General features: G+C 44.1%; 1 protein-coding gene across 1 annotated transcript; it reads right to left on the bottom strand.

Annotated features, from left to right (window-relative positions):
* Window positions 1-18,267: 18,267 nt before the first annotated feature.
* Window positions 18,268-69,943, bottom strand: LOC306968337 (flotillin-2). Its single transcript, XM_079563680.1, has 11 exons — window positions 69,761-69,943; window positions 68,949-69,030; window positions 63,607-63,697; window positions 55,149-55,272; window positions 42,438-42,556; window positions 32,441-32,554; window positions 32,249-32,368; window positions 23,358-23,572; window positions 23,095-23,278; window positions 22,548-22,697; window positions 18,268-18,797 (listed from the first exon to the last, which is right to left on the bottom strand). The coding sequence occupies exons 1-11, from the start codon at window positions 69,807-69,809 to the stop codon at window positions 18,759-18,761; spliced, it is 1,287 nt and encodes a 428-aa protein (XP_079419806.1). The 5' UTR covers window positions 69,810-69,943; the 3' UTR covers window positions 18,268-18,758.
* Window positions 69,944-71,344: the final 1,401 nt, after the last annotated feature.

Here is a 71,344-nt window from a genome sequence, read left to right as displayed (position 1 = left end):
TGTGGGGTCTGTGGAGTCTGTGGGGTCTGAGGGCTCTGTGGAGCTCTGTGGGGTCTGTGGAGTCTGTGGGGTCTGTGGGGTCTGTGGAGTCCGTGGAGTCTGTAGGGTCTGTGGGGTCCGTGGAGCTATGTGGGGTCTATGGAGTCTGTGGGGACTGTGGGGTCTCTCGGGCTCTCTGGGGTCTGTGGAGTCTGTGGCGCTCTGTGGGGTCCGTGGGGTCTGTGGGGTCTATGTAGCTCTGTGGGGTATGTGGAGTCAGTGGAGTCTGTGGGGTCTGTGGAGCTCTGTGGGGTCTGTGGACTCCGTGGAGTCTGTGGGCTCTGTGGGCTCTTTGGTGTCTGTGGTATTGTGGGGTCAGTGTAGCTCTGTGGGCTCTGTGGAGTCTGTGGGGTCTTTGGAGCTCTTTGGGGTCTGTGGAGTTTTGTGGGGTCTGTGGAGTCTGTGGAGTCTGTGGGGTCTCTGGAGCTCTGTGGAGCTCTGCGTGGTCTGTGGAGTCTGTGGAGTGTGTGGGGTCTGAGGGCTCTGTGGAGCTCTGTGGGGTCTGTTGAGTCTGTGGAACTCTGTGAGGTCTGTGGAGTCAGTGGGGACTGTGGGGTCTCTGGAGATCTGTGGGGTCTCTGGAGTCTCTGGCGCTCTGTGGGGTCCTTGGATTCTGTGGGGTCTGTGGAGCTCTGTGGGGTCTTTCGAGTCTGTGGAGTCTGCGGGGTCTGTGGGGTCTCTGGAGCTCTGTGGGGTCTGTGGACTCCGTGGAGTCTGTGGGGTCTCTGGAGCTCTGTGGGGTCTGTGGAGTCTATGGGGTCTGTGGAGCTCTGTGGGGTCTGTTGAGTCTGTGGGGTCTGTGAAGCTCTGTGGGGTCTGTGGAGCTTTTGGTGTCTGTGAAGTCTGTTAGGTCTCTGGAGCTCTGTGGGGTCTGTGGAGTCTGTGGGCTCTGTGGAGCTCTGTGGGGTCTGTGGAGTCAGTGGCGTCTGTGGAACTCTGTGGGGTCTGTGGAGTTATTGGGGTCTGTGGGGTCTGTGGAGTCTTTGGAGCTCTGTGGGGTCTCTGGAGTCTGTGGGGTCTGTGGAGTCTGTGGAGCTCTGTGGGGTCTGTGGAGCTCTGTAGGGTCAGTGGGGTTTGTGGTGCTCTGTGGGGTCTGTAGGGTCTGTGGAGCTCTGTAGGGTTTGTGGAGTCTGTTGAGTCTGTGGAGTCTTTGGGGTCCGTGGGGTCTGTGGAGCTCTTTGGAGTCTCTGGAGTCTGGAGTCTGTGGGGTCAGAGGGCTCTGTGGAGCTCTCTGGGGTTTGTGGGGTCTGTGGAGTCTGTGTGGTCTGTGGTGCTCTGTGGGGTCTGTGGGGTCTGAGGACCTCCGTTGGGTCTGTGGAGTCTCTGGAGCTCTGTGGGTTCCGTGGGGTCCGTGGGGTCTATGTAGTTCTCTGGGGTCTGTGGAGTCTGTGGAGTTGGTGGGGTCTGTGGAGCTCTGTGGGGTCTGTCGAGTCTTTGGGTTTTTTGGAGCTCTGATGTGTCTTTGGTGTCTGTGGAGTCTGCGGGGTCTGAAGACCTCTGTGGGGTTTGTGGAGTCTGTGGGGTCTGTGAAGCTCTGTGGGCTATGTGGAGCTCTGTGGGGTCTGTGGAGTTTGTGGGGTCTGTGGAACTCTGTGGGGTCTGTGGAGTCTGTGTTGTCTGTGGAGTCTGTGGAGTCTGTGGGGTGTTTGGAGCTCTTTGGGGTCTGTTGAGTCTCCGGGGTCTGTGGAGTTTTGTGGGGTCTGTGGAACTCTGTGGGGTCCGTGGAGTCTGTGTTGTCTGTGGAGTCTGTGGAGTCTGTGGGGTCTTTGGAGCTCTTTGGGGTCTGTTGAGTCTGTGGGGTCTGGAGTTTTGTGGGGTCTGTGGAGTCTGTGGAGTCTGTGGGGTCTCTGGAGCTCTGTGGAGCTCTGCGTGGTCTGTGGAGTGTGTGGGGTCTGAGGGCTCTGTGGAGCTCTGTGGGGTCTGTTGAGTCTGTGGAACTCTGTGAGGTCTGTGGAGTCTGTGGGGACTGTGGGGTCTCTGGAGCTCTGTGGGGTCTCTGGAGTCTGTGGCGCTCTGTGGGGTCCTTGGATTCTGTGGGGTCTGTGGAGTTCTGTGGGGTCTGTGGACTCCGTGGAGTCTGTGGGCTCTGTGGGCTCTTTGGTGTCTGTGGTGTTGTGGGGTCAGTGTAGCTCTGTGGGCTCTGTGGAGTCTGTGGGGTCTTTGGAGCTCTTTGGGGTCTGTGGAGTTTTGTGGGGTCTGTGGAGTCTGTGGAGTCTGTGGGGTCTCTGGAGCTCTGTGGAGCTCTGCGTGGTCTGTGGAGTCTGTGGAGTGTGTGGGGTCTGAGGGCTCTGTGGAGCTCTGTGGGGTCTGTTGAGTCTGTGGAACTCTGTGAGGTCTGTGGAGTCAGTGGGGACTGTGGGGTCTCTGGAGATCTGTGGGGTCCTTGGATTCTGTGGGGTCTGTGGAGCTCTGTGGGGTCTTTCGAGTCTTTGGAGTCTGCGGGGTCTGTGGGGTCTCTGGAGCTCTGTGGGGTCTGTGGACTCCGTGGAGTCTGTGGGGTCTCTGGAGCTCTGTGGGGTCTGTGGAGTCTATGGGGTCTGTGGAGCTCTGTGGGGTCTGTTGAGTCTGTGGGGTCTGTGAAGCTCTGTGGGGTCTGTGGAGCTTTTGGTGTCTGTGAAGTCTGTTAGGTCTCTGGAGCTCTGTGGGGTCTGTGGAGTCTGTGGGCTCTGTGGAGCTCTGTGGGGTCTGTGGAGTCAGTGGCGTCTGTGGAACTCTGTGGGGTCTGTGGAGTTTGTGGGGTCTGTGGGGTCTGTGGAGTCTTTGGAGCTCTGTGGGGTCTCTGGAGTCTGTGGGGTCTGTGGAGTCTGTGGAGCTCTGTGGGGTCTGTGGAGCTCTGTAGGGTCAGTGGGGTTTGTGGTGCTCTGTGGGGTCTGTAGGGTCTGTGGAGCTCTGTAGGGTTTGTGGAGTCTGTTGAGTCTGTGGAGTCTTTGGGGTCCGTGGGGTCTGTGGAGCTCTTTGGGGTCTCTCGAGTCTGTGGAGTCTGTGGGGTCAGAGGGCTCTGTGGAGCTCTCTGGGGTTTGTGGGGTCTGTGGAGTCTGTGTGGTCTGTGGTGCTCTGTGGGGTCTGTGGGGTCTGAGGAGCTCCGTTGGGTCTGTGGAGTCTCTGGAGCTCTGTGGGGTCCGTGGGGTCGGTGGGGTCTATGTAGTTCTCTGGGGTCTGTGGAGTCTGTGGAGTTGGTGGGGTCTGTGGAGCTCTGTGGGGTCTGTCGAGTCTTTGGGGTTTTTGGAGCTCTGTGGTGTCTTTGGTGTCTGTGGAGTCTGCGGGGTCTGTAGACCTCTGTGGGGTTTGTGGAGTCTGTGGGGTCTGTGAAGCTCTGTGGGCTATGTGGAGCTCTGTGGGGTCTGTGGAGTTTGTGGGGTCTGTGGAACTCTGTGGGGTCTGTGGAGTCTGTGTTGTCTGTGGAGTCTGTGGAGTCTGTGGGGTCTTTGGAGCTCTTTGGGGTCTGTTGAGTCTGTGGGGTCTGTGGAGTTTTGTGGGGTCTGTGGAGTCTGTGGAGTCTGTGGGGTCTCTGGAGCTCTGTGGAGCTCTGCGTGGTCTGTGGAGTGTGTGGGGTCTGAGGGCTCTGTGGAGCTCTGTGGGGTCTGTTGAGTCTGTGGAACTCTGTGAGGTCTGTGGAGTCTGTGGGGACTGTGGGGTCTCTGGAGCTCTGTGGGGACTGTGGGGTCTCTGGAGCTCTGTGGGGTCTCTGGAGTCTGTGGCGCTCTGTGGGGTCCTTGGATTCTGTGGGGTCTGTGGAGTTCTGTGGGGTCTTTCGAGTCTGTGGAGTCTGCGGGGTCTGTGGGGTCTCTGGAGCTCTGTGGGGTCTGTGGACTCCTTTGAGTCTGTGGGGTCTCTGGAGCTCTGTGGGGTCTGTGGAGTCTATGGGGTCTGTGGAGCTCTGTGGGGTCTGTTGAGTCTGTGGGGTCTGTGAAGCTCTGTGGGGTCTGTGGAGCTTTTGGTGTCTGTGAAGTCTGTTAGGTCTCTGGAGCTCTGTGGGGTCTGTGGAGTCTGTGGGCTCTGTGGGCTCTGTGGAGCTCTGTGGGGTCTGTGGAGTCAGTGGCGTCTGTGGAACTCTGTGGGGTCTGTGGAGTTTGTGGGGTCTGTGGGGTCTGTGGAGTCTTTGGAGCTCTGTGGGGTCTCTGGAGTCTGTGGAGCTCTGCGTGGTCTGTGGAGTGTGTGGGGTCTGAGGGCTCTGTGGAGCTCTGTGGGGTCTGTTGAGTCTGTGGAACTCTGTGAGGTCTGTGGAGTCTGTGGGGACTGTGGGGTCTCTGGAGCTCTGTGGGGTCTCTGGAGTCTGTGGCGCTCTGTGGGGTCCTTGGATTCTGTGGGGTCTGTGGAGTTCTGTGGGGTCTTTCGAGTCTGTGGAGTCTGCGGGGTCTGTGGCGTCTCTGGAGCTCTGTGGGGTCTGTGGACTCCTTTGAGTCTGTGGGGTCTCTGGAGCTCTGTGGGGTCTGTGGAGTCTATGGGGTCTGTGGAGCTCTGTGGGGTCTGTTGAGTCTGTGGGGTCTGTGAAGCTCTGTGGGGTCTGTGGAGCTTTTGGTGTCTGTGAAGTCTGTTAGGTCTCTGGAGCTCTGTGGGGTCTGTGGAGTCTGTGGGCTCTGTGGGCTCTGTGGAGCTCTGTGGGGTCTGTGGAGTCAGTGGCGTCTGTGGAACTCTGTGGGGTCTGTGGAGTTTGTGGGGTCTGTGGGGTCTGTGGAGTCTTTGGAGCTCTGTGGGGTCTCTGGAGTCTGTGGGGTCTGTGGAGTCTGTGGAGCTCTGTGGGGTCAGTGGGGTTTGTGGTGCTCTGTGGGGTCTGTAGGGTCTGTGGAGCTCTGTAGGGTTTGTGGAGTCTGTTGAGTCTGTGGAGCTCTTTGGGGTCTCTGGAGTCTGTGGAGTCTGTGGGGTCAGAGGGCTCTGTGGAGCTCTCTGGGGTTTGTGGGGTCTGTGGAGTCTGTGTGGTCTGAGGAGCTCTGTGGGGTCTGTGGGGTCTGAGGAGCTCCGTTGGGTCTGTGGAGACTCTGGAGCTCTGTGGGGTCCGTGGGGTCTGTGGGGTCTATGTAGTTCTCTGGGGTCTGTGGAGTCTGTGGAGTCGGTGGGGTCTGTGGAGCTCTGTGGGGTCTGTCGAGTCTTTGGGTTTTTTGGAGCTCTGTGGTGTCTTTGGTGTCTGTGGAGTCTGCGGGGTCTGTTGATTCTGTGGGGTTTGTGGAGTCTATGGGGTCTCTGGGGTCTGTAGACCTCTGTGGGGTTTGTGGAGTCTGTGGGGTCTGTGAAGGTCTGTGGGCTATGTGGAGCTCTGTGGGGTCTGTGGAGTTTGTGGGGTCTGTGGAACTCTGTGGGGTCTGTGGAGTCTGTGGGGTCAGTGGAGTCTGTGGGGTCCGTGGAGTCTGTGTGGTCTGTGGAGTGTGTGGAGTCTGTGGAACTCTGTGGGGTCTGTGGAGTCTGTGGGGTCTGTGGAGTCTTTGGAGTCAGTGGGGTCTATGGAGTCTGTGGAGCTTTGTGGGGTCTGTGGAGTCTGTGGAGTCTGTGGGGTCTGAGGGCTCTGTGGAGCTCAGTGGGGTCTGTGGAGTCTGTGGGGTCTGTGGAGCTCTGTGGGGTCTGTGGGGTCTGTGGAGTCTGTGGAGTCTGTGGAACTCTGTGGGGTCTGTGGAGTCTGTGGGGTGTGTGGAACTCAGTGGGGTCCGTGGAGTCTGTGGGGTCTGTGAAGTCTGTGGAGTCCGTAGGGTCTGTGGGGTCTGTGGAGCTATGTGGGGTCTATGGAGTCTGTTGGGACTGTGGGGTCTCTGGGGCTCTCTGGGGTCTGTGGAGTCTATGGCGCTCTGTGGGGTCCGTGAGGTCTGTGGGGTCTATTTAGCTCTGTGGGGTCTGTGGAGTCAGTGGAGTCTGTGGGGTCTGTGGAGCTCTGTGGGGTCTGTGGACTCCGTGGAGTCAGTGGAGCTCATGGGCTCTGTGGAGTCTGTGGGCTCTGTAGGGTTTGTGGAGTCTGTGGAGTCTGTGGGGTCTGTGGGGTCTGTGGAGTCTCTGGAGTCAATGGGGTCTGTGGAGTTCTGTGGGGTCTGTGGAATTGGTGGGGTCTGTGGAGTGTGTTGAGTCTGTTGGGTATGTGGAGGTCTGTGGGGTCTGTGGAGTCTTTGCTGTCTGTGGGGTCTTTGGAGCTCTGTAGGGTCTGTGGAGACTGTGGCGCTATGTGTGGTCCATGGGGTCTGTGGGGTCTGTGGACTCCGTGGAGTCAGTGGAGCTCATGGGCTCTGTGGAGTCTGTGGGCTCTGTGGGCTCTGTAGGGTTTGTGGAGTCTGTGGAGTCTGTGGGGTCTGTGGGGTCTGTGGAGTCTCTGGAGTCAATGGGGTCTTTGGAGTTCTGTGGGGTCTGTGGAATTGGTGGGGTCTGTGGAGTGTGTGGAGTCTGTTGGGTTTGTGGAGTCTGTGGAGTCTGTGGGGTCTGTGGGGTCTGTGGAGTCTCTGGAGTCAATGGGGTCTGTGGAGTTCTGTGGGGTCTGTGGAATTGGTGGGGTCTGTGGAGTGTGTGGAGTCTGTTGGGTATGTGGAGGTCTGTGGGGTCTGTGGAGTCTTTGCTGTCTGTGGGGTCTTTGGAGCTCTGTAGGGTCTGTGGAGACTGTGGCGCTATGTGTGGTCCATGGGGTCTGCGGGGTCTTTGGATCTCTGTGGGGTCTGTGGAGACTGTGGGATCTGTGGAGCTCTCTGGGGTTTATTGGTTCTGTGGAGTCCGTGGAGTCTGTGGGTTCTGTTGTGTCTGTGGAGCTCTCTGGGGTTAATGGGGTCTGTTGAGTCTGTGGAGTGTGTGAGGTCTGTGGAGTCTGTGGGGACTGTGGGGTCTCTGGAGCTCTGTGGGGTCTCTGGAGTCTGTGGCGCTCTGTGGGGTCCTTGGATTCTGTGGGGTCTGTGGAGCTCTGTGGGGTCTTTCGAGTCTGTGGAGTCTGCGGGGTCTGTGGGGTCTGTGGAGCTCTGTGGGGTCTGTGGACTCCGTGGAGTCTGTGGACTCCGTGGAGTCTGTGGGGTCTCTGGAGCTCTGTGGGGTCTGTGGAGTCTATGGGGTCTGTGGAGCTCTGTGGGGTCTGTTGAGTCTGTGGGGTCTGTGAAGCTCTGTGGGGTCTGTGGAGCTTTTGGTGTCTGTGGAGTCTGTTAGGTCTGTGGAGCTCTGTGGGGTTTGTGGAGTCTGTGGGCTCTGTGGGCTCTGTGGAGCTCTGTGTGGTCTGTGGAGTCAGTGGCGTCTGTGGAACTCTGTGGGGTCTGTGGAGTTTGTGGGGTATGTGGGGTCTGTGGAGCTCTGTGGGGTCTGTGGACTCCGTGGATTCTGTGGGGTCTGTGGAGTCCGTGGAGCTCTGTGGGGTCTGTGGGCTCTGTGGGGTCTGTGGAGTCTGTGGGGTCTGTGGAGTCTGTGGAGCTCTGTGGGGTCTGTGCAGCTCTGTGGGGTCAGTGGGGTTTGTGGTGCTCTGTGGGGTCTGTAGGGTCTGTGGAGCTCTGTAGGGTTTGTGGAGTCTGTTGAGTCTGTGGGGTCAGAGGGCTCTGTGGAGCTCTGTGGGGTTTGTGGGGTCTGTGGAGTCTGTGTGGTCTGAGGAGCTCTGTGGGGTCAGTGGGGTCTGAGGAGCTCCGTGGGGTCTGTGGAGTCTGTGGAGCTCTGTGGGGTCCATGGGGTCTGTGGGGTCTATGTAGTTCTCTGGGGTCTGTGGAGTCTGTGGAGTCGGTGGGGTCTGTGGAGCTCTGTGGGGTCCGTCGAGTCTTTGGGGTTTTTGGAGCTCTGTGGTGTCTTTGGTGTCTGTTGAGTCTGTGGGGTTTGTGGAGTCTATGGGGTCTCTGGGGTCTGTGGACCTCTGTGGGGTTTGTGGAGTCTGTGGGGTCTGTGAAGCTCTGTGGGCTCTGTGGAGCTCTGTGGGGTCTGTGGAGTCTGTGGAGTCTGTTGAACTCTGTGGGGTCTGTGGAGTCTGTGGGGTCTGTGGAGTCTTTGGAGTCAGTGGGGTCTATGGAGTCTGTGGAGCTTTGTGGGGTCTGTGGAGTCTGTGGAGTCTTTGGAGTCTGTGGGGTCTGAGGGCTCTGTGGAGCTCAGTGGGGTCTGTGGAGTCTGTGGGGTCTGTGGAGTCAGTGGAGTCTGTGGAAATCTGTGGGGTCTGTGGAGTCTGTGGGGTCTGTGGAACTCTGTGGGGTCCGTGGAGTCTGTGGGGTCTGTGGAGTCTGTGGAGTCAGTGGGTTCTATGGAGTCTGTGGAGCTTTGTGGGGTCTGTGGGGTGTGTGGAGTCAGTGGGGTCTGTGGGGTCTGTGGAGTCTGTGGGGTCTGTGGAGCTCTGTGGAGTCTGTGGAGTCTGTAGGGTCTGTGGGGTTTGTGGAGCTATGTGGGGTCTATGGAGTCTGTGGAGTCTGTGGGGACTGTAGGGTCCGTGGGGTCTGTGGGGTCTATGTAGCTCTGTGGGGTCTGTGGAGTCAGTGGAGTCTGTGGGGTCTGTGGAGCTCTGTGGGGTCTGTGGGGTCTCTGGAGTCTGTGGCGCTCTGTGGGGTCCTTGGATTCTTTGGGGTCTGTGGAGTTCTGTGGGGTCTTTCGAGTCTGTGGAGTCTGCGGGGTCTGTGGGGTCTCTGGAGCTCTGTGGGGTCTGTGGACTCCTTTGAGTCTGTGGGGTCTCTGGAGCTCTGTGGGGTCTGTGGAGTCTATGGGGTCTGTGGAGCACTGTGGGGTCTGTTGAGTCTGTGGGGTCTGTGAAGCTCTGTGGGGTCTGTGGAGCTTTTGGTGTCTGTGAAGTCTGTAAGGTCTCTGGAGCTCTGTGGGGTCTGTGGAGTCTGTGGGCTCTGTGGGCTCTGTGGAGCTCTGTGGGGTCTGTGGAGTCAGTGGCGTCTGTGGAACTCTGTGGGGTCTGTGGAGTTTGTGGGGTCTGTGGGGTCTGTGGAGTCTTTGGAGCTCTGTGGGGTCTCTGGAGTCTGTGGAGCTCTGCGTGGTCTGTGGAGTGTGTGGGGTCTGAGGGCTCTGTGGAGCTCTGTGGGGTCTGTTGAGTCTGTGGAACTCTGTGAGGTCTGTGGAGTCTGTGGGGACTGTGGGGTCTCTGGAGCTCTGTGGGGTCTCTGGAGTCTGTGGCGCTCTGTGGGGTCCTTGGATTCTGTGGGGTCTGTGGAGTTCTGAGGGGTCTTTCGAGTCTGTGGAGTCTGCGGGGTCTGTGGGGTCTCTGGAGCTCTGTGGGGTCTGTGGACTCCTTTGAGTCTGTGGGGTCTCTGGAGCTCTGTGGGGTCTGTGGAGTCTATGGGGTCTGTGGGGTCTGTTGAGTCTGTGGGGTCTGTGAAGCTCTGTGGGGTCTGTGGAGCTTTTGGTGTCTGTGAAGTCTGTTAGGTCTCTGGAGCTCTGTGGGGTCTGTGGAGTCTGTGGGCTCTGTGGAGCTCTGTGGGTTCTGTGGAGTCAGTGGCGTCTGTGGAACTCTGTGGGGTCTGTGGAGTTTGTGGGGTCTGTGGGGTCTGTGGAGTCTTTGGAGCTCTGTGGGGTCTCTGGAGTCTGTGGGGTCTGTGGAGTCTGTGGAGCTCTGTGGGGTCAGTGGGGTTTGTGGTGCTCTGTGGGGTCTGTAGGGTCTGTGGAGCTCTGTAGGGTTTGTGGAGTCTGTTGAGTCTGTGGAGCTCTTTGGGGTCTCTGGAGTCTGTGGAGTCTGTGGGGTCAGAGGGCTCTGTGGAGCTCTCTGGGGTTTGTGGGGTCTGTGGGGTCTGAGGAGCTCCGTTGGGTCTGTGGAGTCTCTGGAGCTCTGTGGGGTCCGTGGGGTCTGTCGGGTCTATGTAGTTCTCTGGGGTCTGTGGAGTCTGTGGAGTCGGTGGGGTCTGTGGAGCTCTGTGGGGTCTGTCGAGTCTTTGGGTTTTTTGGAGCTCTGTGGTGTCTTTGGTGTCTGTGGAGTCTGCGGGGTCTGTTGATTCTGTGGGGTTTGTGGAGTCTATGGGGTCTCTGGGGTCTGTAGACCTCTGTGGGGTTTGTGGAGTCTGTGGGGTCTGTGAAGGTCTGTGGGCTATGTGGAGCTCTGTGGGGTCTGTGGAGTTTGTGGGGTCTGTGGAACTCTGTGGGGTCTGTGTAGTCTGTGGGGTCTGTGGAACTCTGTGGGGTCCGTGGAGTCTGTGTGGTCTGTGGAGTGTGTGGAGTCTGTGGAACTCTGTGGGGTCTGTGGAGTCTGTGGAGTCTGTGGGGTCTGTGGAGTCTTTGGAGTCTTTGGAGTCAGTGGGGTCTATGGAGTCTGTGGAGCTTTGTGGGGTCTGTGGAGTCTGTGGAGTCTGTGGGGTCTGAGGGCTCTGTGGAGCTCAGTGGGGTCTGTGGAGTCTGTGGGGTCTGTGGAGCTCTGTGGGGTCTGTGGGGTCTGTGGAGTCTGTGGAGTCTGTGGAACTCCGTGGGGTCTGTGGAGTCTGTGGGGTCTGTGGAACTCAGTGGGGTCCGTGGAGTCTGTGGGGTCTGTGGAGTCTGTGGAGTCCGTAGGGTCTGTGGGGTTTGTGGAGCTATGTGGGGTCTATGGAGTCTGTGGAGTCTGTGGGGACTGTAGGGTCCGTGGGGTCTGTGGGGTCTATGTAGCTCTGTGGGGTCTGTGGAGTCAGTGGAGTCTGTGGGGTCTGTGGAGCTCTGTGGGGTCTGTGGGGTCTCTGGAGTCTGTGGCGCTCTGTGGGGTCCTTGGATTCTTTGGGGTCTGTGGAGTTCTGTGGGGTCTTTCGAGTCTGTGGAGTCTGCGGGGTCTGTGGGGTCTCTGGAGCTCTGTGGGGTCTGTGGACTCCTTTGAGTCTGTGGGGTCTCTGGAGCTCTGTGGGGTCTGTGGACTCCTTTGAGTCTGTGGGGTCTCTGGAGCTCTGTGGGGTCTGTGGAGTCTATGGGGTCTGTGGAGCACTGTGGGGTCTGTTGAGTCTGTGGGGTCTGTGAAGCTCTGTGGGGTCTGTGGAGCTTTTGGTGTCTGTGAAGTCTGTAAGGTCTCTGGAGCTCTGTGGGGTCTGTGGAGTCTGTGGGCTCTGTGGGCTCTGTGGAGCTCTGTGGGGTCTGTGGAGTCAGTGGCGTCTGTGGAACTCTGTGGGGTCTGTGGAGTTTGTGGGGTCTGTGGGGTCTGTGGAGTCTTTGGAGCTCTGTGGGGTCTCTGGAGTCTGTGGAGCTCTGCGTGGTCTGTGGAGTGTGTGGGGTCTGAGGGCTCTGTGGAGCTCTGTGGGGTCTGTTGAGTCTGTGGAACTCTGTGAGGTCTGTGGAGTCTGTGGGGACTGTGGGGTCTCTGGAGCTCTGTGGGGTCTCTGGAGTCTGTGGCGCTCTGTGGGGTCCTTGGATTCTGTGGGGTCTGTGGAGTTCTGAGGGGTCTTTCGAGTCTGTGGAGTCTGCGGGGTCTGTGGGGTCTCTGGAGCTCTGTGGGGTCTGTGGACTCCTTTGAGTCTGTGGGGTCTCTGGAGCTCTGTGGGGTCTGTGGAGTCTATGGGGTCTGTGGGGTCTGTTGAGTCTGTGGGGTCTGTGAAGCTCTGTGGGGTCTGTGGAGCTTTTGGTGTCTGTGAAGTCTGTTAGGTCTCTGGAGCTCTGTGGGGTCTGTGGAGTCTGTGGGCTCTGTGGAGCTCTGTGGGTTCTGTGGAGTCAGTGGCGTCTGTGGAACTCTGTGGGGTCTGTGGAGTTTGTGGGGTCTGTGGGGTCTGTGGAGTCTTTGGAGCTCTGTGGGGTCTCTGGAGTCTGTGGGGTCTGTGGAGTCTGTGGAGCTCTGTGGGGTCAGTGGGGTTTGTGGTGCTCTGTGGGGTCTGTAGGGTCTGTGGAGCTCTGTAGGGTTTGTGGAGTCTGTTGAGTCTGTGGAGCTCTTTGGGGTCTCTGGAGTCTGTGGAGTCTGTGGGGTCAGAGGGCTCTGTGGAGCTCTCTGGGGTTTGTGGGGTCTGTGGGGTCTGAGGAGCTCCGTTGGGTCTGTGGAGTCTCTGGAGCTCTGTGGGGTCCGTGGGGTCTGTCGGGTCTATGTAGTTCTCTGGGGTCTGTGGAGTCTGTGGAGTCGGTGGGGTCTGTGGAGCTCTGTGGGGTCTGTCGAGTCTTTGGGTTTTTTGGAGCTCTGTGGTGTCTTTGGTGTCTGTGGAGTCTGCGGGGTCTGTTGATTCTGTGGGGTTTGTGGAGTCTATGGGGTCTCTGGGGTCTGTAGACCTCTGTGGGGTTTGTGGAGTCTGTGGGGTCTGTGAAGGTCTGTGGGCTATGTGGAGCTCTGTGGGGTCTGTGGAGTTTGTGGGGTCTGTGGAACTCTGTGGGGTCTGTGTAGTCTGTGGGGTCTGTGGAACTCTGTGGGGTCCGTGGAGTCTGTGTGGTCTGTGGAGTGTGTGGAGTCTGTGGAACTCTGTGGGGTCTGTGGAGTCTGTGGAGTCTGTGGGGTCTGTGGAGTCTTTGGAGTCTTTGGAGTCAGTGGGGTCTATGGAGTCTGTGGAGCTTTGTGGGGTCTGTGGAGTCTGTGGAGTCTGTGGGGTCTGAGGGCTCTGTGGAGCTCAGTGGGGTCTGTGGAGTCTGTGGGGTCTGTGGAGCTCTGTGGGGTCTGTGGGGTCTGTGGAGTCTGTGGAGTCTGTGGAGTCTGTGGAACTCCGTGGGGTCTGTGGAGTCTGTGGGGTCTGTGGAACTCAGTGGGGTCCGTGGAGTCTGTGGGGTCTGTGGAGTCTGTGGAGTCCGTAGGGTCTGTGGCGTCTGTGGAGCTATGTGGGGTCTATGGAGTCTGTGGGGACTGTGGGGTCTCTGGGGCTCTCTGGGGTCTGTGGAGTCTATGGCGCTCTGTGGGGTACGTGAGGTCTGTGGGGTCTATTTAGCTCTGTGGGGTCTGTGGAGTCAGTGGAGTCTGTGGGGTCTGTGGGGCTCTGTGGGGTCTGTGGACTCCGTGGAGTCAGTGGAGCTCATGGGCTCTGTGGAGTCTGTGGGCTCTGTGGGCTCTGTAGGGTTTGTGGAGTCTGTGGAGTCTGTGGGGTCTGTGGGGTCTGTGGAGTCTCTGGAGTCAATGGGGTCTGTGGAGTTCTGTGGGGTCTGTGGAATTGGTGGGGTCTGTGGAGTGTGTGGAGTCTATGGACCATGTAAATGAATGGGGCCACAATGGCAATACATTTTAGTGACTTTACGATTGAAAGTTGGCAATGAAAGGGTTCTAATATTTTAAAAGTTTGATTATTTTTATATGTATGACAAGAGGAGAGGTCAACCTCCGAAATGAAACAAAAAAGTTTGAAAAATATTGTTCCTTCATTGAGTTATAGCTCTCTAAAGTTTCAAGCACATTTTTGTGTCGAAGCTCCACAAGACCTATAGCCCCCGCCCGCGGGGGCTAGCCCCCTGGTGGTACAATGTAACGCTCGTATCTTGCTACCGCTTCCACCCACACACGCTTATCATACGTCAAAATGTCGAGCAGAGACGCCTCTACAAAAGTATCCACTTCAAACTCAAATCAATCTAACACCGCTCAAACCCCAGGCAATAAAGCACACACATGGCTAGAACGCACCTTTTGACCAAGTACTAATATCTGAGGGCTGACATCCCACAATACGAACAGCAGCACACAAAGCTATACAGCAAACGAAAGCTAACAACTCACTGAATCGATAGGTGTAAAGCTTGTTAGCACAGCACTAAACGTTTTCAGCAGAGCCCACATCAAACTGCAGAAAATCCACCAGCAAAAGAAAATAAAACATGCAATTGCTGACTTACTTTGGCTGTTTTTCGTCCGCGGTAAAACTTTTACTCCCAAGCCTGTACTCCGGGTGCTCTCCGTGAAAACACCGTTTCATGGACGCCATGTTGGGTCTGCTAGCCCCCGTCAAAATGGCACAGCGAGCCAACGCGCTAAAACTGTGACTCACACTAGCTCTCGCTGTGTCTATGTTTGCTCACCTGTAATTCGCCAAAGCTGCTGTCCGTCACAGCATGGGTGATCTCATTGGATGCAGACGAACGTCTGCTTTCAGGGGACATATCGACGTCCGTGATTGGTTGAAATTTCGCAGTGTTAGCAGGCTGCGTAAAGAGGCCAGTTCAGTCCACTCTTTACGCGCAGAGCGCATGACGCACGGGGAAGCGGCAGAAGAGTATTTTCGAACAGATTTTTTTACATTTTATCACCACACCATGGCTTCTAGAGGGAAAAAGAGGGTGTACACGGCTGAGGAGACACGGGCTATTGTTCTTGGTGAGATGGAGTTTGAACATACTTTTGATGATTCGTCTTCTGACGAGTCCGACCTGTTGGAGCCAGCCAGCGGTTCAAATTACGAGTATCCACCAGATGAGAGGTAATTGTTTTCTTCTTTTAGTATAAATTTTACTGACAGAACAAAATGCACAGACAAGTGTATTGCTATTTTGTGGGAGTACTAGTTTGTCATGCATGATTTGTAAAGTGCTATTTGTGTTATTATTTATATTTATATTTTATTATTTATTATTATTATTTATTATATATCTGAACATATATTTTTGTATTATTTATTCCTCAGCAGTGATGATGATGGCAAACAAGAGTCTGGTGTGCCAAGCAGACCTTTATCACCACAGCCAGGTCCATCTGGAGTGCAGATGGACCTGGCTGCTTCGACAAGGTGAGGGTCTAATTTGTTTTGTAGTACTTAGCATAAACTCACACATTGCAAATGAGTCATTGTCTATAACGTGTGCATTTTGCAGTGCTGGAAAAGAAAGTCTGCCATCTCTACAGTCAACACCTCAGGAAGGAGCAGTGCACAAAAGGGCGAGACGTGTATTGTCCAAAAGGCAGAGGTGATTATTGACATTGTTGTTGTTACAGTATACAATAGACTGTTTGCAAATTAGTGACTGTCTGTCTTCCTGCTGCAGTATGGCTCCAGACACATTCACACCTTCAACTGGGCAAGGTGTGAGTTCCTCTCACAGCAGTGGTGGTGGGGAGGAGGAGGAGGAGGAGGAGGAGGAGGAAGAAGAGGAAGAAGAGGAAGAAGAGGAAGAAGAGGAAGATGAAGATGAGGATGAGGAGTACCAGCCGCCCTCTGCCCCAGTGTCAAGAAAGTCCAAAAGGCTGTCGTCCGCAGAGCAGAGGTAAGCGTTGGAAAAGCTGCCTGCAACTGATTGCATACAGATGCAAATTAGTGACTGTCTGCCTTTTGTTTTTCAGTGCTCCTTCAAATACACAAAGTGTGTCTGCCCCCCCCTCCAAGGAAGCCACTGTCAGGCCCCGAAAGGCACTCTCCAAGAGCAAGACGGGGAGGAAGAGAACAGGTCCTGCTGCCACAGTATCTGCTCCTAGTGATCGGTGGAAAAATCGTGATGAGGAGGACACTGCACCCAATCCACGCCGTTTTGTTCCAGCGAGAGACACAGGGCCTGTTTTGGACAAAGACGCTTCATGGACAGTCCTGCAGCTATTCCAGCTGTTTTTTGCCAGTGCCACGGTGAAAACAATTATTGGAAACACAAACATTCATGCTGAAAGGCAAAAGGAGGCAGGAAAAAAATACAAATGGACTCCATTGACTTTGAGGGAGTTTTACATTGTCCTGTCTATACTGCTGTTCACTGGACTTGTCAGCGCAACCGCAAGACACGATTATTGGAGGACAGATTTCCCATATGGTTTCCCATTCCCAAGGAACAAAATGTCCCGGGACCGGTTTTTAGCCATCATGTGGTCACTGCACCTCAGCAACCCCCTGGAAGACGAGGACAATGAGCGCAAGAAGGGCACACCGCAGTACGACAGGCTTTTCAAAATCAAGCCACTTTACACGGACATTGTAACAGCTTGTCAGTCATTTTATCATCCGCACAAGTGCATTTCAATAGATGAGCGTATGGTTGCATCCAAAGCGCGAAGTGGAATGAAACAGTACCACAAGGACAAACCGACCAAATGGGGTTATAAATTGTACGTTCTGGCAGACTCCACAAACGGATATACTTGGAACTTTTTTGTATACACCGGCAAGAGCAACACTGTTTCCGAACATGGACTAAGTTACACCTCAGTCATGGATCTGATGTTACTCCCCGTACTTGGCTCAGGCTACACCGTTTTTGTGGACAATTTTTACACTAGTCCAGCCCTGTTCAAAGACTTGTCAAAGAAGAAAACGGGTGCCTGTGGCACAATAAGAAAAACTCGTTCTGGTTTCCCCAAAACTACATTGAATGACCTCCCAAAGAAAGCAGCGAGGGGTGAAATAAGATGGATTCGAGAGGGCCCACTGCTATTTGTGAAGTGGATGGACAAACGGGAGGTCACGATGTGCACCTCTGTTCATGGTGCATACAGTGGGAAATCGGTCAAGCGAAAGGTCAAGGAGCAAGGCCAATGGAAGACCGCACAAGTGCCCTGTCCCGATGCTGTGGTGGATTACAACAAGTCGATGGGCGGTGTTGATTTATCTGACGCCCTTATTGGCTACTACTCTGTCCTCCACAAGACAATGAAGTGGTATAAAACATTCTTTTACCACTTCCTGGACATCGCAGTGGTAAATGCCCATATAATACACACGGACCTGGTTGAACTCAAGGCTGATGGGACAAAACCACTCACACAAAAGAAGTTCCGGGAGAAACTGCTTGTGGAAATGGTCCAATTTGCAGATGCTGAGGAGACCCCTGAGGAGACCCCTGAGGAAAGGCCAAATACCTGCATGCCAGTGTATTATGGGGAGGATGCCACGGCCCAGAGAAAGTACTGCAAGAGATGCTTTGATGCAGGGGACAAACGAGTAAAGACCCCTGTGTACTGCAGGAAGTGTCAGGTACCTCTGTGTCTGACAGCCAAAAAAAACTGTTATGTCGCCTGGCATGATGCTCGGTGAACTTTTTGTTTTATTTTACTTTTTATTACATTTGTGTGTGTTTTTGCTATATATAGTTTTTATAAATAAAGTGTGCTGAAATATATAAATTTTGTCTTTACTTTTTTGGAAAAAAAATAGCATTTTTATGACCAAATATGTAAAAGCATCCTAAATTTTCATTTTCATTGAGATATTCCATATTTCAAATTTTGTGCCAAACTGTGCCAAACTGTGCCAAAATGGCACAGTTGGTCTCCGCCTGGATTTTTTTACATTCTAAGCCTGTAAAACTGTAAAATTCTTTGTTGAATAGGCACCAACTTTGCTCCAAATGTTCATGACAGGATTTACTTACAATTTAGGTTGCAACTTTGCTTGTTTACTGTAAAAATAAGATGTTTTGCTCCTTTTTTTCTGTTTTTATTAGGCGGAAATCAAATTTGTTGAGAATGGACCACAATTTTCCTTGCCCACAATTATTTTCTTCCAAAACTTCACATCCACAACATCCACAAGCCCCAACAGCCCAGCTGTGAACAAAATTTGCATTTTAAACCTTGTACAAGGCTTTTAATTATGAAAAGTATGGGAATACTATTTTCGGAAAAGTGAGATAAATAGAGGGTATGAGGTTAACGTGAGTTTTTTACTAAAATCGCCGCTACATAAACAAATTTTAACTTAGAAACAAATCCTTCAGGTCACATGTCACAGACCTCAGGCCACATCAGCCAGAACAGAAATTTACAATTTTACTCTGGAAAATTTTAAGATATTTCCTTTTTTGTGTTTTTTGAACATGCACTAGTGTAACTTTGGGTCAGACCGTTGTCATTTTTCATACATATGTTTATATGTATGAAAAGAGGACAGTCACACCTTCAAAATAAAAATAAAAAGTTTTAAAAAATATTGTTCCGTCATTGAGTTATAGCTCTTTAAAGTTGCAAGCACATTTTTGTGTCGAAGCTCCCTTAACGCAAAGGTTTTTATTTTATTTTTTATTTTTTTTTAAGTTTTTTAAAGGTGTTATTAAGGGTTAAATGACACACACAGCTATGCTAAAATGAAATAAATATTTTTTTAGTGAAGAAACATGGCTTCTAAGGGCTCATAAAGAAAACCAACAATACTGGGAAGTGGGAAGGAGTTATTATTTGTTCATTTTATGGCAGTGTCAAGCATTAAAATATGGAATCTCATGAAATGGCCACTTCATGTTTAAAACGGTGAGGCGGTGTTTCCTCATAGGCTATTTCCGCATAAGAAACATGCTCTAAAAGCTAAAACAAGGTACTTCAGTTCAAACAGGCTCCAATCCACAATTCCACAATAATTTATTCTTGCAAGACAGAGAACATTGTAGGGAGCATAGGTCACACAGACTTTTCCCTGATAAAATGGAATGGTTGATGCAGAGAGCTCATTAGCCACATCAAAATAAGTTATACAAAAGAAAATGGCACCAATCCAGTCAGTAACAGTAACAGTAACAGTCAGTGTAGAATGCATATCAAGTGTCCTTAAAAGTACTCATCTGGTTAGCTGCAGTCAAAGAACTTTGAGCATCAGTGTCAAATAGTGTGAAATAGTGCAAGGGAAGAAAGCTTTACAGACACATGTTTGTCTTTAAAGGAACACTCGAAATAAAAGTAAATATTCTATAAACACGTTCCACTTCTGTCAAAGAAAGTGAGCACAATTGTGGCACTGTAAAAATAACTTAAATCTGTACAGTATTACAGTAACCAGTCCAAACAGCATGGGACATTATATACACAGAATGAGCTTCATGTTCTGGAAGTGCAACAACAGAGATATTTGAAGCACAAATCAAACAGATATGACTTTAAATAATAAAGTTCAACTATTACACAAACAAGAAGATAAAAATGCAGTAAAATCCAATGGAAAACACCCATTCATAATAAATAGAAGAGCAGCAGTGCATGCAGGGGGTGTTCTGGTCCTGGAGGAGTAAGGCACCAGAGGTTTCAAGTAAAGTCAGTCCCACATGTGTTTTGGAGCAGAGCCTCAAGCCTGAGAGGAGCTCATTTTCTGCAGCAGCGGCATCTGGGAAAAGCACAAAACATTGTGATCCAAGTGTGTTCAGAGGCGTGCACTAGCATTCATTCTAGACAATGATGACTAAAAAGCAGTCAGTCTAATAAGTAGAGGCCAGTTGTACATTCCATAACGTTACTCAGTACAAGTACTTGAGTAATATTATTCTCTTTACACAGTAAATATTAAAGTAACCATTTTTAAGTGGCAAAAACTTCATGTGACATAATTGAAGTTCATGGAACCCAAAAATTTTTCTTCTCTATCTGTACTTTTATACATTTTTATGGCATTTCATTTGCAAATATTACAATTTGAACTTTTTTTTTGTCTTCTTATACATTTAGGTCACTACTGTGAAACATGAAATCAACTTTTAGGCTCAAACTATTTTTTTGGGATAGTACTTTTTACTTCTACTTGAGTAAAATTATTTTAAAGTAACTTTACCCTTACTTAAGAAAATAGAAGAAAATCCTGATCAAAAGATTCACATTTTGCATGGTTGGATCTTAACAAGGTTCCAAGTAGAACTTCAATATGCAACAATAAGAAAAGAGTAAAGCTTAGGGATGGCCGATATATCGGCGCCGCCGATATTATTGGCCGATATTTGTCCTTTTTTCACATATCGGTATCGGTCCGATATGGGAAAATATCGGCCGATATTTTTTTTTCCTTTGAATTATTTACTACACCGTAATGTCATAGCGCACCTGAATGCAGCAGCAGTGTAGACGGGCTGCACTGACCTGACTGGGGCAACAATTTATTCAAATTATCTCAAATAAACAGTGGCTCTTAAAAATAAAGAACCCCCAGCATAAATTCACACGTCTCCAAAAGAAAGTATGTTTTTACTAAGTTTAAACAAAGTGGAGCGGACACTTGGACACCACAGAGATACAGAGCCACAAGTTACTGCTGCAACAAACTGGACTAAAACTGCCTCATGGACATTATTCTGAGTCAGGATTAACAGGAATCATTTTCTGATGGATTATTTGTCGCTACATCTGAGGTGAGTGTTGCGAAAGTTTCTCCGTCTTGACGCCAGATTTATAACTTTGTTTGTTAGCGCTAGCATAGCTGCTAACAGGCTAAAGGCTACGACACGTAAACATGACCTTTCTGTCATCATATAGGTCTAACTACAGTGATGATAATGTCTGTATTCACGTTTACTCTGCCCACCTTTGTCATGTTAATGACCCGTGAAAACGAGGCATTATGTCATATCGCATTTTCGCGCATATTTAATTAGACGCTTTTGCGATCGTTAGCGCATTTACCATTGAAAACGGTGCAGTTCAAAGCTCATGCTAATCTTGTAAATCTACTGTCTGCTTTTTGCCAGCTCTAAACCAACTCTAAATCTTCAGTCTGGCCTCATAAGTTCATATAAGGTGCTGTTAAAGTGACATTATGATATTTCCTACTCCAAAGCTTCATAAAGAGCTGTGTGTCCTTTATCAGATTTGTTTAAAGTTAAAACATGTAGCTTAAACAACATGGTAGGCTACATATTTTAATAAAAAATACAATAAATAGTAGCCTAGCATATTCCCAGTGTCAGTGTTTACCATTAATAGAGGACATGGGTGAAAGTATAATAATAAGTAGGTCTGAGTAAATATTTAGCCAAAAACAAAATTACATTTCACTCCAACATTGCATTTGGTCTTTTTAATATTTTTCTAATAAAAAGGATTGTTTCATCCTGGTGTGAGACGTGTCCCAGGCATAAGCATAAGACATTCCAATAATGGAACAATTTACAAACTTTACCACATTTGAGTAAGCCTTTCTATTGATTTTTAACGTTGAAATAAATATCGGCAAATATCGGATATCGGCCACACCAGTGAGGCAAATATCGGATATCAGTATCGGCAGAAAATTTTCATATCGGACCATCCCTAGTAAAGCTTTTATTGAACATGGCTGTTTTTGCAGCTCATCAAAAGTTTAGGACCACATGCCTTTAAAGGCCAAATCTGTGTAAATGTGTGGATTCTGTGTCATTTTCTGTCAAGTATTCACGGTGTCATAACGCATTGATGGTAAAGGCAAAAACACGTTCCTTGTTTTGAACGTGGCCGGGTTGTTGACCTGCATGAGCACGCCCTTGCTGCTGAGGTGGGACCCAGTAAAAGTCATTTGGAATTTCTTAACCACTTATCTGCCACTTTAGGGTTAGGGTTAACAATTATTTACATCCAAATCTCAAAGCCAATTGACTTATAGCTTAGAGCTTATAGCCTATATGCCAGTGTGATCCTATTTTGAAAGCCAAGACCTTATGGTTTCTAAAAATATGTGTGAGATCTGTGTAAGTGACACAACTTGCGCTACATTTTCCGTTCTTAACCCTAACCCTATCCTGATTAGGGTTAACTAACCCTAACCATCATAAAGTCAATAAGGATACCACAGCTTCATTCAGAAATGACACATGCAGTAGCCTTAGGCTACACTTAAAAAGTCCACGAAACAGTGAAAGGTGAAAGTGTTTCTGACTCTCCAGGTCCTCGCTCTCTGCAGCAGTCATCGTATAGAGCCCGTGTGCATCAGAGCCGCTAAAGCAGATTCACCCGTGTCTTATGTAAAATGAAATCAATTCACCAGCAGGTGCACGGACCTTCAACACACAGCCAATTTCACAATTCTATACCCCCCTACTTTTGATACAATAATACAGTAGACGTAGAGATAGGAATAAAAGAAACAGAGACAAGGGACAAGACAACCAGAACGGGGGAAAATCCCCCCCAGCACCCCGTCACTTGAAAGAACTTTGAAATGAAGATAACAGGTTCAGGGCCTAACTGCTCACAAATGAGGATCAGGTAAACATTTAGAGATTTTCTGTTGGAGATTTCTTTCCAAAACAATGTCTCTCCCGTAGAGTTGCCCTCCTTCAGAAATTATTATGACATTTAATTCTACAACATGAACAGAACCAATTCATTATCGATTAATAAATAATATCTTACACACAACATTCAGCAAAACTATAACAAACACAGGCGACCCTGGCATTACTTAAAAAACCTGTATTTTTCTACATCAGTTAACTTGAAACTTGAAACTTGAAAAAATCTCCTGCACACTGTCAAACGTAAGAATTGCAAAAGAATCATACAATTACAACCTCTCGGCAACTGGGCCTTCCTCAGGCAAACCGCTTTTGAGCTTTTGATCTTACAGCGGAGTGGCTGATGACAGCAAGGGGTGGAATACATTCAAATGACATTTATCAACTGCAGTCGAGGCAGTTATAATGATTCATTCTTAAGTATGAATGCAATATAATGACCCAAGCTGGATGCAAGGAGCACACAAAAAAATCCTGAGTTTGTGAATGTACCTTTACAGACAATTACAATAATACCTATTTTTATGCTGACCTTAATCTCTCTTATGCTACTTGCATCCAGTTTGGGTCAACACAGCAAATGTATATTTTATTGTATTCATAATTATGAATTCATTAACATGAAAAATAATATTCCATCACCTTGCGTCATTGGCCACTCCTGTTATGGATGGCTCCAACGAAACGTTCTATTGCTGGCAATTGTCAATCGTCTTCTGAGATATCTCTCTTGCATTGCCACGATTTGTGTCCACTCCATGTCTGGCATCTCATACTCATTTCACCACGGAGCTTTGTAATCTGATTAGTTAGTGCAAAGCAAATTGAAGTGTGATGCAAACGGAATTGCTGAATGGCATTTGGTATTAGGTAATGCTCACCTTCGACAGGTCCATTCCGGTCAGGGCGTTGACTGACACAGGCAGCTCAGCCAGCAGACGGTTCACCTCTCCGGTGACACGGCTAGCCTCTCCACTCAGAATCACAATCTCATTGGTCCTCGCCAGGGGGGCAGCTACCTTGCTTGCAATCTGCAAACACGCAAGCATTTACAATGTAAGCAAGTAAGTAGTCTTTATTTATATAGCACCTTTCACAGACCACAAAGTGCTTCACAACACAGTTAAAAAGCAGGGTGTACCGTAATAATCTTGACATGAAAAAAGCTGTGGCATTTGATGCGCCAGGCCTTTCACTACAACAGAATAAATTCATCTGTCACCTTCTGCTAATCTTAAGACTTATCTCCTCAAATGTGTAAAAATATCAGAAACCATCCTAAGACTTGTGGTCCTTGTCGTGTGAGTTTGGATTATGGAGGAGCAGCAAAGACTCCAGCATGGACAGGTTATTAAGGTGTCAGGATGGAATAAATAATCATGGATGTTAGGTTGTGTGTGTTTCTTATCTCTTGTGAGTAAGCATTACCTTGGGCAGGGACTCCAGCACCAGGGCAGTCTTGGCTGCTTCTCCATACTGCAGATAGGCCTCAGCCTTCAGCCGCATCTTCTCTGCCTCCGCCTTTCCAATCGCTTCAATGGAGCTCGCCTCCGCCTCTCCCACCTTCTTAATCTTTTCTGCCTCTGCTTGGGCAATCAGCACGGTTTTTATTCTAACACAAAGAAATTGTGAAAGTTAAGCATGATGTGTGACATGCTGTTGTGTGCCTTGGTGGTTGTGTGCGTCCTCACTTATGGCCCTCAGCCAGTTGCTGCATTTTGTAGGCCTCAGCCTCAGCAGGCCTCTTCACTGTGGCAATGAGTTCCTTGTCTGTGCGTTTAATCTCCGCCTCCTCAATGGTGATCTGCTTCTTCCTTTGAACCACCTGGATTTGGATCTCCTCCAATCGGATCTTCTGTTGCTCTTTGGCGGCCTGTAACTCGTATGCAAGCTGCGCCTCAGCTTTCTGAAAACAAACAGGTGGACAGTGACAACTATGTGCGTGTGTAGGTGTGGTGTAGGACTGAGACATCTATTGGATAAATCACAAGTAACCGATTATTGAAACAGTTGTCAACTAATTTGGTCATTTAGCCAATTTAGTTTGCTCTGTGTGCTTTGCCTTTAGGCATGATCATTCATAGATTTGATGACCATTCTGTCTGTGAGACGTGGACTTCAGCAGAAAATGTTCTTTTGAGCCAAATGTTTGTTTTTCTCTCATGTCTTTTATATGGTAGATCTGCATTTCCCACCCTTTCACCACCCTAGTGTACAAAAATGTACACGATTTTCAAGCTGCTACAAAAACTTTAATCTTTTTTCCATTATAACTACCAAACATGTTGTTTATTTGGGGTTTTAACCCTTTGTTTGCCAGTTTCAAAACAAAGACTAAGTTTGTGTTACAGAACAACAGAAAAACCTCATTATCTTTATAATAATGAATAGTATAGCGCTGGGACTTGAATGGAATTAAAATTTGTGGAATTTAGAGCCTTGCATGTGTCAAAGATGAGCAAAAATTTGGTTTGACTACATTTGTAGTTTTACTGGTATGAGTGATTTAACTTTCCACTCTTTCACCACCCTAGAGTACAAAAATGTACACGCCTAAAAACAGCCATAAAATCTAAATTTTTCAATATTTTTTTCCACTTCTTTTTGCATAAATCACATAAAATACTTTTCCAAAACTACCAAACATGTAATCATTTTCTGAATTTTAACCCTTGCAATGCCAGTTTCAAACTGAGAAAATGGTTACACAAAAAAACAACAGTGGGATTGTATTTTGGAACAATAATATGTGGAGAGCTGAGGCTTTGTCTATATTCAGAACCTTGTATGTGTCACAGTTAAGAATTGATATGGATTTGATTGCATTTATAGCTTTTCTGTAGTGGACGATTGTTTATTTGAAAATGGCAGCAGGTGGAGCAGCCCCATTGACTTCCATTAAACACGTTCATCTTTCCTCTTCCAGAGAAGTTCAAAACTTCACATTTTACAATGTCATTTCCAGCATTTCCTTTGAAAGAAAAGGAGTGAACTGAATTTTAAGATTACACCTCATTTCCATTGTTGGCACACAAGGGTGTAGCACCAAATTCTGGCCCTTGGATAAAAACTATTTCGATGGGCCCCTCTCCGCCCCTTGTCCACATATTAGTTCAGTCAATATACATATATACTCATGTCAACATATTCTGTGATTTAGTTTGACAGTGTAGTTCATTTCTTTTATTTTAACTTTATTATACAAACTGTATACTTACATCCTGTATATTTTGTGTGTGGTTTGTTTGTTTTAACCTTAAGATCATTATTATTATATTATTAAGATTATTAGTTTTACATAGACCTTAAATATTACATCAAACAGGCATTAATAGGTAATGAAAAAGGCATGAAATGGGCATTAATAATGCTTTAAAACACTAGTTTACGTTAGACAATTCATTATATGTTGTCATATCTCTCTTGCCTGTGTGTTCCATGTGATCACTTCATGAAAACAAAAAAAAACAACGCTTCAGTCGGTTTGGTCTCACCATATTTGAAGCCTACGTTTAGGTGTAGGCTACAATGCTGTTAAACTCTTGTTCTGAAAAGCTTGAATAGTCTGGCACGGTCCATCCCATACATTTTCACCAGAACCAAGTCAAAGGGGTCTCAAACTTTTGGGCCGGTAAGAGCCAGGTTCTAAAGGGTCTTTACCTGACTTGTGTATGAGTGAGATACTGGCTTCATAAAATGATGGGGACAGAGAGCCTTTCGCCAGTGCCTTATTGAACACTTGTAACTTGTAATAAGAGAGGAGAGAACTGATCCTTAACAAGCTTATAGAACTCGGGCCGAGCGCCTTTGAATATTGCATTTTATTTATTGCTTGTTTTACTTCTTCCAAAGTTGCTTTTTCTAATATTTGTTTTTGTTCCGTATTAATTTGGGGAATATTAAGGTCTCTGAAAAAGTTATACATTATTGTGGTGCCTCTTGTGCCTCATTTGTCTACAACTTAGTATAAAATTTCTTAAAAGTCTCAGTCATTTCTTTTGGATCAATTGTTTGTCCAGAATTATTCTGAATTTCAGTGTAGTTCTTGAGGCTTCTCGCTCTTTAAGTTGGGATGCCAAGAGCCTTCCTACCTTTTTTCCATGTTCATGTCTTAGTCCTGTTAACAATTTAGTTGTCTCAGTAGTATATAATAAAATTAAGTTCAGTTTGAAGAGACAACTTTTTACTATAGAGGTCAGGGGTGGGAGAAACGGTGTATTGCTCGTCTATGTTAGAGATTTCATTCATTATCTTAAATTCTTTTTCCTTGTGTTTTTTTTTTATTATTGAAGCTACTTAAAGGGACTATACAGAGTTTAAAAATGTTACAATTATGTATTTTCGTTCTCCTACATGTTCCTACAATGTCCCAATGTGTAGAATGAGCCCAGACCTGTTCACCACAACTGCCACTAAAATCCACACTGTCACTCAAAAAGGTGTCACTTCGGGTCCGAATTGCCGTCATGCACGAGCTTAACATAGAAGGTGCAGTTACATGTATGACCTGAGGTGGCAGTAGTGAGTATAAAATGGCTAACTTGCATCTAGCCCCTTTAAAGCAATTAATTGTCCACGTAAGTAAGCTTTTTGTGTTTCCCAAAAGACACACCTAGTTACATCTGGTGTATCATTGGTAGCTAAGAAAAAGTCACTGTGTTTAATTTCTTCTTGTCGTTTTCGATCAGAGAGCAGATGGTTATTAAGTTTCCAAGTCTTTGCAAATTTATGAATAAACTCTGTGCATCATTCAAAGCTAAGGTGAGTGCCGCAAAGATCCTGTACAGTCTTTATTTTAGCAGCCAGGTAGCCCTGTGCCACAAACCCACTTGATTACAAAGTGTAAATGGGTTTCTGACACGTGCCTCCTCCCATAGAAGTCCAAAATACTTAAATACTAGGATAAAGTTATTTTATTTGCCATAGATTTACTTCATTGACACGCTCAAATGACAGCACCTCCACCCTCTGTAACACCTGGTGCTTCTAATTAGCCCCCTTAAATAGTAACTAAACACCAAATCCACTTTTTTTTGCTGATAAACGGTCTAAATGGTTGTTGAATAGAGTTAGCTACATGTCCCAGTCAATATTTTGACATTTGGGGCAAACTTGTTCAAAATCTCACTTTAGTGTCTAAAACCGCATGGTTAGCGCCTCTACTGGTTTCACGCAGCAACTGCATTTGATATTTTGCGGTTGGAGGAGAGTGTGTCCACGGCGTCCACAAAACGTCATCAGTTCTGCCCTGGTTCTGCCTCTGTGCCTCTGTGGCCCCGCCCACACACGCCTCCGCCTCCGTCACGTTGCAACGAGGACACGCGTCGCGCACACACTGCCTGAGCTCATGAGTCAAACCAGTAGATGGCGCCCCTGCGATGCTCACACTTCGGCTGAGGTGGTGTAGAGGAATAAATCCCTTAGAAAAGCTACTGCGATGCTCTCTCTCTGATACCAGTCACTGACAGCGAGCGAGTCGTCTACCAGCGGCCATCTTTTTTTTTTTTTCGTAGGATAGTTGCTACTAGTGATGCGCGGGTTGCGGGTTCCACCGTCGTCTTTACAGCAGGCCTATCTCGGCTCTCTTCCTCTCTCCCTCTTGCCCAGCGCTCTTCGGAGAGAGAGAGAGAAAGCGCGATGACACGCCGGTACTGTTCATACTGATCATTTTTGTAACGCGTAATATTTAATGGTTGCGGGGGCGGGGCGGGTTGTAAAAATAGAACAACGTTGCGGGGCGGGCTGGGGCGGGTTAGAACCTGCTCCAAATGCGGGACCGCGGGTTGAAAAAAACCCTGACCCGCGCAGCAATCACAAGTCATGAGAGTGTACCAACTCTCCTACGAAAAAGTAAACCTTGCGCACAGTGGTGACAGCGGTAACAGCCGTCTGTCAGTCCTGTCAGATCTCGGGGCTTGGTCTGAGACTGTCAACAGAGCAGACCCCGCCTACACACTCACCCCCCCTCGTCTCCCCCAAAGCCTCCGAGACCACCCCTTTCTCAGCAAGTTTTGACTTTAGTTTGTGGGTGGGGAAAGGCTCTGCCACGCCCGTTTAGTTGCACTTTAAGTAGTGGGAGGTACCTACACATAAAAGCCTACCATGCCACACAGTGGTCGGAGGTGTGTATGGCTTCTACATACCGGCTCCTTAATTGTTTACAGCAGAAGCTAAAACAATTATCAATTTTAGCAAAAAGAAGCCATGTTACAAAATATCCATTTTCTGGTTCACCGTTTTTGTTTTTTACTTTTTTTTAGGGCGTCACATTTATATGCAGGTCATTGCAATACATTCACAAACCATTACCACTTTTGTCATCTTTCAGTGTTCACTTAACAGCTTAAACTTTCCATCGCTTCCATTTGAAAGCTCTTGGCGGTTTCAGAAAGAAGAGAGCTTGAGGCTTGTCCATGTTGTTCATAGGCCAAGAAGAATTGTCCAATATGAAAAAGTGAGCTGTAACATCGCTCACAGCGGTGTCCAAATAACCTTTGGTTATGATCTCAAATTTCAGATGCTTTCGGCTTCCTCCATCCTCAGTAACCTTTTCCATGGCAGCTACTGTCAGATCATCCTCAGGGAGGCCTGTCTTACCCTGTCCTGTACTCCTCAGAGGGGCTCCAAACCCCTGAACCAATGGGGAGTCAACAGTGTTTGGCCCTATACCTTCACTGTTGGCAGCCTCTGAGGGTTCCATTATTTTTGGAGGAATGCTCAGCATTTGTCAATAAGAGATTAGTCTGTTCTTCCTGTCTTGGAGATGATGGCACATGAGTGATGTATTCACATGTGTGTGAAGTAGTCCTAGTCTATCGTGAAGAGGTTGTTGTCCACACTGGCCCTTGTATCTTCATCTGGAGTGACTGGAGATATAGTCACAGGTGGTAATGAGGCAACAACATTTTGGTCAAGTGATAGACCCACGATCACTTCTTCTGATGTTACTTTTACTTTGTGTGAAGCAGTTTTCTTACTCACTTCAGCAGACGCCAATACAGTGAGCTTAGCCTTGGTCTCAGCTATCTTGATTTTAATTTCAAGTTCTTCTTTTTTCCTTTTAATAATTTCTATTTGCTCTTCCAAATCATGTTTCTGTGCCAATGCTGCTCTTCTGATCAAGAGTGCAGCAAAATTTGCTTCAGCTTCTAAGCGAGCAGCAGTAACAGAGTTTGAATTTTTTGTAGTATTCATTGTCACTCACACAGTAGCCTTTTTCTGTACCCAAATGGATCCACTAAACAACTTCAATGAGGCCAGGCTCCATCAAGGTGTTGGTCAGGCCTTCAGCAGGGCCTTTGCGCTGGGTGTACTGCGTCCACTCCAATCCTGCTGGTGAACTCCATGTTGTGCACAACGCATCCGCCTTGCTGCTGTCCGAGCACTTAAATGTGACTATCAAAGAGGAAGACCTGCATGCTTCAACCTCCTTCGTTCCAAACAAAACCCTCCTCATGAGGTGTCTTTTGACTAATAAGGTAGCCCTGTGCCACAAAGCCACTTGATTACAAAGTGTAAATGGGTTTCTGACACGTGCCTCCTCCCATAGAAGTCCAAAACACTTAAATACTTGGATAAAGTTATTTTATTTGCCATAGATTTACTTCATTGACACGCTCAAATGACAGCACCTCCACCCTCTGTAACACCTGGTGCTCCTATTTAGCCCCCTTAAGTAGTAGGAGGTACCAACACATAAAAGCCTACCATGCCACACAGTGGTCGGAGGTGTGTATGTCTTCCACACAAACCTTTCTGTATTGTTTTGACAGCGTTTCGTTTGATTTTTCAAGTGTTTTCCAGCCCTTGCTGCATATTCACTGATTCTTTGTGGTTGCTCCATCTGCATTGTGATCTCGTCTTTGAGAGCACCCATGACCTCCTTTGTCTCAAGTTGGGCTGCGACCATGACCGCTCGAAATTACTCACGGATAGCCTCAATCATTGCATCCACGTTCGAATTGAATTCCGTCGAAAACAACTTCAGCACCTGCCGTAATGCCCACACCACGTCGATAAAGTCCTCCGTCTGCGCACCGATCGACTGCAGCCCCTCCATCATGACGCCTTCCTAGCTAGCTTTAGCATTAGCCTGTGTAGCCCGTTGGCTAGTCTTGGTCGCAGCTGAAGTTCCCTGAATGGTTCTCTGCATATATTTACGTATACCTGTTGAGATCCTAGCAAACAATATCCAAGACCCACGAAATACCACAAGCTGGTCTTATCAGTCCGTCTGAAAAGCTTCAAAGAATTAAACAATTTGAATAGCTGCCTGAGAGCATGCTAGGGCGGAAGAGAGAGTCGCCCCACTATATTCTAATGGGAAAATACCACAGTTTCATTCATCTGCCGACAACAGGAACAAGGTCCAAACTGAAAAAATACAGTAAAAATGTCAAATCTGAAATTGTTCAAAAGGAAATCCTAACATTATAAAATATATGACTTTTATACGGCGATAGGGGAGCACAGACAATTGGACCAAGACCATTTTGAAAATAAAGAATCGCCCACTACGGAAAAACTACAAATGCAGTAAAATCAATTTTGGTCCTCATCTTTGACACATCCAAGGCTAAACCCCACTAAAGCTCCAGCACTCTAATGTTTTTTTTTCCAGACAATATCAATGTTTTTAAGGTTTTTGGTTTGGCATTTTTAAAAGATTGCATATTGAAATTGGCATTTAAAGGCTTAAAATCCATAAAATTATTATATGTTTGGTAATTTTGGAAAGACATCAGGTTGTTCAAGAGATTTATGCAAAAAGAAGTAGAAAAAAATATTAATGTAAGGTGATTTTATGGCTGTTTGTAGGTGTGTACATTTTTGTACACTAGGATGGCGAAAGTAAGAAAATTGAAGGATGACACAAGGGATAAGTTAAGTGTCTGGAAGCCATTGTGATCTAATTAGCCAAAGACTACGTAGAGTTACACTTGTCACTGCTGACGAGATTGGTGCCTTAATAGTGAAGTGGAAATGGTTACTCGTGACAAGACCGGTCACAGGACAACTAATTGACCTTTCGCAAAACCACGCCCCAAAACCGTAATTGTCCAATCAGACATCCTAGCAACCGTTTCTATGATGCAAGGGCCGTCATGCCGCAGGCCTCCAATGCAAAACAATGGGACTTACCATTAATGAGCACTGAGCAGATACACTTTTTTTTTACTGCTAACCACCAAAAACCCTACCAGACAAAGAAGAAGAAGCAACTTCCACCTGGCGGTTCTGGATGAATTCATTACCAGAATTATATTGTTGTGTGCACGGTTCTGGACAGCAGGGATACCGGTGGATGTACGCTATGTGCAGAGAAAATGGTTTAGGCATGAGAAAGGAAGACGTATATCCTCAGGGAATTGGATCCAAATAGTGTGTCCAGAAGGCAAACCAGGAGACTTCAAAAAGAAACTACTTTGTCAGGGGACCTAACGCAGGGGACCTTATCTGGCATATTGACTCTTATGACCAGTTGAAGACTTCATAAATTCAGCATTTACAGAAGTATACAGTAGATTTGTAATCCCTGGGCCAAAAGAGCACACAATGATCTAGAGGCAAAGGTGGTGCGCGCTGGGAGATGGTCGTTTTCATACTCAGACAGGCCAAACTTTTAATTCAAGAGTAGCCAATGCGTGTTGGTGGGATGGGTGGAAGTGCTGAAGCATTTCGGGACAAACCTGGAGCCTGTCCACGTGCTGGTGACACAAGATGCCTTTATGCAGCTATTTGGGGACAACCGACAACATTCACCCCCGGGTTGTTGGATAGTTTATCATAAATTCAGGCCAGTGTTGTGCAGAGACTGGCTGAAAGTTACAGGTGCTGAATCTGTACGTATTATGTAGGCTATGAGGTCCATGAGACGTGGGGCTGCGCAACGCAGGAATCTGGGGCTGAGACCACCACAATCAGCGAGACATCGATAGGGGAGTGACCCACTCTCCTGATCTTGGGGCTTGGCTGTGCTAATCTGAAATTGTGCTACAATTCTCTCCCAAGATCCAAAGCCAGCACTAATCTTAATTCTTTGTATTTTAAACCTAATTTGAAATAACGGTCAATTAATTTCCCCCATAGACGATGTAAGCGGCCTCGTTCTTTACCCAAATATTATTGCATTATTTCGCAATAATTATTGCGTTATATCACAAAACTATTGCGTTATATCGCAATAGTTTTATCGCAATTTTCTTTTTACAATACTTGAAATACAATAAAACAAAAATAAATATGAAATATAATGACTAAAATGATGCATGAAAGTAAAATGATATACATATAGGCTGGTTTGTTGTTCAAAATCCCCTCTCCTACACGAGTGGCTGTTTTGAGGGATACAGCTGCTTTTGGTAACTTGGTGTGTGTATATGTGTGTGTGTTTCTGAAGAAAAATCTATTTTTGCCTGTTGGTATTAGGTTGTCCTCAAGATGCATCCCCCATGCTTCAACCTACATCAAATAAAGATTTAAAATATATACATATTTTCAGATGTGGTTGTTTAACCGCCAGATTGATTGGTTTCCAAAATAATGGTTAGTGACAGCCGTCGTGAAGTATGTGCATTGATACCTTGGTATTGACTTCTTGGTTGAAAGCAGCTTTTTGCAGCTCCAGTTCTCTCTTAGAGTCTGCCATCTTAGTGTCTGCCAGAAATTTAACATCCATCATCTCCTTTTTACATTCTGCCTCCTGTCAGAGGAAAACAAATACGTGTTTGTTATTTTACCAAACGCTTGTTTTCAGCTCATTTTAGTATTTTACCCGTATTCCAGCATCCCTCTCAGCCTCAGCCACTCCTATGTCTGCATCCCGCTGGACGGCTGCAGTTTGTGTCTTCCCCAGAGAGCTCAGGTAGTCCAGTCTGTCATACACGTCCTGTAACAGCATAAAGCAGTGTTGTCACAATACTGAAATTTAAAATAAAATAAAACTCTATTCTCGACACTGATTTCGGTACCATGGTTAAAAAAAAAATCCCCTTTTAGATATCATATTTGCTGTAAGAAACTCTTGTCTCTTTCCTACTACACTGTATTGTCTACACTGCAAAATACTCAACATTATATTAGATTATTCAGATTTACATGTCACAGTTCTGTCTCATGTTCAGTTCCCCGTTGATTTTGTTTAGTGTTCTAGTCTGTTCTTGTCCATAGTGTTTTATTTTGACTTGTCTGTTCTGTCCTTGTGGTTTTGCTTTGCCTCCCCTAATGTGTTTCACCTGTTCCCTGTTCCTTGTGCATTTAGACCCCTGCATTTTCCCTTGTCTTTGTCGGATCAATTGCTGCGTCCGAAACGAGCAGATTGGTAAGAGCTCTTACACCAAACCGGGGCTCAATCCGAAACCATCAAATTGTAGCCTCTAAGCACTAACACTAGCAACTAACTCCTTAACCTTTCATGGGGTCAACTGTTAGACCTCTATGCAGTTAGGGAACTAGACCTTCAGCAGCATTTGAACAATCCGTCCGTCCTTAAACAGGGGAAAGGGAAGTGACATCACCAACAGCTGCTTTTCTTCTTCTTTAAAGTTATTGGTGGAGTGCAAGCCAAACAAAAGTGCATGTCGCCCCCTAGTGTACAGTGTCCAACAACAACATAGTGTCCAAACAAAGACATTTAAGGAGAAAAATAAATCCACATGATCCATACATTTCCTTTTAGTGTTATTTTATTTCAACAGCTGTTTCATAAAGCTACAGCAGCAAATGATCCATGTGGCTTAAGTTTCTACTAAATGAAAACAAAAGCATTTAATCCGTTTACTGAGTTTCCTCTTTAACACTGACATGTGACTGAGCTGTGGGGACGACAACATGGATTTATCACTTTTATAAAGTTTGGCTTGTGCAGAATCTTAATTTTTAATTATTATTAATTTTATTATTAAATGTGCTCCTGTCAATCAACAGTGGTTGTGCATGAATCACTCGAGGGTGGGGGCGAGGGGGGTGGGGGGATTTGGCGCAGTGGCTTGTGGGATGGCACATAGCTCCTAATCACCGGTTAGTTAGCATCAGAGGTCCCTATGCTAAAGTGGCCACGATAGTTAGCATCAAGGCTCATTTTCCTAACTACTTCCTAACTGACTTACCAATTCGGAGGCAACTTGCCACGGCGGACGCTGACGCACATCCGGTTTGGCGTAAGAGCTCTTAGCAATCTGCCCGTTTCGGAAGCAGCCCGGATGTGCGTCAGCGTCCGCCATGACAAGATGATTTTGAATTGGGCTGTCAGTCAGGCAGTAGTTAGGAAAAGGAGCCTCAATGCCAACTGTCAAAGCCACGTTAGCATAGGGACCTCTGGTGCTAACTAACCAGTGATTAGGAGCTATGTGCCATTCCATAAGTCACTGCGCCAATCCCCCCACCCCCCTCGCCACCACCCTCTGGTGATTTATGCGCAACCACTGTTCATTGACAGGTGCACAATTAATAACAAAAAATAATGTCAGTGTGTGAAAGAGCCGCCTCAGTAAACGGATTAAATGAAGGCAGTTTGTGCTTTTGTTTTCATTTAGTAGAAACTTAAGCCACATGGATCATTTGCATACGGTAGCTTTATGAAACAGCTGTTGAAATAAAATAAGGCTAAAGAGAAATGTATGGCTCATTTGGATTTTATTTCTTCTTAAATGTCTTTATTTTGACACTAGCCTGATAAACCACACCCACCTCTTTCTGCGCGTAGGAAGGTGAGTCTGGCCACACATGGTAAACAAGTTGCTGATTGGCGGCTAAGGCCGAACCAATCACGACCGTCACAGAGAAATGACAAGGTTACGTCACTCGCTCACCGCACCACTATGCAATTTTGACACCATGTTGTTGTTGTTGGACACTATACAGTAGGTGGCGACATGCGCTTTTGTTTGGCCTGGACGGACGGATTGTTCAAATGCTGCTGAAGCTCTAGTTCACTAACTGCATAGAGATCTAACAGTTGACCCCATGAAAGGTTAAAGAGTTAGTTGCTAGTGTTAGTGCTTAGAGGCTACAATTTGATGGTTTCAGACGCAGCCCTTGTCTTCGTTGGAGTCCATGTCTGTCCGTCTTTGTCTATGCCTATTTGAGTTTTGGGTTTGTTTTTCATCTGTGTTTTTGCCTTGGATTCGTCCATTAAAGCAGTACTATGTAACTCTTGCCCCTAGAGGCCATAAGCGCAACTGCAGGTGTCATAGCAAGTTGCAATTTTAAAACTTATTAATTGTCTTGGATGTACAATATCCTTCTCTCCCTTCGCCTTTTCTGTCAGCGTAGTATTTACTCTCCAATTATACAATGGAAATAATCTTTTTCACTCAAACTTGGCTGTAAATACTGTTTAAAGTGACGCTAGCCCGCAGTTAGCTTTGCCCACTAGCATGTTAGCTTCTTCTTCATGATTCTGTTAGTGTGTATTGGTTGCTCCGATCCGGTGGCAGTCAAGTTGCAAACATGGTTTTCTGGCCAGAGACAACAGGGGAAGATGAAAGACCCTCCAATCATCCCATCCCAGCTTGTATTACCCCCACAGGGACTACGAAAAGGATTTATTAAGGTAAACACGTTATTTAGTACTGTTTTAAATATATTTTGTGGAAATTCTGCATTTGGGTCCTATTTCCTCGTTTCACCACTCCAATCGTAACATTACCATGTTCTTGAGACAATAATAAAAGTAACTAATGGCTCGTTTCCACCAGCCCTACCCTTCTCTACTCTACTTGGCCTGGTTGTGTTTCCACTATTCTGTAGAATCTGATACTGTATCCATGGTTACCAGGGTGTGTCCATGGATATGGCTTTGCTTTTGACTGTATCCATTGGAAACTGTACCTGCTTGGCCTGGTTAGTACCAGGGCCAAGCAGGTACTAAAAAAAGTACCAGTTAACTGTAAAGTGGGCTGGTGGAAACATTTCAAATGCAGGCAAAGTAGAGCAGGGTAGAGTAGAGTAGGTGGAACCGAGCCATAAGTGTCTAATTTAATAATAATAATAGTAATAATAATACATTTTATTTGTAATACACTTTTCATTCAATGAATCTCAGAATGCAACAAGAAAACACACACATTTAAAAACATCAACAATTATAAGCTGTCTTAAAAAGCTTCGCTTTAAAAGAGTATTTCTCACAGCTCCATGGGGAGGCTGTTCCAAAGCCTTGGCGCCCATGGTTCGGCACTTGGTGGCAGGAACATGAAGGTGGAGGCTACTGGATGACCTGAGGGTGCGGGTGGAGGGTTTCCATGACATGAGCTCCTGCAGGTATTGAGGAGCGTGACCAGTGATGCATTATGGGTGAGCAGCAGGATTTTGTAATCGATCCGGGCAGAAACCGGGAGCCAGTGCAGTGAAAATAGAATGCGTGTGATATGTTTCATACTTCCTGGCTTGCACAAGTAGTCTAGTTGCACTGTTCTGTATGTGTTGGAGCCTTTGGAGCTCTTTGGCAGGGACACCAATAAAATGTTCGATGTAGTCCAGCCTTGAGGAAATAAAGGCATGGATAAGTTTTTCTGTGTCAGGAATGATTAAAGGAGGAGGGAGTTTTGTTGTTTTTGCACATAGTCAAATGCTTATACTGTATTTGGTGATTTAACCTACAATATAAAGAGTTTACAGACTGGATTTGGCCCATAACCATCAAACACTGTTTGTTTCTGCCTTCATGAACAGTAACGGTCACTGCTGTCACATTTAGGAGCAGAACAGTGCATTAATTCAACGCACAATGTTAAAACTGGCCTTGAAAATTCCTCTAAATATTTTCATGAGTTAAGTACAGATAGGTAACATGTAACTATACAGTTGACATTGGCACAAATTCATTTTATTGAGATTTTTTAGGAGAAAAAACGGCTTAATAGCAAATGCTAACCGATACATGCAAACCAATGGACGCAAAGCTAACATTAGTCACAATGCATAATGCACCGTTTTAATATGAAAAAGTCCATTAAACAAGTTTTAACATTACTGAAATAGTTCAATTATTAGTGCTTTTGAGCATGTTTACTGTATACCTGTTCTTGTTTTAATTAATTGTGCGACCACAATATTGTCTGTGTGACCAAATGAAAAAGTTGGTAGGAGGGGAAGCGGGGAGATACGAGCGCCAAATGTCTGCCGCCTGCACTCTGCATGCTGTCCAGGAAAGTGACGCTACAGTATGTCCGGAGAAGCTGGGTCGCCTGTGCTCTCCATGTAGCCGGGATGAGAGTCTCGAAAGTCTGGGAAGGTGTTGTTATGTCTGGAGAAGCTAGGCCGCCTGCTCCGGAGCTTGAGGCTGGTGAGCAGGGCAGTGTGTGGATGAGTGTCCGCAGAAGGCAGGAGGGGAAGCGGGTAGACACAAGTGCTGTTCACATCCTGGCCCCAAGTGTGGGCGAACAAAATAAGTTGGTCACTGAACTGCGTTGGTGAAGTAGATTGCCCTGAAGCGGTGGAGGCGAATTCACTCTGGCAACTAGGGCTGAACGATTTTGGCAAAAATCAATATTGCGATTTTTTTCAATCAATATTGCGATTTTGATTTTATTGCGATTTTCCGCTAATAACTTTTTGTTGCAATACAATTAAATATTTACAACTGATTTAATAAAGTATTACTTACTCTTAAGTCCTTTATAATCACATGGAATATACTTTCAAATAGTCCACATAGTCATTTAGCCTACATAATTTCCAATAAGCTTATATTGATTTTTTTTTTTTTTTGTAAATAGCCTAAATAATTTCTTGCTATTTGCTCTTGTGTATTAGTCAGTCGTTGTGAGATAAGTTCTTATCTTTATCCAAAACATTCCCAAACATAAGCCGCAAAGGACTCTCAACAAGCAGCACAGGCTCAGCTTCATCTTTGTGGAGACAGAGATGTGTGAATCCGGAGGAAAGTTTACTGTGATCAGTCCATCAGAGCAGGTAGCACTGCAGCTAACGCAATGCTAACGGAGGAAAAAGTATTAGTCCTTAGCGGTGGCTGCATTATACACGCTGATATTTTCACAGTACATCCACGATCTACCGCGCACCTTAAGTAGACAAAGTAAACAAAAGCATGAGGTGGAGTGCGGAGCCGGACGTCGGTGGCCTCTCTTCCTGCTACATTCACTTCTATGGGCCGTGGCCATCAGCTGCATGGGCCGAAATCGCGTTGTGTAATATCGTGATAAAATCGCAAATGCGATTAATCGTTCAGCCCTACTGGCAACAGGGGCGAGTAATCGGCATGATAGAAGCCTGTGCAGGGCTCAACATTAACGGTTGTCTGCTTGCCCGGGGCAGGTATACATTTTGTGCAAGTGCCCAGTTCTCCCTGGTCGCCCGATCGGGCAAGTAAAAAACACAGACAGCAGCAGAAGCCGCGTGTCCCAACATTTATTAATCTGCTATTATTTTACGGCAACACGCTTGCCGAAAGTTTATCCTCTTTGCATCTTCTCTGAAGAGTGGCAACATGGGACAAAAGAGTTCTTCAATCTGTCCTTGGAGCATGTTAGAGAGGAGTCTGGAGCTCACAGCGCTTCTCTGGCGGGAGAAGACTGAGTTAAGGGGGTGGCTCTGATTGGACAGGATCGCCCTGATCTTAGAGATCCTGAGTCAAGGCCCAGACCAACCACCGAACCCGCCTTCCTTAGGAGCTGGTTGGCCTCTGCAGAGAGGGTGGCATCTGGCGGAAATCCAGCACCACCTCCTTGGTTTTTGCTGAGTTCAGGAAGAGCTTGTTGTCCAAGATGGATTGTATTAAAAGTACTGGAGAAGTCGGTGCAGAAGATAGAGGACTGCATTCTCAACCCCTCCACCTTCTCCTGGTAGGCGAATTGAAGGGGGTCCCTCGCCGTCTCAACCTGGGGTCTCATGATCTACAAGACCAGTCACTCCAGTGTTTTTATCATGATTTCAATCATTTCACGATTTAGGGGAAGGATACAGAAAGCTGGCCCGAAGTGGTAGACCACTCTGCCTCTGAGCTCCTTAAAGGGGGGGTATTGTGCAAAATCGATTTTCAAGCTTTACATCATGTTATTATGTCATTCCCTCATTAAAACATACCTGAAGTGTTGCCTTGGCACATTCACGTAACTTTGAGTAATCTGAAAAAACTCTGATGGCATTTTAGGGATAGCTTTGCCTGAGTCCTCCTGGGAACGCCTCCACCTCCTGGAGACGCCTCCGACCTTTCGTCACCAGCCGAGTAACCAACCACTGCTCCTCAGCAGAACCCCCTCCCCGCAGTGTCTAGCCCGGAGATGTAAACAGTCAGAGTCATCATGGAGGATTAGCTTCATGTGCTGTGAACCGGAGTTACAGCAGCTCTGAGACTTTTACAAAGACACACATCAGTGTTTCTGTTACCTAAACACCCAGGATTCATAGTGGTAGTAGTAGGTAGTTGGAATTCTGTCAAATCAGGCAGAAGCTGTTTTGTTTCTCATTATTGTTTTATAACATTTTTGAATTTTACACTGTTATAAGGACTACATATTTCAATCTGATCTAAATCACAGTGTGCAGATTCTGCAGAACAATGTTGTTTGCACATGTTTAGTCAAAAAAGCTGATACCATTGCTGTTTTAAAGCTTTACAAACACGTTCTGTGTAGGGATGGCCGATATATCAGCGCCGCCGATATTATGATTTTTATTTTTATTTTTATTATTTACTGCACCGTAATGTCGTAGTGCACCTGAATGCAGCAGCAGTGTAGACGGGCTGCACTGACCTGACTGGGGAAACAGGTTATTCAAATTATCTAAAATAAACAGTGGCTCCTAAAAATAAAGAACCTCCAGCATAAATCAACCCGTCTCCAAAAGAAAGTATGTTTTTACTAAGTTTAAACAAAGTGGAGCGGATACTTGGACACCACAGAGATACAGAGCCACAAGTTGCTGCTGTAACAAACTGGACTAAAACTGCCTCCATGGACATAATTTTGAGTCAGGATTAACAGGAATCATTTTCTGATGGATTATTTGTCGCTACATCTCAGTGGTGAGTGTCGCAAAAGTTTCTCCGTCCTGACGCAAGATTTATATCTTTGTTTGTTAGCGCTAGCATAGCTTCTAACAGGCTAAAGGCTACAACATGTAAACATTACCTTTCTGTCATCACGGAGGTTCACTACAGTGATGATAATAGCTTTTGTCATGTTAATGACCAGTGAAAACGAGGCGTTATGTCCGCATATTTAATTAGATGCATTTGTGATCGTTAGTGCATTTATCATTGAAAAATGCAGTTCAAAGCTCTTACTAATCTTGTAAATATACTGTTTGCCTTTTGCCAGCTCTAAACCAACTCTAAATCTTCAGTCTGGCCTCATAAGTTCAGTATAAGGTGCTGTTAAAGTGACATGATGCTATTTTTTGCAATTCCAAAGTTTTATACAGAGCAGTGTGTCCTCAGAGAAGTTTATCAGATTTGTTTAAAGTTAAAACATGTAACTTAAACAACATGGGAGGCTACATGTAAATAAAATGCAATAAATAGTAGCATAGCATATTCCCAGTGCCAGTGTTTCCCATTAATATAGGACTTGGGTGAAAGTATAACAATAAGTAGGTCTGAGTAAATATTTAGCCAAAAAACAAATTACATTTCTCTCCAACATTGCATTTGGTCTTTTTAATATTTTTCTAATGAAAAGGATTGTTTGTTTCATCATGGTGTGTGAGATGTGTCCCAGGCATAAGCATAAGACATTCCAATAATGGAACAATTTGCAAACTTTACCACATTTGTGTAAGCCTTTATATTGACTTTTAACGTCGAAATAAATATCGGCAAATATCGGATATCAACCACAGCAGTGAGGCAAATATTGGATCGGATATCGATATCGGCAGAAAATTTTCACCCATTCCATCCATTCCATCCCTAGTTCTGTAATCAGTTTGTTGTTTACCAGTTCATAATTCAGTCTTGCAGCCTAAATATGAGAGAAGTAAATGAAAGTTTAAATGTATTTGAAATGCACTTTTCTGAGTACTCGCTGTTTTATTTCAGTGTGTGTGTTGTGTGTGTCCAATTTTTTTCTGGACAACCTTTTCTTTAACTTTGACTTTAAAATATGAGTTCCATTCAGGTTTCATGCCATTACTAGCATAAGCTAAGCTATAAGGCTGCATCCCAGATTTAAAAAAAAATAAAAAGCAACTTACTGCAATTTTATTCAGTTTTATTCTTATTCTTCAGGATATGTTCTGAAAGATTCCTTAATAAGCCTTGTTCGAGATTTTAAATTACTTCAGAAGCCCTAAGGACTGCCATGGTGAAAACATTATTGGAAATCTTGTGAAATTTGTATGTGTGGGTCAGTGTTCTGTTTTGATTGTCGACATTGAGTTCGACTAAGGATTACTAACACAAAATAAAAGGCAGCTCCAGGTATGATTTTAATGATGATATGACAATGCAAAATTGTTAAAATCTCTAAGGACAGTCATCATTCCAGACGTTAAAGACCACCTGGGAGAAGGATTTAGGGTTGACCTTCGATGAAAATGTATGGTCAAACATATGTGAATGCACATATTTCAGTCACACGGAGTCGGGTCGCGTAGTGTGGGGGGGTCACGACTGGACTGACGTTCGAATCGTGTAGTGTGGGCGGTAGAAAGATGCGACTAGACTCCAGTCGTAGGAAATGTGGTTAAACAAAGGTCAATTAAAAAAAAAAAAAAAAAATGTTTGATTTTTAAGCCCGATTTTGGACGCACGGGAGAAACGTGGGTGATTTTACCGTCCCAAATGTGAATGACAGAGAGTTATAAAGACAGAAAAACACCGCCGCGCCTCCTTTTTTTCACTTCTCTGTTAAACCAGTGGCACAAACAACTCATTTCATGGCCACAGCCCCACACACGAAACAGCACAACTTTATTACCGAGTTTGGAGACGAACTGTTCAGCTTCACCTCGCCGCTAACAGCTAGCCTCTCCCCGCTTCCTCCGCTCGCCTCTCTCCGCTTTCTCCGCTGTCTCCTCCGCTGTCTCCTCCATCTCGAAGGCTGAGGCCCATCTCCTTTTCTGATTAAATCCACTGAAATACGTCCCACTTCTTCATGTCGCCAACTTTTATCTCCATTCGACAGAACTATAGCCAAGTTGAAGGCTTCGTAGTAGCAGTAGCCTAGCACTAGGGTTGGTCCATATCATACCGTGCACGGTAATACCGGTATAGAGTTTGGACACCAGTGTAAACTTTCATACCGCAGTAGATGACATCATTTGCATTCGCAGCTCATGTCAGAACCACACGGAGATGCTGCGCTCAGAGTCACTCAAAGCAGCAGCATAAACATGACTGTGGAGGCTTCAGGGGCAGCGCTTAAAGAATCTAATGATATGAAGGAGGTTTGTTGCTTTTGTCGCTCATATTTACGAGGAAAGGCCTCAAGATTTGCGTCTTGGATGAACTCCGGAGAGTTGTAGCATCGCCTAGCTCGATAGCTAACTTTCTGGCGCTAACAACAACAAAGACAACCATGTTGCAAAAGCAGTTAAAGGCCAATAATATCCTTCTCATCACAAGCGCTCACATAAATCTCAGGACAAGCTCATATACGTACTTCTCCCCCTCTCTATTTTTCTTTCTTTACCTCCTGCGTGCGCGTGTGTGCGTGCGCGTTAGTGCGCGCATGCGTGTGTGTGTGAGAGTGTGTGTGTGTGTGTGTGTGTGTGCTGTCTGTACGATGATTTGATTTTGAGGATCTGGTGACCATGCACCAGGAAATTAAGTGTGTGGCATAAAAATTAAAAAAAGATCGAAGTACCTTTATGGTGAAGCTCAGAATCTCGATGCCCATCCTGCCCACGTCAGGAGCAGCCACCTCCCTCACCAGCTGGGCAAACTTGTCCCTGTCCTGGTAGATCTGCTCCACTGTCAGGGTGCCTGCAAAGACATTTTATGCATACAATTTATGCCACAATTGCCTGTATTTTCAGTAGCAAAATCAAAATGAGAGCAAAATGAGCAAGAATTAGATAACAAAAAATCCCAATGAAAAAACGTTCAAAAATATTGTTAAGATGTAATCAAAATACCCCTGAAATGTATGCGTGTGCGACTGTGCGTGTGTTTCTCCTGTCTTTAACCGCTGCTTCCCAAAAAGGATATTACCATATTTGGGTTACAGCGTCATTTTAGTCATTTTGTGCTTCACGTATCCACGTGAAATATGTCGAGATTTGTGAATGAATAAGGGTAATTCTGTTCCAAATCTGGTCAGAATCTTCCCAGGTGACCCTCTCAGATTTGGATGATTTTTTTATTTATCTTTTTACACCTGCAGTGTCTCAACTTAAAGCTGAATTACCCATTTCCTCCTGTTTTCAAACTACTGTACATTGCAAACTGTATTTACAGTTTGCATATGACAACAGAAGAAATGTACTCTATAACTAAAGAAAACAAAGTAGGTTTCTGATTTTTCCACTTTTGATACCATGAGAGGAGGACGTAGTGGTCTAACTGACTTGGGATGTCCCCAAGTCAGTTAAAATAAGCATGGACTACCAACAAGGGTTAACAAGTAATAAAAATATGCTATGTTTTTTAATGCAGATAGGGAAACACCGGTTTTGTTTTTTCACAAACTACTGCCTTCATAATATTGTAAATGTACTCTACTTGAAGAAAAGTTATGTGATGTCACATGACCATATGTGGTGTGAGGAGGGATTGGGAGAGCTAAAAATGGGCACATCTCATTTTTTCTGATACCAGAACTTTAACGCAATTTGGTTTACAACACCGACAACAGAACAATGCTATTTTTTGGTACCTTTACAAAATTATTAATTATTTAGAACCATGAAACTTTAAGATAATGTTCATTCATTCCATAATTTCAATTGATCTTTTTTTTTCTTCACTGGAACAACCAAGTGGCATTCTTTTATAAAGGGGTGCCCTTCAGGAGATGCGGGCAGGAAAGCAGATAAGAAAAGAAGGTAAGAAAAGCAGATAAGAAAAGCAGATAAGAAAAGAATCCAAACTTTAGTATCCAATACAGTGATTTAGTTTTAGAACATGCTACACAGTACCCAAGCCTAGATATGTCTCACTGTAATATTGTGGACTGTTACAAATTATTGTAATAATTTCCTCCATCCTTTATTAGAACAAGCATCCATTCAGGCATCTATAATCTATAATATAAAACGCAATCTCAATGGCCGCCGCCATGTTTATTTCCCATACCAACTTTGAAGCTAAGCAGGGAAGGGCCTGGTTAGGACTGGGATGGGAGACCGTTTGGGAACACCAGGAAGCCTGGCGACAGTACTGAGAGTGTGCGTGGTTGGTGGTTGGGCTGATGTGCGTATTATTACATCCGCGGCCGGCCCCCACGTGACGGTCCCACAGGCCGCGGGCATTGACCACGGGTCCATATGGACCGCGCTGCTGCTGTCCGAGGACAACCCGCCGGAAGTGAACAACACTAATCACTCGTAGTTTATGATGAAGTGAATGATTTGAATCAACAAGCATGTGAGCTCCACCCAATGAAGGGGTCTTTTGCAGACACTTGATTTATGGCTGTAGTGGGACACCTATCTCGATTCAGGAGTCTACCCGTTGAGCTTCAATTAAGAATACTTTTTTTGACCTTCTCTCTGCACTTGTTGACACTAAGTTTTGTTGAACTGTGTCGTTGAATCCTAATCATTCATACATAGTTTGTGTTGAACTCAATCTAAGGAAGAGTGCAAACGAAGCAGCCTCTGCTCCAAAGGAGGTACCCACACCGTAAGGGGCAGCAATGGCCCACCGTCAAGCGTTCACCCCATCATAAAGCCACAAACGCGGTGCACGTTGCGTGGTTTTCATCATTGAAAGCTCAACTGTTTGACCATTCTCCAATTGAAAATGGATGCAAGAGGACAACAATGGGAGGTACACCATTTATTTTATTTTTTTAAACTGATGAAGCTAAGATTTCTTGTGAGGTAATATCATGTCAAACTACAAACACAGTGCAAATTTTAATATTGCAGATATTTACTTTCATCTGACAGATGCATGGCTGAAGATGCGACTTTTTGGTAAACATTCTCTTCTTATTTCTTCAATAAAAAAAACAAATGAAGGCGATACGCGATTGGCATATTCATGAAATATGTTCCCAACATCATATATTAACATAAAAACAAGGTTGCCAACCCATAACATTCCGGAACCCATAACATTTGCCCTCAGGCAAACAATTAAACAGATGCAGCTCATGTGCATATGGAGCTGCGTCTTGTCATCCACACACTACACGCTCACTAGGCCAAACTACGCCTGATATGTGGACTGTCTGCACCTTGCCTGCTCAGGGCAGCTGGTTTTTCATTTAATTTTCACCTGTGGCTGGTCTTTTTCCTACTTTTGTTTTTCGTTAAGACACATGTTCTGGTATATTATTATACTTTACTTGCGTTACTTTTCTGGTTAAATTTCGTTGGCTTCAAAGCCTTTTGGCGGTGATGACGGTGAGGAACTCGGACAATAGAGGAGGAGAACATGGTTCACTCAGACTCCATGTCCTCAACCTCCCTCGGAATCTGGTTGAAGCTCTTCTGGAGGTGGGAGTTGAAGACCCGATAGACCCTCACAGCACGCTTGGGCCTGCCAGGTCTGACCGGCTTCCTCCCCTGCCAGCGGATCCAACTCACCACCAGGTGATGATCAGTTGACAGCTCCGCCCCTCTCTTCATCCGAGTGTCCGAGACACGCGGCCGGAGATCAGACGACACAACTACAAAGTCAATCATTGACCTCCTGCCTAGGGTGTCCTGGTGCCACGTGCAGTCGTGCACTTATGGACGTGTTTCCCACAGATTTCAAGGAGACTGTGGTGGGAAAGAGTGCCCCCTAGAGGGGTTCCAGGGGCCCTTCCCCCGGGAAATTAAAAAAAAAAAAAATTAGATGCGTTTTTCTGCATTCTGGTGCATTCTAAGCAATAAATAATAGCTATTTTTGGCTATTATGCTTCTGTGAAAAGAATAATTTCTGGATAATATACACAGGGTACAGCTTTTTTTATCAGGGTATCTGCAGAGTTGGACAAGTCAAATTTAAGAGTTTTTTAAGAATTATCTCCATGTTGTTTCATATTGGAGTTGCGCATTTTGCTGCAACTCTCCCACGACAGTATTTGCATGACGGACATCTTTCAGCGACAACAACACCTTGGTCATCTTTTGGACCTGGTTTAGTCCAGGTTTAGTCCAGGTTTAGTCCAGGTTTAGTCCAGGTTTGGTCCTGGTTTAGTCCAGGTTTGGTCCAGGTTTAGTCCAGGTTTAGTCCAGGTTTAGTCCAGGTTTAGTCCAGGTTTGGCCCTGGTTTAGTCCACATTCTAACATAGGACAGGGTTTCCCACTAATACATTAGTTTGTGGCGCCCCGCCAAAGGCTATTTTTAACCGCCACAGTCCCGATCAGCCATCTCCCCCCAGGTTTGGTCCTGGTTTAGTCCAGGTTTGGTCCTACACAATGTGCCAATGCAGTGCTGTGTTTCTCCTCTTTGCTCAGCTCAACAAGCCCTGTTTAGTCCAAGTTTAGTCCGAGTTTATTCCTAGTTTAATCCTGGTTTAGTCCAGGTTTATTCCTGGTTTAATCCTGGTTTAATCCTGGTTTAATCCAAGTTTAATCCTGGTTTAATCCAAGTTTAGTCCAAGTTTAATCCTGGTTTAATCCTGGTTTAATCCTGGTTTAGTCCAGGTTTAGTCCAAATTTAATCCTGGTTAATCCTGGTGTGGTCCTGGTTTAGTCCAGGTTTAGTCCAAGTTTATTCCTGGTTTAATCCTGGTTTAATCCTGGTTTAGTCCAAGTTTAGTCCAAGTTTATTCCTGGTTTAATCCTGGTTAATCCTGGTGTGGTCCTGGTTTAGTCCAGGTTCGGTCCTGGTTTGGTCCTGGTTTAGTCCAGGTTTAGTCCAAATTTAATCCTGGTTAATCCTGGTGTGGTCCTGGTTTAGTCCAGGTTCGGTCCTGGTTTGGTCCTGGTTTAGTCCAGGTTCAGTCCTGGTTTGGTCCTGGTTTAGTCCAGGTTCAGTCCTGGTTTGGTCCTGGTTTAGTCCAGGTTCAGTCCTGGTTTAGTCTTGGTTTAGTCCAGGTTTGGTCCAGGTTTGGTCCAGGTTTGGTCCTGGTTTAGTCTTGGTCCAGGTTTAGTCCAGGTTTGGTCCTGGTTTAGTCTTGGTTTAGTCCAGGTTTGGTCCAGGTTTGGTCCAGGTTTGGTCCTGGTTTAGTCTTGGTCCAGGTTTAGTCCAGGTTTGGTCCTGGTTTAGTCTTGGTCCAGGTTTAGTCCAGGTTCAGTCCTGGTTTGGTCCTGGTTTAGTCCAGGTTCAGTCCTGGTTTGGTCCTGGTTTAGTCTTGGTTTAGTCCAGGTTTGGTCCAGGTTTGGTCCAGGTTTGGTCCTGGTTTAGTCTTGGTCCAGGTTCAAGTCCAGGTTTGGTCCTGGTTTAGTCTTGGTCCAGGTTTAGTCCAGGTTTAGTCCAGGTTTGGTCCAGGTTTGGTCCAGGTTTGGTCCTGGTTTAGTCCAGGTTTAGTCCAGGTTTAGTCCAGGTTTAGTCCTGGTTTAGTCCAGGTTTGGTCCTGGTTTAGTCCAGGTTTAGTCCAGGGTTGGTCCTGGTTTAGTCCTGGTTTAGTCCAGGTTTAGTCCTGGTTTAGTCCAGGTTTGGTCCAGGTTTAGTCCAGGTTTAGTCCAGGTTTGGTCCAGGTTTAGTCCAGGTTTGGTCCTGGTTTAGTCCAGGTTTAGTCCAGGTTTGGTCCTGGTTTAGTCCAGGGTTAGTCCAGGTTTAGTCCAGGTTTGGTCCTGGTTTAGTCCGGGTTTAGTCCGGGTTTGGTCCTGGTTTAGTCCAGGTTTAGTCCAGGTTTAGTCCAGGTTTAGTCCAGGTTTGGTCCGGGTTTAGTCCAGGTTTGGTCCTGGTTTGGTCCTGGTTTAGTCCAGGTTTAGTCCAGGTTTGGTCCTGGTTTAGTCCAGGTTTAGTCCAGGTTTAGTCCAGGTTTAGTCCAGGTTTAGTCCTGGTTTAGTCCGGGTTTGGTCCAGGTTTGGTCCAGGTTTGGTCCAGGTTTGGTCCAGGTTTAGTCTTGGTCCAGGTTTAGTCCAGGTTTGGTCCTGGTTTAGTCTTGGTCCAGGTTTAGTCCGGGTTTAGTCCAGGTTTAGTCCTGGTTTAGTCCAGGTTTGGTCCTGGTTTAGTCCAGGTTTGGTCCTGGTTTAGTCCAGGTCTAGTCCAGGTTTAGTCCAGGTTTGGTCCTGGTTTAGTCCAGATTCGGTCCTGGTTTAGTCTTGGTCCTGGTTTAGTCCAGGTTTAGTCCAGATTTGGTCCTGGTTTAGTCCAGGTTTAGTCCAGGTTTAGTCCAGGTTTAGTCCAGGTTTGGTCCTGGTTTAGTCCAGGTTTGGTCCAGGTTTAGTCCAGGTTTAGTCCAGGTTTAGTCCAGGTTTGGCCCTGGTTTAGTCCACATTCTAACATAGGACAGGGTTTCCCACTAATACATTAGTTTGTGGCGCCCCGCCAAAGGCTATTTTTAACCGCCACAGTCCCGATCAGCCATCTCCCCCCAGGTTTGGTCCTGGTTTAGTCCAGGTTTGGTCCTGGTTTAGTCTTGGTCCAGGTTTAGTCCAGGTTTAGTCCAGGTTTGATCCTGGTTTAGTCCAGATTCGGTCCTGGTTTAGTGTTGGTCCAGGTTTAGTCCAGGTTTAGTCCAGGTTTGGCCCTGGTTTGTCCTGGTTTTGTCCTGCTCACTGAGATCGAGAAACAGCAGCGCTGTTACAGTATTTATGGATAATTAGAGTCTTCTCGGTTTTAAATCTTTAGCGAGCCGTATTTCAATCATTCTGCAGCCATTTCTAAAAGTTTAAAATGTGTTAAGGAGCACGGAGGCTGCAGTTTCTCTTTCTGCTCATCTGGGTTAGCAAAAGAGAGGGAGCGAGGGGGAGACAGTGCAGACGCTGCTGCAGGACTGAAGGAGTCACGTCGGGTCCAAAGTTTGGATCCAAGTTTCGGGTTCGGATGGGTTGGCACATGGGTCCGGATCCAGACTGAGGTCGCGAAGCTGCCTTTTTTTATGTAATAATAATACGCTACTTAAACAGTGAGACAATGTTTATTGTTTATTGTTTATTAATGGAAAGCCCCTTGAGATGTAGCATCTCATTTTCGAGGGGGTCCACAAAACAGACAGAAACCAGAAATGGCACTAACAGCAGTGTGCACAGCTTACAAGCAACAAAACAAACAAAACAATCATAGGAGAGACAACAACAAAACAGTTACTCAACACAATTCCAACTAACATGACACAGAGAAGACAAGACAAACAGAAATGCTCCATCAACCTCCCTCCTCCCTCAAATCCAGATAATAACATTATAGCAGGTCGTCCTTGTATACGGTGTAAATATTACAAAAATAAAAATGAAGATAACAATTACAAGAAGATTAAAATACAATAACAGCAACAACAAAAAAACAATAATAAAAATAATAATAACAACAAACAAACAAAAAATTAACAAAAGTAAAAAATAAAAATAAAAAATAAAAAGAGGCTATTTAAAACAGAGACAAGGAGTCTTAAGATAAATAAATAAAGATGCTCTAAACCTAGTGAAAGATGTTAAGGATCTTATTGAGACGGGCAGCCTATTCCACTCTGAAGGAGCCTTCTAGCAAAAGGCTCTACATCCAACTTCTTTGTAGATTAAGGGCACAACAAATGAAATGCACTGAGTTCTTCTCAAAGAGTATGAAAATGTTGCAGGAGTTAGCAGTTGTTTTAAATATAGGGGGGAATCAAAATAAATGCATTTAAATATAAGTAAAATCCAATGATATTGACGTCTATTGCATGGTTTCAACCAATTAAGTTTTCCAAATAATTCACAATGATGTGTTCGATATGGACATTTAAGAATAAATCTGCAAAGAGAGTTGAACAGTGTGTGTAATGGTTTTAGGTATTGCTCAAATGTATTTTGGTAAATTATATCTGCATAATCAATGATAGGTAAAATTAACTGCATAATTATTCTTTTTCTGACTGCTTGGGTAAAGCAATTGACAGATTGAAAGATAGGATTCATAGTGGAATAGGTTCGTCTTATAATGTAGTCAATGTGAGGTTTAAAGGTTAATTCTGGGTCAAGCCACAGTCCTAAATATTTTACAGATTCTACATTGAGAATGCTTGCTCCGTCTTTAAATTGAATACTAAAGTCTGAGAGGGAAGTAGATCGTAATTTATAGTGTGTACCAAAAAGCATAGAGCAGGATTTTTTCATATTAAGTGATAATTTGTTGTTGTAGAGCCAATTTTGAACCTTATTAAAATCCAATTGCAGCCGACTTCGAAGCTGAGAGAGATCAGGGTGGGGGGTGTAAAGAATAGTGTCATCGGCATATAAATGTATAGAACAGTTGGAGATGACTTGTGGAAGATCATTAATAAAAATAGAAAACAATAATGTTCACTCCTTATTTGTCCTGTAAAACCTGCGCCTCTGCTGCAGATGTTGGTGTTGGGTGAGAGACAGAGGGGGGGAGATGGCTGATCAGGACTGTGGCGGATAAAAATAGCCTTTGGCGGGGCGCCAGAAACTAATGTATTAGTGGGAAACCCTGTCCTACGATAGAATGCTCTTTTTAGACTTTAGCTCAGCATTCAACACTATAATCCCGCAGCAGCTAATACACAAACTGCTCCACCTGGGGGTCAACACATCACTGTGCAACTGGCTGCTGGACTTTCTGACGGGGAGACCACAGGCTGTACGTGTTGGTGGCAAGTCCTCCAGAACCATCACACTGAACACTGGTGCTCTCCAAGGCTGTGTGCTGAGCCCCCTCCTGTTCACTCTGCTGACCCATGACTGCACTCCAAAGTACGACTCAAACCTCTTCATCAAGTTTGCAGACGACACAAAAGTGGTGGGCTTCATCAGCAACAGAGACGAGTCAAACTACAGGAGTGAGTGAGCAGTCTGGCCATGTGGTGCACACAGAACAATCTCTCTCTAAATGTGGAGACAAGACAAACAAGATTGTTGTGGACTTTCGAGGAGCACAGTCCAGCATGCTCCTCTAACAATCAACGGTGCTGCAGTGGAAAGGGTGACCAGCACTAAGTTCCTGGGTGTGCACATCACAGAGAAGCTCTCCTGGACCATGAACACTACATCACTGGTCAAGAAAAGTAATCAGCGTCTCTACTTTCTGCGCAAGTTGAGAAGAGCCAGAGTCCCGGCCTCGGGCTATGTCCAACTTCTATAGAGGGACTATAGCATCCTGACCAGCTCCATCACTGTGTGGCAGGGCTGGACTGGCCATCGGGAGATTAAGGAGTTTCCCGGTGGGCCAATGTACTTGGGCCATGGTCCCCAGGCTGTTGTGCAGTTCAAAATAATTTGAGCGCACACAGCAGCATGGTGTTAGCCAGGTTAATTAGAATCTCTATCATTACAGAGATGCAATTACACAACTCCTCCAATAGAGGGATGCAGAGGTTACATTAGCCGAAAATTCTCTGTCATTTACGGAATATTTTTTACTTTGACGGAAAATTTCAAAGGCCGTCCGTCATTTTGAAGGATTGAAAATCAAGCCGTAACGAAAATAAAGACGCAGCTCTGCTGTTTTTCAGAGCGCGCGGGGCTCTCTCTCTCTCTCTAACGTTTCACACCGCCTCTTATCTTGGATGAGCTCTTACAAGTTGTATCACTGCCTTGCTAGCTAACTTTCCTGACCCGGGCGCTAACAACAACACGGGGAAGAAAACCACGATGCAAACGCGGTTAAAGACTAATAATATGGAGTGCTCTTCTCACGTAAATCTTAGGACGAGCTCATCTACACTGCGTTCCAAATTATTATGCAAATGACATTTTTCTAAGATTTTCTAAATTGTCAACTCAAATGAGAGTCAGCATAATTTTCAAGTCTTTAACTGGTAGAGGATCATTTAAATGTGGTGGAAAAAATGTCCTAGTGATAGCAGTATTTTTTTCAAAAATAAATATAGTAAAAACCTCAAAATCTACTGTTCCAAATTATTATGCAACTCATCATTTCAATACATTTTAAAGCTTGTAATTAACTGAAAATTGTCATTTGTTGAATTTGTAGCATTAGGTCATATTTACTGAAATCAAAAGCTATTTCAATCCAAAAAAATATTAACAGGTCAAGTTATATTTTACCAAAGGAGCCCTTGTGTGAAGCAGCTTCAAAATTCTTAAATCCATTAAACTTGTGAGTTTTTGTAGAGTCTGCTTGGATTTCTTTGCAGGATGTTAGAATAGCCTCCCAGAGCTGCTGTTTGGATGAAAACTGCCTCCCACCCTCATAGAAGTTTTTTTTTGTTCAGGCTCCAAAGGTTCTCAATAGGGTTGAAGTCAGGGGAGGAGGGGGTCCACATCATGAGTTTCTCTCCTGTTATGCCCATAGCAGCCAGTGATGCAGAGGTATTCTTTACAGCAGGACATGGTGCGTTGTCATGATGAAGATGATTTTGTTCGGGAAAGCACGGCTCTTCATTTTGTAGTATAGAAGACAGTGGTCAGTCAGAAACTCCACATATTTTTCAAAGGTCATTTTCACACCTTCAGGGAGCCTAAAAGGGCCGACCAGCTCTCTCCCTTATGATTTTGGTCCAAAACATGACTCCGCCCCCTCCTTACTGACGTCACAGCCTTGTTGGGACAATGTGGCCATTCACCAACTATCCACTACTCCATTGATTTGACCATCCAGGGTTACACGACCTCATCAGTGAACAAGACTGTTTGAAAATGAGTCCTCATGTATTTCTGAGCCACTGCAGCCGTTTCTGTTCATCAGCATTCAATGAACACTGTTTAGGGGAGGCCCGGATAGAAGGTTTATGCACAACTGCAGCCTCTGGAGGGTCCTACACCTTGATGTTCGGGAGACTCCAGAGGCACCAGCAGCTTCAAATACCTGTATGCTGCTTTGTAGCATCTGTTCTCTTAATCTGATGTGTTTGTCTGGCAGAAACCGTCCATATTGTGCCATTATCTGCACAAACCGGAGTGTGCTCTGAATCATCCTTCATCTTTCATGAAATATTGAAGGTTTTCATACCTAGACCAAGGCATTCAACTATTTCACGCTTTTCATCAGCAGAGAGATCCTTTTTCTTTACCATATTGCATGAAAATGATGATCTGCTTAATAAAGTGGAATACCCTTTTTTAGTAGTTTTTCCCTTAACTGGGCTTAACCTGAAAACTAACCATCCCAGGTCTCTGAGATTAATGTCAGTGATTCATAGAGCCCCAAGACACGATACCATCCATGAGTTTCATTATTATTGTTTTTTTTTTTACCTTTTTTGACACAAAAATCCAATTTGCATAATAATTTGGAACGCAGTGTATGTCCCCCCCCCCCTCTCTCTCTTTCCCTCCCCGTGTGCGTAGCGGGCGGCCGTAGTGCAGTGATGGAACTGGTAAACATTGTCTCGTTCACCCACCGTTTCTTACATTCCATTAAAATTGAAAAAAAAAATGCAACTAATAAGCTCCACTTTACATTTGTATTAGCGTAATCTGAGCCTTGATATTGAGGAGCAGGTGACGCTCTGAAAGTCGTGTCCTCTGAGACTTTTACGCACGAGTTTATGCACATTTCTGCTGCAAAATGTACCGTGACTGTTCAGATCAGGTTTAGTTTAGCTCCATTTATCCTGCAATCTCACATTTTTACTAACATAAATAACATGCAGCCTATATACAGTATATAAACATCTATTAAAAAAACGCTTATGAGAGATTATTCATGAAGGATAAAAATTGCTCATGACGGAGAGAAATTATCCCGAGCGAAACCACTGGAGGGATGTGACGCCTTTTATACCCTTCTGGTGGCACGCTTTCTTGAGTTATGGTTTCCAGATAATCTCGTATAATGAGCAATGGGCCTCTCGGACATAACACTCATGCCCCTCACAATGCAAATATAAGTGGAAATATATAACCGCACACGTAGTCCGGTAGTTAAATCACTGGGATATCACTCCGCTGTGGGCATCGCCCATCGCATTTAACCATATTTGTCTGGATTAGTAAAGTCAAACATAAAAGTTTCAGTTGGGGGGGCCCAGGTGTGAGCGACTCCACCGCAGCTGTTTCCATAAACAGTTGAGCTGGTTGAGCTAGCTAGCTAGCTTCAGGTTAAACAGCGTAAAAGTGAAATAACTCCTGCCCACGAGTGCCGCATATCAGTGTTTACTTCCAGGGAAAAGTGTTTCCGGGTTAGTCCTGTTGTTTTGTGACTCTGTGCTGATGTTGTGTCGTTGAGCCTGACTGAGATCCTCGTAATAGCTGCAGAGAATGACTCGCTCTGAGACGAGCCTTCAGTGACCGGCTAATAACCCACACAAAATAGTCCCGTAGTCTGGCAGATTTAGTGAGTTTAGTCAATGAAAAAAACATTTATTATAAATGTTACGTTTGTGGGACCCTGGTATAAGCGGATTAAACAACGAGGAGCCGCATTAGACGCTTATATGTAACACCCTGAGAAGTGCATGCTGGGAGTTGTCAGGTGACTCCGTCTTGCACCTCGTCGTCAGTGCGTGCAGTTTGGAAATCTTCTAGTTTCCATTGAAAGGATTTATAATGTTTGGCCTTTTTGGGACTTCTATTCTCACTCCACACCTCTCTAACTCCATGGTGAGTTTTACCATTTCATCTTCAATCTACAGTGGGATCATTTGGTTGGTTTTGAGAAGTTTATTTGTGTTGCAGTCGCGAGTGGAACTTCATTAATTCATTCATTTTAAGATGGTTAAGTAATTTTACAAAAGTACCTTCAAGTTATTAATGACAAGATTAAAGTGTTGAGTGCTATGAGGTGTTATCTTGAATTCGACAGAAAATAGCTTATACTATTTTAGTTCAAGCCAAGGGCTTATTGTTTTGCTCATCACCTCGACTATTGCATTGAATATGACTACCTTTTTTTTAGAGGGCCGGTCTTGACGCAAAAGTCCCGGGACGATTTTTTCTGCCAGTCCAGCCCTGCTGTGTGGCATGGCGCCAGCACTGCCTCCTGCTGAAGGAGCCTCCAGCGCATCGTGAAAGCAGCGGAGAAGATCTGCGGAGCCCCTCTCCCCTCTATTACGGACATGTACTCGACCCGTCTCACCTGCAAAGCCATCAAAATCGCCAGGGACCCTTTGCACCCATCACATAGTCTCTTCAAGGTTATGCCTTCAGGGAGGAGACTGCGGAATGTACAGGTCAGTTCCAGTCGACTGAGGAACAGTTTCGTACACAGTGCCATCGGGCTGCTGAACTCTCTAAAATGTCAATTAAATATATTTATGTTTATGGTCCATAGAGTGGCAAAATTTTGAAAAGTTAAAGGGGGGCCCTTACTTTTGCATACCACTGTATTGTGACAACACTAACCATAACCATTGACTAATGAATGAAAGCAGATGTGGATGCAGGAGTGTGTGATGAATGGATACCCAATATGGAGCGCAGGTGTCCCTCGAGAGTGTGCAGAAGAACAGCTTTGATCTCCATCACACTCTTGCCCATAAACTGTTCACACGCCACAGCCAGCAAGTCCTGGTCGGTCATCACCTTCACCTGAGCAACACAATCATCTGTCAGCAGTCCATACACAACACTAACCAAGGCTATTCATGGTTTTCAGTGACATTAATTCAAAACAAATCATTTTTTTTTTTAAATAGGATACAAGAAAAGTCATTCAACTTTACAAATTAATATTTTGTACTAAATAATACTTCAAATTACAGTAATAATAATAACTAGAACATTTTGCAATTGCTGCGCAATTGCGATTGACTGCGGAATCCTAGGCTACTAATGCAGAAATTTCAAAAATTGCATAAAAATTGTGAAAAGATTCATAATTGCATAAGAGTGCTTTTATTGTGAAAATCCTCATTTAGTTGCATAATACTGCTTTACATGTGAAAATCCTCATTTAGTTGCATAATACTGCTTTACATGTGAAAATCCTCATTTAGTTGCATAATACTGCTTTACATGTGAAAATCCCTATTAAGTTGCATTATAGTGCTTTACATGTGAAAATCCCTATTAAGTTGCATTATAGTGCTTTACATGTGAAAATCCCTATTAAGTTGCATTATAGTGCTTTACATGTGAAAATCCCTAATAAGTTGCATTATAGTGCTTTATATGTGAAAATCCCTAATAAGTTGCATTATACTGCTTTATATGTGAAAATCCCTAATAAGTTGCATTATACTGCTTTATATGTGAAAATCCCTATTAAGTTGCATTATACTGCTTCATATGTGAAAATCCCTATTAAGTTGTATTATAGTGCTTTATATGTGAAAATCCCTATTAAGTTGCATTATAGTGCTTTACATGTGAAAATCCCTATTAAGTTGCATTATAGTGCTTTATATGTGAAAATCCCTATTAAGTTGCATTATAGTGCTTTATATGTGAAAATCCCTATTAAGTTGCATTATAGTGCTTTACATGTGAAAATCCCTATTAAGTTGCATTATAGTGCTTTATATGTGAAAATCCCTATTAAGTTGCATTATAGTGCTTTATATGTGAAAATCCCTATTAAGTTGCATTATAGTGCTTTATATGTGAAAATCCCTATTAAGTTGCATTATAGTGCTTTACATGTGAAAATCCCTATTAAGTTGCATTATAGTGCTTTATATGTGAAAATCCCTATTAAGTTGCATTATAGTGCTTTATATGTGAAAATCCCTATTAAGTTGCATTATACTGCTTTATATGCGAAAATCCCTATTAAGTTGCATTATAGTGCTTTACATGTGAAAATCCCTATTAAGTTGCATTATAGTGCTATTATTGTGAAAATCCCTATTAAGTTGCATAATTGTGTTGTAATTGCAAAAATCCCTATTAAGTTGCATAATTGTGTTGTAATTGCAAAAATCCCTATGTTGTTGCAGAAACTGTAAAAACTGTTGAAATTGCATAAACTCTTAACATTGTATAAAGTCTTAACATTGTATAAACTGTTTAAATCACTCACAGACTTCACTGTATCAGAAATCCTATTAAAATGAATGGGGACCCTTCCCCATACAAATCAATGGCAGAATTCCCAAGCCCGTAGAAAAAAACTGGAAAACTGCTGAACTCTATTTTTTTCTGAAAACTGACAAGTTGTGGAACCTGAATAAGCACAAACTGCAGAAAATTTGGAAAAAGTTGCAGAAAAATATCAATTTGCGGAAGCCCCATTATAAGTAATGGGAAAAATCGGCCGAATATCGGCCGATTGCGGAAAAACCGGAAGTTGTAGAATTCCCAAAAGTAATAGCAGGATTCTCTCCAACATGCTGAACGTTTTGATGTATAACTTGTGGAAATCGCTGAAATTGTGAAAGTTGTGAAAGCTGCAGAAAAACGGGAAAAAAACGGAAGTTTAATAATAAAAATAATAATAATAACTAGAAAATGTTGCAGTTGCTGCGCAATTGCGATTGACTGCGGAATCCTAGGCTACTAATGCAGAAATGGCAAAAAATGCATAAAAATTGTGAAAAAATTCATAATTGCATAAGAGTGCTTTTATCGTGAAAATCCTCATTTAGTTGCATAATACTGCTTTACATGTGAAAATCCCTATTAAGTTGCATTATAGTGCTTTTATTGTGAAAATCCCTATTAAGTTGCATTATAGTGCTTTACATGTGAAAATCCCTATTAAGTTGCATTATAGTGCTTTTATTGTGAAAATCCCTATTACGTTGCATTATACTGCTTTATATGTGAAAATCCCTATTAAGTTGCATTATAGTGCTTTACATGTGAAAATCCCTATTAAGTTGCATTATAGTGCTTTACATGTGAAAATCCCTATTAAGTTGCATTATAGTGCTTTTATTGTGAAAATCCCTATTAAGTTGCATTATAGTGCTTTATATGTGAAAATCCCTATTTAGTTGCATTATAGTGCTTTATATGTGAAAATCCCTATTTAGTTGCATTGTAGTGCTTTTATTGTGAAAATCCCTATTAAGTTGCATTATAGTGCTTTTATTGTGAAAATCCCTATTAAGTTGCATTATAGTGCTTTTATTGTGAAAATCCCTATTAAGTTGCATTATAGTGCTTTTATTGTGAAAATCCCTATTAAGTTGCATTATAGTGCTTTATATGTGAAAATCCCAATTAAGTTGCATTATAGTGCTTTTATTGTGAAAATCCCTATTTAGTTGCATAATTGTGTTGTAATTGCAAAAATCCCTATTTTGTTGCAGAAACTGTAAAAACTGTTGAAATTGCAGAAACTCTTGACATTGTATAAAGTCTTAACATTGTATAAACTGTTTAAATCACTCACAGACTTCACTGTATCAGAAATCCTATTCAAATGAATGGGCAGAATTCCCCATACAAATCAATGGCAGAATTCCCAAGCCCGTAGAAAAAAACTGGAAAACTGTAGAACTCTAATTTTTTCAGAAAACTGACAAGTTGTGGAAGCTGAACAAGCACAAACTGCAGAAATTGCTGAAACTGTGGAAAAAACTGCAGAATCTGTGAATTTGCGGGAGCCCCATTATAACTAATAGGAAAAATCGGCCGAATATCGGCCGATTGCGGAAAAACCGGAAGTTGCAGAATTCCCAAAAGTAATAGCAGGATTCTCTCCAACATGCTGAACGTTTTGATGTATAACTTGTGGAAATCGCTGAAATTGTGAAAGTTGTGAAAGCTGCAGAAAATTTGGAAAAAAATACTATAATAATAATAAAGAACGTGAAAACCATTTATTGACTGCGGAAGGATTCCGCAGTCAATCAATAATAAAGAACACCAAAACCATTTATTGACTGCGGAAGGATTCCGCAGTCAATCAATAATTGACTGTGGAATTCTTCCGCAGTCAATTATTGGTTTTCATGTTCTTTATTGATTGACTGCGGAAGAATTCCGCAGTCAATCAATAAAGAATGAATTGAATGAATTATTGGTTTTCATGTTCTTTATTGATTGACTGCGGAAGAATTGGTTTTCATGTTCTTTATTGATTGACTGCGGAATTCTTCCGCAGTCAATTATTGGTTTTCATGTTCTTTATTATTATTCCTCTTCCATCTTTTTCCCGATTTTCTCCAGCTTTCAGCACCTTCATGCTTTGTGCAATTTATGCAAGTTATGCATCAAAACGTTCCGCATGTTGAGGAGAAGGGTGCTATTACTTTTGGGACTTCTGCAACTTACGGTTTTTCCGCAATCGGCCAAAATGTCGGAGATTTTTCCCATTGACTTATAATGGGGCTGCCGCAAATCCATGCTTTTCTGCACTTTTTTCTGCATTTTCTGCATTTTCTGCACTTTGTGCATGTTCAGCTTCTGCAACTTGTGGGTTTTGAGAAAGAATTGGCTTCTGCATATTTCCAGTTTTTTTATACGGGAGTTTGAAATTTTTGCATTGGTGTGTATGGGGGAATCCAGCCAATCAGGAGACTCCAGGCCTTTCAGCCATTTGTGCTTCTGCCAATCAAGCACTTTCAACAGTTTGACCAGTTTATGGAATATAAAAGTTTATGCAATATTAACAATTTATGCAAATTAACCACTTTATGCATTTTACCACTTTATGCAGTTTATACAGTTTATGCAACATGACATTGTATGCATTTTACCAGTTTATGCAAAACAGATTATGCAAATTAACCACTTTATGGCATTGAAACAGTTTATGCATTTTAAAGCACTATTATGCTATTTAATAGGGATTTTCACATATAAAGCAGAATAATGCAACTTAACAGAGATTCATGCCATTTAGGACTTTTGAATTTTAAAGAGTTTATGCAATTTACACAATGTATGCAAATTAAGCCACTTATGCATTTTACCACTTTATGCAAAACCGATTATGCAAATTAACCCATTTATGCAATTTGAACAGTTTATGCAACATGACATGTTATGCATTTTACCAGTTTATGCAAATTAGATTATGCAAATTAAGCAATTTATGCAATTTGAAGAGTTTTTGCAATTTCTGCATTCGCTTCCCGCAATTCCGCAGTCAATCGCAATGGCGCAGCATTTCTAGTTGATTGACTGCGGAATTCTTCCGCAGTCAATTATTGGTTTTCATGTTCTTTATTATTATTCCTCTTCCATCTTTTTCCCGATTTTCTCCAGCTTTCAGCACCTTCATGCTTTGTGCAATTTATGCAAGTTATGCATCAAAATGTTCCGCATGTTGAGGAGAAGGGTGCTATTACTTTTGGGACTTCTGCAACTTACGGTTTTTCCGCAATCGGCCAAAATGTCGGAGATTTTTCCCATTGACTTATAATGGGGCTGCCGCAAATCCATGCTTTTCTGCACTTTTTTCTGCATTTTATGCAATTTCTGCACTTTGTGCATGTTCAGCTTCTGCAACTTGTGGGTTTTGAGAAAAAATTGGCCTTCTGCAGTTTTCCAGTTTTTTTACACGAGAGTTTAACATTTTTGCATTGGTGTGTATGGGGGAATCCAGCCAATGGGGAGACTCCGCCTTTCAGCCATTTGTGCAGCTTCTGCCAATCAAGCACTGAGGCCATTTCAACAGTTTGACCAGTTTATGGAATTTAAAAGTTTATGCAATATTAACAATTTATGCAAAGTAACCACTTTATGGGATTTAACCAGTTAATGCATTTTAAAGCGTTTATGCAATTTACATAATTTATGCAAATTAACCCATTCATGCATTTTACCACTTTATGCAGTTTATACAGTTTATGCAAATTAAGCAATTTATGCAATTTGAACGGTTTATGCAATTTATGCATTCGCTTCCCGCAATTCCGCAGTCAATCGCAATGGCGCAGCCATTGCATTTCTAGTTTTCAATTAGTATACACTTAATATATAGGAGGTAAAATACAAATACAGACACACATTTAAAAAAAAGTTATTTTCACTATTATTGGAATTATTGGTTTTCATGTTCTTTATTATTATTCCTCTTCCATCTTTTTCCCGATTTTCTAGAGCTTTCAGCACCTTCATGCTTTGTGCAATTTATGCAAGTTATGCATCAAAATGTTCCGCATGTTGAGGAGAAGGGTGCTATTACTTTTGGGACTTCTGCAACTTACAGTTTTTCCGCAATCAGCCAAAATGTCGGAGATTTTTCCCATTGACTTATAATGGGGCTGCCGCAAATCCATGCTTTTCTGCACTTTTTTCTGCATTTTATGCAATTTCTGCACTTTGTGCATGTTCAGCTTATGCAACTTGTGGGTTTTGAGAAAAAATTGGCCTTCTGCAGTTTTCCAGTTTTTTTATACGAGAGTTTGAAATTTTTGCATTGGTGTGTATGTGGGAATCCAGCCAATGGGGAGACTCCAGGCCTTTCAGCCATTTGTGCTTCTGCCAATCAAGCACTTTCAACAGTTTGACCAGTTTATGGAATATAAAAGTTTATGCAATATTAACAATTTATGCAAAGTAACCACTTTATGGGATTTAACCAGTTAATGCATTTTAAAGCGTTTATGCAACTGAAGAGTTTATGCCATTTAGGATTCATGAATTTTAAAGAGTTTATGCAATTTACATAATTTATGCAAATTAACCCATTCATGCATTTTGCCACTTTATGCAGTTTATACAGTTTATGCAACATGACATTTTATGCATTTTACCAGTTTATGCAAAATAGATTATGCAAATTTAGCAATTTAAACAGTTTATGCAATTTCTGCATCCGCTTCCCGCAATTCCGCAGTCAATCGCAATGGCGCAGCCATTGCATTTCTAGTTATTGATTGACTGCGGAATTCTTCCGCAGTCAATTATTGGTTTTCATGTTCTTTATTATTATTCCTCTTCCGTCTTTTTCCCGATTTTCTAGAGCTTTCAGCACCTTCATGCTTTGTGCAATTTATGCAAGTTATGCATCAAAATGTTCCGCATGTTGAGGAGAAGGGTGCTATTACTTTTGGGACTTCTGCAACTTACGGTTTTTCCGCAATCGGCCAAAATGTTGGAGATTTTTCCCATTGACTTATAATGGGGCTTCCGCAAATCCATGCTTTTCTGCACTTTTTTCTGCATTTTCTGCAATTTCTGCACTTTGTGCATGTTCAGCTTATGCAACTTGTGGGTTTTGAGAAAAAATTGTCCTTCTGCAGTTTTCCAGTTTTTTTATACGAGAGTTTGACATTTTTGCATTGGTGTGTATGGGGGAATCCAGCCAATCAGGAGACTCCAGGACTTTCAGCCATTTGTGCAGCTTCTGCCAATCAAGCACTGAGGCCATTTCAACAGTTTGACCAGTTTATGGAATATAAAACGTTTATGCAATATTAATAATTTATGCAAAGTAACCACTTTATGGGATTTAACCAGTTTATGCAACTTAAGAGTTTATGCAATTTACATAATTTATGCAAATTATCCCATTCATGCATTTTACCACTTTATGCAGTTTATACAGTTTATGCAACACAACATTTTATGCATTTTACCAGTTTATGCAAATTTGATTATGCAATTTGAAGAGTTTATGCAATTTCTGCATTCGCTTCCCGCATTTCCGCAGTCAATCGCAATGGCGCAGCATTTCTAGTTATTATTATTATTATATTATTATCAATCGCCATTGCGATTGACTGCGGAATTGCGGGAAGCGAATGCAGAAATTGCATAAACTGTTCAAATTGCATAAATTGCTTAATTTGCAAAAACTAATTTGCATAAACTGGTAAAATGCATAAAGTGGTAAAATGCATAAACTCTTAAGTTGCATAAACGGTTTAAAATGCATAAAGTGGTGAATTTGCATAAATTATTAATATTGCATAAACTTTTAAATTCCATAAACTGGTCAAACTGTTGAAATGGCCTCAGTGCTTGATTGGCAGAAGCTGCACAAATGGCTGAAAGTCCTGGAGTCTCCTGATTGGCTGGATTCGCACATACACACCAATGCAAAAATTTAAACTCTTGTATAAAAAAACTGGAAAACTGCTGAAGGCCAATTTTTTCTCAAAACCCACAAGTTGCAGAAGCTGAACATGCACAAAGTGCAGAAATGGCAGAAAATGCAGAAAAAAGTGCAGAAAAGCATGGATTTGCGGCAGCCCCATTATAAGTCAATGGGAAAAATCTCCGACATTTTGGCCGACTGCGGAAAAACCGTAAGTTGCAGAAGTCCCAAAAGTAATAGCACCCTTCTCCTCAACATGCGGAACGTTTTGATGCATAACTTTCATAAATTGCACAAAGCATGAAGGTGCTGAAAGCTCTAGAAAATCGGGAAAAAGATGGAAGAGGAATAATAATAAAGAACATGAAAACCAATAATTGGTTTTCTAGTTCATTATTCAATAATAATGAACTAGAGCCACAGTCTGTTTTCTCCTTGTTGTGACTCTCAGCTTGTGTCCAGTGGGTCAACACAGGCTCATGCTAACGTGCACATGGGAGCGTTCACGCCGCTGTGTGCACCATTTGCTTAAAAACACACTCCACCTGAAACTCTTCAGTTCGGGTATTCGTGAAAAAAAAATAGTGTGAATGGCTCATCTGTTTGTTGATGGGCTGACACCCTCCACTCTCGTGCGGGGTCGCGGGTGAACGGATCCAATGCAGCGAATGCACCCATTAGAGCAGAGAGCCTTTTTTAGTGCTCAATTGAACGTGCTTGATTAGCGTGTGTTTAGTGCGTGATTAGCGGCCCCGTTAAGAAGACCAATAAGGCTGGAGCTTATCGGTCCGGGTGGACCGGCACACATGGCCCCGGAGCTGTTATGATACCGGGTTTCGGTACCCATCCCTAGCTGTCAAGCATAGGGTTGCCTTGTGTACACATTTTGCTGTATAAATAACCTTGCTTCATGGCGTATAAAGTACCCTTGGCTGGGAAACACAGTTGTAGCCTGCCGGTGAAGTGAGTGCATAGGCAGCAGTTACCTGGGCGACCCCGGTGACAGTTATGGCCACGCCCTCAGCCGTCTCCACTTCCTCACAGCGTGGCTGCAGCGTCATGATCTCAAGAGTAATCCTGCGCAACCACAACAAATGCTTAACTCAGACACTGCAATGGATTGAGTATTTACCAAAACATGATACAATGGACAGATGATCAGAAATGTTACTAAAAAGGTCTCATTGTAATTTTTCTGACAAGTTTTGCAAAGAGATACAGTGCCCGTCCTCTGTGAGTGCGGGTCAAGCGGCAGAAGAGGGTTACAAGAAACACGGCCACAGGCGCATTCTGGCAGAGGCTAGGCAAAGCTACAAATAGAAATTAATGGGCCACTAAGTTAACGTTAGCCAAACTTGCAAATTCTACAGTTTTTATCAAAAAGCTTGCTCCTTTCAACACAGTCCGGGAGCAGTAATATCCTACAATAGAATCTTCCAGCCAAGTGATTCTGACCATTAGCCTGGCCAGGGGCGATGAGGCTGCCCTCTTCTCCTACAGTGCCCCAGCGGCAGCAAAGGATGGGTCGAACGCATCTCCCAACAGGGATTAATAAAGTATTAGGATTAGGATAAGGCTTAAGAAAACAATAAAGTTGTTCACCCAGAAGCTTAGACCTCCATGAACTTGTCCTTGAAGGGACTAGATGGAAGTTGACATTTTTATACTCGCTACTGCCACCTCAGGTCTAACGTGTAGCTGCAGTTTCTATATTAAGCTCATGCGTGACGGTACTTCGAACCCGAATTAATAACTTTCTGAGTGACAGTGCAGGATTTTAGTGGCAGTTGTGGTGAACAGGTCTGGTCTTATTCTACACATTAGGACATTGCTGGAGCATGTAGAGGGTGGAAAATACATAATTTTAACATTTTAACATTTTTAACATATCCTGCTGTTTTAGCCATCCCAAAGTAAAGTATAGGCATTTATATGATATGTTGTACCTCTTCCGCTATGGAGCACAATTTTTTGTGAGAAATATAAGTAATTTCTGGGGGTATTTTCCAAACGCGGAAGACAAGACGCTTCGATTCAGTTAACTCCGCCCCCTCTCTCCCAGCGGAGATTAGCAGTATTATTAGCAGTAAAACAAATATAAATATCACAGCAATAAGTGAAGTTACTGCACAATACAGTTATAAGGAGTTGACATCTGCAACACAGCTTAATAAATGGCTAACAAACAAGCTAACACACACCGCTCTGTCCTGGCCTCTCCATCATATTGGGGATTCGCATTGGTTGTAAAAGTTAATCCACTTTGATTCTGGCGAAGATTCACCAAACATCCATCAGAGACAGTCACAGAAAAACACTATTTTGGTGATAGTCGCCAAATCCCGGAAAGAAATTCCAACTTCTGGCGAGTGGCCTCTTCTTTAGAAGGTTGAAAAAAGTCTTGCACCTCTCGTAGCCAAACGCACTTTTCTCCGTGACATTATCGTTATGTAAGACTAAAGAACAGGTGTGTCCAGAATAGTTTAGAAAGAGCTCCTTCTTCACATACTTCAGTGCAAACATGACATCTGTTCAGGCGCTCAGGGGTGCGTTTGTTTTCAGCCCTGACCTGGAAGCGCTTCCTTTTTTCTTTTTCAAAGCTTTCTTATAAATTAAAATCAGGCCGTAAGGCACTGCACTACATTACAGAAGTTGTGCTCTTCCTGTTTGACACTATGACGTAAAAAACGTCAGAGTGTCACAACTCCAGCAGCTTTTTCCAGCAGAGGGCGGAGCAGGTGCTCAGAGAGCAGGATTCAGGAGGATTGCTGAGAACTGCGTGGATGAAGCCACAAACCACTCTGGGGGTATTCTTCAAAAAGTCGATTTTGCATGATATAGGACCTTTAAATCAGGGTTTATACAGGCAGCAAACGATAAGTGTGCTTTCTAATGCCAAATGCAAAAAAAAATCTGTGCATATTTCTTATATCAACATTGTCAAACATTCCGTCACATGAATTAATGCAGGGAAATTTTAAAATTCAAAAGCAAAAGGGAAACAACAGAAAACATTTGAATGCTGAATGTCTGTACAGGATGAGAGAGTGTGTTTGAGAGTGCGAGTGTAGGACAACGGATGGGTGTGGCGTGTTTACACAAATGAGTATGTACCAACTAAATGAACAAATAAATAAATAATTGTGCATAATTTCAGTCAAAACTGCAGGTGAATGTGTATTGGGCCATAATATGGCTCTTCTAGCATCTGGGTAATTTTAGTTTTAGTGCGCCGCAGATGTGGTGGTAAAAACAATGGCGGTATTAGGCAGTGTTTTGGCCGAAAGGCAAATAATCCAAGGTGATTATTGGCCTTTCAGGAAATAATCACCTTGGATCATGATTATTTCCCGAAAGGCAAACATAAATGTGCAGCACAAAGTTAAGATGTATCATTGACGCATACTAGGCTACCTCTTGGCAGTTTGTACAAACGTTCATAGAGACCAATTAAGTCAAATTTCTGTTAATATCGGCCTCAATAGGCAAGTTATCCCAGCAATCAAATGACATTTCATCACAATCCAACAATTATTCACCTTAAATACTCTCAAATCCAATGACAACCACCTAATGCCAGTGATCTCCCATTGTTTTCAATGAGGCGGAGAGCTTCGTATTCCCCTCCGCTTGATTTGTAAGCGCAAGTTTTGACACCGTAGCCCTATTTTTTGAGGCCTTTAAAAAAGGCCTAAAAACACATTTATTTTTAAAGGCCTTTTCAGACTAATTTGTTTGTTTGCTGTGTTGTTTTTACTATGTGAATGTTCTTTTTGTTTTTATCAGATTTTATTATTCTGTTGTAGCACTTTGAGGTTTCGCTGAAATGTAAAGTGCAATATAAATAAAATTTATTATTATTATTATTATTATTATTCTGCATTTCAGATTAATTTATGCAGCAAAATTAGATGACCAAGAAATTTAATCTAATGGCAATTTACATCCAATTTATGACTTTTTAATGCCTGGTGGAAACCCTGTTAAAGGCATGGGATTTTTAGCCTGGCATGAAGCCAGAGTGACTTTATTTATGTATTTATAAATACATATAGAGACAGTCTGGAATTGTGGTAATAGGACACGATTTCCAAATTGAGCCTGGAGGCGGGGCTAACGATTGCAGTTTGAATGAGAGCGAACCAATCAAACACAAAACGACCTGTGCTTTGCATTTACGTCCTCCGCCATGATTGTTTGTTGTCCACACGTGTAGTCGAGTAAATGTTCCGGTGAAAGCCCTTAAAGCCATAGCAAGAAGCTGCTCTAACAACAAGCCCAGCTCATTTAAAACAGAAGAAAGGGTACTGATACAAGAGCGTTGTGTCGCGACCGCCATCTTCACTGTTTTGGTTACGGCCCGGAGGAGCACTGGTTGATGGGAAATCCTAGTGCGGAAGATGACGCACCATTAACTCCCGCCTCCCGTGCTATGATTGGTTTCGTCTTGGTCAGTGATGTACCTGAACGCGTTCATTGAACAAAAGTTCATGATGCACGTCTGTACCGATTTTAGGATTCTACGACAAACTTAATTTTAGCCCGCGTCCTATCTCGCAATGATAAAAAAAAAACGCGCTGACGCGCCATTACTTTGGGGGAGTGCGCTCCGCGCACTGTCCAATTACAATGTTTGTTTTCTGATACATGTGCACGTGCACGAAACGTGCACGACAAGAGGAGTGCGTTAGTGCATGTTTGATAGGAGTCTATACGATTACAAGAGGCCCTTCGCCAGCCCTGATGGCCCTAATAATAATAATAATAATAATTAAAAAATAGAATAAAATAAGGCTGACATGAAATAGCTTTAACACTAACTGAGGAGGCCATAATATTTTTGACTCATGGCTGAAGTCAACTTTCTCCAGCTCTCCCAAGGTTGGCAAAAATGCATCTCAAAATACATCAGATTGTTGCTTTAAGATATGGAATATGAAAATATTTCCCTGAGAGGGGAAATATACTTTTCACCTTTTTCACCCCGATCCGTTTTCATGCCTGAATAATAGCTCACAGCACAAAAAAAAAAAGAAAAAGAAAAAAGAACTAGGAAGGAGTTCATTTTTGGAACTATGAACGAACTATTAACTATAAACAATTATGCACTATGAACAAACTAGTTCATTTTGAAATTTGTGAACTGCACTTTGAACTAGTTCATGTAGAAAATGAACTTTCCCAACACTGGTCTTGGTTTTGCCGGAGTCAGTGAGATTCAAATCGCACAATTCCAGACTGTATCCCCATGTATCTCTTAACATGGAGGATCAGTCTGGCTCGTGCCAGCCAGGCTATGGAATTTTAGCAGTTAGGCCATTAAAATGTTAAGATGTAGGGAGAGGATGGATTTTTTCTTTTAAGAAATGAACCCCTCATTCACTACATAGGCCCGCACTATATAGTCGACTATATAGTCACTGATTCTGTTGGCGATTCGGACACAAGCCACTACATTCTCCGCGCTGCGTGACGTCGCGCGTGCTGCGACGTGCAGATATGTTTTTTTATTTTTTTATCGGAATTTATTTATTGTTACAAACGTTTATTTTATGAAACAGAACGACTGTTTTGGCACTTTTACAGGCGTTACTATCATCACAAAAAAAGGAAAAGAAACAAAATCACCCCAGCGTGAGCTCAGAGACGTGCCGAAAGTAGGCAGGTGTCCGAAGCGCCAGCAGATTGAGTGACTACATCTGCTAAAAGTTCGCGAAACCCCGGGAATAATGTAATTCTGCGATAAAGACCAACCAGACTCATGAGACAGTGGAATATTTATGATAAATATGAGTCAGATACGTTTTTACTTCACATGGATTTTACGTGAATGGCTTGGATTATTCGAGAGGACGCTGTCGGTCATTTAACAGCTCCAGCTAAAGATTAGCAGCTAACGTTAGCATCTTTTCACCGTAACCGGTTATATTTAGGTCGTTTATTCATGAGAAACACAAACACACGACTGAAACAGCTGATTTACTTCAGTCGTGTTGTTTAGTTCAAAGACCTGTCGCTGTCAGGCTCTTCTCCAACTCTCGCAATGCATTGTGGTCTATATTGACCCGCTTAGTGACCATCGATGCTCACTACTTTTCGAGATGCATTGTGGGAAATTTCGAGTGCACTACTTTTTTCTCTCTGGACATTCGGAGACCCCTACAAAATGGCGTGAGCACTATATAGTGCACTATATAGGGAATAGTGTGCACATTCGGATACAGCCTATAAGAGACTGACATTTTTTAATACCAATCATCTTCTTCCCATTCAAAAGCATTTCTCGGTTAAATTTGCTTAGATACTTGGTTCAAGTCAATATTGTCACCTTTGGGAGTCAGATATTAGCCACCAAGCCCAAGCCCAGCCTCCAACAACATAGGTCTTCTCATCAGCACTGCAGCAGGCCCCTGGAGAGAAGCAGGCCATGATCAGACACATATACAGTTCATTTGACAGGACAGACATTGAATTTGCCAGAATGCATAATATTAAATAAACCGTTTATAACCATGAAAACCCTCATGGACAAGAGAGCATACTCCAAACTATGCCAGGCGCCAGTTTTTCTAATTAACTGCATTACACTTTCACAAGTTGTAGCTAAGAAGAAAATATATGAATTCAAAAAATATCATTAATATCAGTTACTGGGTCCATGATCTCTCTGTACAAGACCAAAAATATCCTCATAAACAAAATATTTTTTCCTCTATTTAATAGACCTTTAGAATGCTGTGATGTCACTTCCAACCCGGCAATACTGTTATTGAGGCTTGGAACCTTAATGCCGACTCTGCTTCACAATAAATTATTGTTTTTTGAGGTTTTAATTGTGTGGCATTTCAAAACTTTAAAAATATGTGAGATATGTGCCTATTCAATAAGACGCTTGAGGGCCACCAAAAATTGGTCCGAGAGCCGTACTTTGGACACCTCTGGTTTGCACACACAGACCCGTGCGCTAACAGAACAATGTAATCCTTTTGTTTAAGGACAAACATGGGAAATTAATAAATACATAATTTCTAGGCTACGTGGTGGTTGGTCTTGACAGGGAGCTAACTTGGTGCTAACAACAAACGTTGACGCTACAACGCCGAGGCTAGCTTAATGGGAAATGTCAAAATATAAACATACCAGAGACAACGAGAGCTTCGTTAGGGCCGACAGTCAGACAGTTACCCATATTGACCAAGAACGATAAAGCTGTGTAAGGTGGAAGTATGAGCAGACCGAACAAATAGAAGGGCTAAACGCTAAGGCAAATGGGACGGTGTAAAATGTGGTCAACCTCCGCTAAGCTGTAGTGTTTTTGTACTAGTGCCGTTATACGCACGTTGACAAGTGACGTCACGCGCACGTGCTTCTGTACATCCGAAACGAGCGGAATAATTTTAACCCCTCGCAGTTTTTATTATATTGTCCTTGTCTACTTTCAGTAGACACGGCATACGTTGTATACCTTTGTTGAAATGTCAATTTCAAAAAAAGAATTAAAAAAGAAGAAGCCTACTTCTAAACATAGCTTTATAGGCTAGATGTCTCATACGCGCTGCTGCCCAATGGAGGGCGACGTCGGCACACGGCGGCCATCTTGCCACGGGTGCGTACCGATGTTCCCACACTTGTATTGACAGGGAACATCGGACCCGGCCCCCGGGGAACATCGGGACTTTTTAATATGCGAGGTACCGATGTTCCCCGGGTCCAATGTTCCCCCGTCTGCTCTGCTGGAAATATCGCGAAAAAAAATGGTGGCCATTTTAGTGTATGCACCCTGTGTTTTTATCAGAAAAATGTGAAAAACGACTTTTTTCCCTCAAATCCTCATTGGGTTGAGTAGGCTGTCAATAAATGCATTCCAGATACACAGAACACATGTGCTGATAACATCCACTGAAAAAATCGCTCTTAAAACACATTTCTACACATTTTTGCATCAATTTAATGCAAAAAAATGTGGCGTTTTATAGCTTTTTTCCAATAGTTTTATCTTTACTTCATTGGCAATCAACTATTCCACCCAGTTATGGCATCAGTCAATATGCCATTATTTTCGACAGACTGTAGACACATTCCACAGAAAAAATGATCAAAATCCGACCAAAATCATTGGATCTGTGATGATTTAAAGACCAATAAGTGATCAACAGACTCAGAACCTCAGAACTGTCAAAAGTCACTTTTGACACTGGTCCATATTTTGATTTAGGCCATTTCCAGCCCATTAGATAATGATTTACATCAATGTATTTGGTATCATTGGAAAGAAGACATTGTCATGTTTCATTTGAGCCCAAAGGTGCTACTCTGTAACAATTACCGTGGTAACCATACCTCCTCAGACTCAAATGTGAGAACATTTTTTCACAATTTTCACAAAAAAATGCTTCACTACGTTTAACGCTGTTTTTTCCAGGAACATCACAGACACAAATCTCTGATACTGGGTAACTCTCTAGACTCTGAGGGTTCAGGAAATGTATAACATGTCAGTACTTTCTCAGCTTAAGGCCTCACTGTGAGCCATGAAGTAAAAGTATGTCAACCTCATATGAGCCTTTCCCATAGAAATAAGCCTATATCTGCCATTCTGAGGTTGGAACAGCTGGTGGGGCTTTCTGTTCAGGACAGGCCCAATGTAACTTGAAATTACATCTATGGAGAACAACAGTTCTGTATTTTTACATAAAGTTGTTCATCTATTTTTTATACTATGTA

This window comes from Gobius niger (genome assembly GCF_951799975.1).
Source record: "Gobius niger genome assembly, chromosome: 1".
Classification (NCBI taxonomy): Eukaryota; Metazoa; Chordata; class Actinopteri; order Gobiiformes; family Gobiidae; genus Gobius; species Gobius niger.
The sequence above is the reverse complement of the archived record's forward strand: the minus strand, read 5'-3'. Positions and strand labels throughout refer to the sequence as shown.

What these genes read in the sequence shown, in the direction of transcription:
- LOC306968337 (XM_079563680.1), bottom strand. Translation starts at nt 69,809, where the DNA reads ATGGGTAACTGTCTGACTGTCGGCCCTAACGAAGCTCTCGTTGTCTCT. An exon ending in AGAGGGATGCTGGAATACGG is followed by an intron (nt 32,369 to 32,440) that starts GTAAAATACTAA and finishes TTCCTCTGACAG; the next exon opens with GAGGCAGAATGTAAAAAGGA. An exon ending in TGCTGGAGTCCCTGCCCAAG is followed by an intron (nt 22,698 to 23,094) that starts GTAATGCTTACT and finishes GCGTGTTTGCAG; the next exon opens with ATTGCAAGCAAGGTAGCTGC.